This window comes from Rutilus rutilus (assembly GCF_951802725.1).
Source record: "Rutilus rutilus genome assembly, chromosome: 19".
NCBI classification, from domain to species: Eukaryota; Metazoa; Chordata; class Actinopteri; order Cypriniformes; family Leuciscidae; genus Rutilus; species Rutilus rutilus.
In genome coordinates, this window is record NC_140232.1 from 27,736,369 (window position 1) to 27,808,457 (window position 72,089).

At 37.6% G+C, this 72,089-nt stretch overlaps 3 protein-coding genes across 3 annotated transcripts in view; 2 read left to right on the forward strand and 1 right to left on the reverse strand.

The window, feature by feature from the left end:
* Positions 1-796: 796 nt before the first annotated feature.
* On the forward strand, positions 797-38,932 carry qsox1 (quiescin Q6 sulfhydryl oxidase 1). Its single transcript, XM_084388537.1, has 12 exons — positions 797-1,217; positions 8,297-8,397; positions 9,745-9,793; positions 10,501-10,603; positions 11,258-11,348; positions 11,657-11,802; positions 16,480-16,614; positions 20,627-20,756; positions 28,648-28,770; positions 29,931-30,069; positions 33,652-33,828; positions 37,511-38,932. Exons 1-12 carry the CDS (start codon positions 929-931, stop codon positions 38,371-38,373), a joined length of 2,346 nt encoding a protein of 781 aa, XP_084244663.1. The 5' UTR covers positions 797-928; the 3' UTR covers positions 38,374-38,932.
* Positions 38,933-49,121: 10,189 nt separating this feature from the next.
* On the forward strand, positions 49,122-62,339 carry lhx4 (LIM homeobox 4). Its single transcript, XM_084389458.1, has 6 exons — positions 49,122-49,387; positions 52,833-53,004; positions 55,870-56,072; positions 58,628-58,782; positions 58,868-59,039; positions 60,434-62,339. The coding sequence occupies exons 1-6, from the start codon at positions 49,303-49,305 to the stop codon at positions 60,820-60,822; spliced, it is 1,176 nt and encodes a 391-aa protein (XP_084245584.1). The 5' UTR covers positions 49,122-49,302; the 3' UTR covers positions 60,823-62,339.
* Positions 62,340-67,947: 5,608 nt separating this feature from the next.
* acbd6 (acyl-CoA binding domain containing 6) overlaps positions 67,948-72,089 on the reverse strand; it is a 33,127-nt gene continuing 28,985 nt past the window's right edge. The window contains exon 8 of the mRNA XM_084388558.1: positions 67,948-68,420. Coding sequence (XP_084244684.1) covers positions 68,266-68,420 — 155 coding nt within the window. The 3' untranslated portion in view covers positions 67,948-68,265. The remainder of the gene's footprint in view (positions 68,421-72,089) is intronic.

Sequence of the window (72,089 nt, forward strand, 5' to 3'; positions counted from 1 at the left end):
GAAACATGTAATTCAGTATGCCTCCCTCCATGTTAAGTCTGTAAATAATAAAATTGGTACTTGATTTTCTGTTTTATTTATTTATTTATTTATTTTTTATTGTTCATAATGTTTGAAAACACTTTAGAAGATTTTGGTTCGCGATGGCAATAAAGCCACAACTGAGGGACGATTTAAATTTGTGTAGCCTGCAATGGAAATCTTTTTTATTATTATTATTTATAATAACTATATAACTCTTATAAAAATATATTTTTATAATAACTATATTTATTTTACTCTTTGTTGAGACTGCCATAGTTTTAAACATTTTATTTTGATAGTTTAAGATTGAACAGATGGGTCTGGGACAGGCGACAGTGATTTTGGCAAGTCAACGATCAACGAAAGGCCAGGATCAACGAAACACAGAACGTTCCCCTAACGTTACTATTTATTCATTTTTAGAAAACCAAATAATAACATGTAAGAAACGTCTTTTTAGGTTTTAGTCTTTGTAACCATAAAACCATTATGGAACGTTCTGTATAAGTTATTTTTAAGTTATTTAAAAATAACCTCCCGGCAACGTTCTGGGAACGTTGCAAAAACTAAAACCTAAAAAAAAGTGTTCAGGACGTTATTATTTAGTTCAAAAAAAAAAAAAAAAGCCAAACGGGAACCAAATACTAACGTTAGTGGAACGTTCTGTGTTTGCTGATCCAGGGACAAGAGAAAAACATCTATTAGTTTAAAAAAAAATCAACCGACTGTGACATAAAAGTGTTAAAAACACCCCTGTTTGGTTTGTTTAGCTATGAGTTCAGAGAGAGAGAGAGAGAGCGTTGGGTACAGTTAAGTGGGAGGGAGCTGAACGTGTGACCAGTCGCAGTAAACTTTCTATCACTTTCTAATAGAGTTAGTTTAGTTTGACCTGAAATAAGGGAAGATGGCGCGGTGGAGCTGTGGTGCCACGTCTTGTTACACGACAAAAAACAAATTAAATCCATCTAACTCTTTTTTATGTGCTTTTATTTCTTTTTTAAGTATTTGTCCTTTAATCGCCGAAGCTGGGCTGTACACAGCGTCGGATCAAGTTATTATTTTATCACCGGAGAATGTGGACTCGGTGCTGTATAACTCCAGCGCGACTCGTCTCGTGATGTTTTACGCGAACTGGTGCGGACACTGTATCAACTTCTCACCCACCTGGAAAAGCCTCGCCAGAGATATTAAAGGTTTGTATGCCCTATGTTTCCATACCATGAAGATACTGTTGCAAAGTAAAAATGCTGTTCGTGTCCTGTCCTGTAGCCTCAGTGCAAAATAGTCGACTTCCTTTACAATATCATTTACCATGGTAACTGGTTTCTACCGAAATATCATAGTTAAGTTGGCTTGAGAAAGCCAACATATTGAAATCCTATTTAAACTTATTAAGTTGGCTTGAGAAAGCCAACTTACTGATATTGTACTTAAACTTATTAAGTTGGCTTGAGAAAGCCAACATATTGAAATCCTATTTAAACTTATTATTATTATTCTTCTTACCAAAAAATTACACTCAATCTCCTCCTAGAGCTTTAACTCTACATACTCCAAACTCGGCTCAGACCTTCAAACTGTTCTGACTCGAGTTGCTTTATCTTTTCAGACTGATCGGACTTACGGTTTTCCTACAAATGACGATCAAAACTCGGAAAAACTCCCATTGACTTAACATTGGGCATTCTAAAAAAATTCAAACTCACCAACCGACAAAAATTTAAATCTAAATCCCTTGAAAACTTATTCAAACTGCCATTCTATATATATTAGCCAATGAAACTCATTTAAACTAATAAACTCTAATCTCATACACTTATAAACTAATTAACTTAAATTTAATAACTAATTAACTAATAAACTCATGAATTCATAGACTTATGAACTCTTAAACTCATAAATTAATAAATTCTGAACTCTAAACTCATTTAAACTTATAAACTCTAAACTCAAAAACTTGTACACTTATAAACTCTAAACTCATAAACTCTGAGTGTGTGTGTGTGTGTGTGTGTGTGTGTGTGTGTCTGAGTGAGTGTGTGAGCGAGGTAGTCTGTGTGAGTGTGTGTGTGTGTGTGTGTGTGTGTGTGTGTGTGTGTGTGTGTGTTTGTTTGTTTGTATCTATCTAACTTATTTATATATCTATCATAAACTTCAAACTACTTTAAACTACTTTAAACTTCAAACCAATTTAAACTTCTTAAGTTTAAAGCTCCCAGCTCCCAAGCAACTCCATAGCAACCAAACTTGAGTACCCTAGCAACCGTTTTGCAAGACCTATATCTCTGTATCAGAACATCGTATAGAGATGAGGTTTGGCTCTTTTGACTCATGCTAGCAAACAGCACTTCCAACATGCTACATATGCTAGCAGTGAATAGCTACATGCTAATAGCGATTAGTTAAGTGTTAAATCATGCCAAGATCATGCTAAGAACTCTATAAAAACTCCATAGTAACCATCTGTGATAACTACCAACCACCTAGTAACACCATATCAACCGCCCTGAATACCATAGCAACCCCCCAGAACACCCTAGCAACCGCCTAGCAACCACCCAAAAGACCCTAGCAACCACCCAGAACACCGTAGCAACCACCCAAAAGACCCTAGCAACCATCCAAAAGACCCTAGCAACCGCCTAGCAACCACCCAAAAGACCCTAGCAACCACCCAGAACACCGTAGCAACCACCCAAAAGACCCTAGCAACCACCCAAAAGACCCTAGCAACCGCCTAGCAACCACCCAAAAGACCCTAGCAACCACCCAGAATACCCTAGCAACCACCCAAAACAGCCTAGCAACCACCCAGAACACCCTCGCCACCACCTAGCAACCACCCAGAATACCTTAGCAACGCCTAGCAACACCATAGCAACAACCCATAACACCCTAGCAACTGCCTAGCAACCACCCAGAACACCCTAGCAACCACCCAAAATACCCTAGCAACCGCCTAGCAACCACCCAAAACCGCCTAGCAACCACCCAAAACACCCTAGCAACCGCCTAGCAACCACCCAAAATACCCTAGCAACCACCCAAAAGACCCTAGCAACCACCCAAAATATCCTAGCAACCACCCAGAACACCCTAGCAACCGCCTAGCAACCACACAAAAGACCCTGGCAACCGCCTAGCAACAACCCAAAACACCCTAGCAACCACCCAAAACACCCTAGCAACCACCCAAAATACCCTAGCAACCGCCTAGCAACCACCCAGAATACCTTAGCAACCGCCTAGCAACACCATAGCGACCACCCATAACATCCTAACAACCGCCTAGCAAAAAACTTTCCGGTCCAAACTTTCTCAAGCCAACTTAAAGTTTGTCTCGACGAACTTTCGCATCTAGTTATTATTATTATTCTTCTGTGAAAAACTGTTGACTCAAACTCGTCCTAGAGCTTTAACTCTACATACTCCAAACTCGGCTCAGACACTCAAACTGATCTGAAGTTAGTTGCTTTATCTTTTCAGACTGATCGGACTTACGGTTTTCCTACAAATGACGATCAAAACTCGGAAAAACTCCCATTGACTTACATTGGGGAGTTCTAAAAAATTCAAATCCAGATTCAAACTCACCAACCGACAAAAATTCAAATCTAAACACCTTGAAGACTAAACCAAACTGCCGTTCTATATATATTAGCCAATGAAACTCATTTAAACTAATAAACTCTAATCTCATACACTTATAAACTAATTAACTTAAATTTAATAACTAATTAACTAATAAACTCATGAATTCATAGACTTATGAACTCTTAAACTCATAAATTAATAAACTCTGAACTCTAAACTCATTTAAACTTATAAACTCTAAACTCAAAAACTCGTACACTTATAAACTCTAAACTCATAAACTCTGAGTGTGTGTGTGTGTCTGAGTGAGTGTGTGAGCGAGGTAGTCTGAGTGAGTGTGTGTGTGTGTGTGTGTGTGTGTGTGTGTGTTTGTGTGTATCTATCTAACTTATTTATATATCTATCATAAACTTCAAACTACTTTAAACTACTTTAAACTTCAAACCACTTTAAACTTCTTAAGTTTAATGCTTCCAGCTCCCAAGCAACTCCATAGCAACCAAACTTGAGTACCCTAGCAACCGTTTTGCAAGACCTATATCTCTGTATCAGAACATCGTATAAAGATGAGTTTTGGCTCTTTTGACTCATGCTAGCAAACAGCACTTCCAACATGCTACACATGCTAGCAGTGAATAGCTACATGCTAATAGCAATTAGTTAAGTGTTAAATCATGCCAAGATCATGCTAAGAACTCTATAAAAACTCCATAGTAACCATCTGTGACAACTACCAGCCACCTAGTAACACCATATCAACCGCCCTGAATACCATAGCAACCACCCAGAACACCCTAGCAACCGCCTAGCAACCACCCAGAACACCCTAGCAACCACCCAAAATACCCTAGCAACCACTCAAAATATCCTAGCAACCACCCAAAACACCCTAGCAACCGCCTAGCAACCACCCAAAAGACCCTAGCAACCACCTAGCAACCACCCAAAATATACTAGCAACCACCCAAAACACCCTAGCAACCGCCTAGCAACCACCCAAAAGACCCTAGCAACCACCCAAAATATCCTAGTTTCACCCAGAACACCCTAGCAACCGCCTAGCAACCACCCAGAACACCCTAACAACCACCCAAAATACATTAGCAACACCCTAGCAACCACACAGAATACCTTAGCAACCGCCTAGCAACACCATAGCAACCACCCAGAACACCCTAGCAACCACCTAACAACACCATAGCAACCACCAAGAACACCCTAGCAACCGCCTAGCAACCACCCAGAATACCTTAGCAACTGCCTAGCAACACCATAGCAACCACCCAGGACACCCTAGAAACCACCTAGCAACACAATAGCAACCACCCAGAACACCCTAGCAACCGCCTAGCAACCACCCAGAATACCCTAGCAACACCATAGCAACCGCCTAGCAACCACCCAGAATACCCTAGCAACACCATAGCAACCGCCTAGCAACCAACCAGAATACCCTAGCAACTGCCTAGCAACAACATAGCAACGACCCAGAACACCCTAGCAACAGCCTAGCAACTTTTTTAACTTTAAACTACTTGAAACTTTAAACTGCTTTAAACTTCAAACTAATTTAAATTTTAAACTACTTTGAACTTCAAACTACTTTAAACGTTGAAGTACTTTAAACTTCAAACTACTTACAACTACTTTAAACTTAAAACTACTTTAAACTTTAAACTACTTTAAACTTTAAACTACTTTAACCTTTAAACTAAATTAAACTTCAAACTACTTTAAACTTCAAACTAAATTAAACTTCAAACTACTTTAAACTTTAAACTAAATTAAACTTCAAACTTCTTTAAACTTTAAACTAAATTAAACTTCAAACTACTTTAATCTTCAAACTACTTTAAACTTTAAACTTTCCAGTCCAAACTTTCTCAAGCCAACTTAAAGTTTGTCTCGACGAACTTTTTAATCTAGTTATTATTATTCTTCTTACCAAAAAATTACACTCAATCTCCTCCTAGAGCTTTGACTCTACATACTCCAAACTCGGCTCAGACCTTCAAACTGTTCTGACTCGAGTTGCTTTATCTTTTCAGACTGATCGGACTTACGGTTTTCCTACAAATGACGATCAAAACTCGGAAAAACTCCCATTGACTTAACATTGGGCATTCTAAAAAAATTCAAACTCACCAACCGACAAAAATTTAAATCTAAATCCCTTGAAAACTAATTCAAACTGCCATTCTATATATATTAGCCAATGAAACTCATTTAAACTAATAAACTCTAATCTCATACACTTATAAACTAATTAACTTAAATTTAATAACTAATTAACTAATAAACTCATGAATTCATAGACTTATGAACTCTTAAACTCATAAATTAATAAATTCTGAACTCTAAACTCATTTAAACTTATAAACTCTAAACTCAAAAACTTGTACACTTATAAACTCTAAACTCATAAACTCTGAGTGTGTGTGTGTGTGTGTGTGTGTGTGTGTGTGTGTGTCTGAGTGAGTGTGTGAGCGAGGTAGTCTGTGTGAGTGTGTGTGTGTGTGTGTGTGTGTGTGTGTTTGTTTGTTTGTTTGTATCTATCTAACTTATTTATATATCTATCATAAACTTCAAACTACTTTAAACTACTTTAAACTTCAAACCAATTTAAACTTCTTAAGTTTAAAGCTCCCAGCTCCCAAGCAACTCCATAGCAACCAAACTTGAGTACCCTAGCAACCGTTTTGCAAGACCTATATCTCTGTATCAGAACATCGTATAGAGATGAGGTTTGGCTCTTTTGACTCATGCTAGCAAACAGCACTTCCAACATGCTACATATGCTAGCAGTGAATAGCTACATGCTAATAGCGATTAGTTAAGTGTTAAATCATGCCAAGATCATGCTAAGAACTCTATAAAAACTCCATAGTAACCATCTGTGATAACTACCAACCACCTAGTAACACCATATCAACCGCCCTGAATACCATAGCAACCCCCCAGAACACCCTAGCAACCGCCTAGCAACCACCCAAAAGACCCTAGCAACCACCCAGAACACCGTAGCAACCACCCAAAAGACCCTAGCAACCACCCAAAAGACCCTAGCAACCGCCTAGCAACCACCCAAAAGACCCTAGCAACCACCCAGAACACCGTAGCAACCACCCAAAAGACCCTAGCAACCACCCAAAAGACCCTAGCAACCGCCTAGCAACCACCCAAAAGACCCTAGCAACCACCCAGAATACCCTAGCAACCACCCAAAACAGCCTAGCAACCACCCAGAACACCCTGGCCACCACCTAGCAACCACCCAGAATACCTTAGCAACGCCTAGCAACACCATAGCAACCACCCATAACACCCTAGCAACTGCCTAGCAACCACCCAGAACACCCTAGCAACCACCCAAAATACCCTAGCAACCGCCTAGCAACCACCCAAAACCGCCTAGCAACCACCCAAAACACCCTAGCAACCGCCTAGCAACCACCCAAAATACCCTAGCAACCACCCAAAAGACCCTAGCAACCACCCAAAATATCCTAGCAACCACCCAGAACACCCTAGCAACCGCCTAGCAACCACACAAAAGACCCTGGCAACCGCCTAGCAACCACCCAAAACACCCTAGCAACCACCCAAAACACCCTAGCAACCACCCAAAAGACCCTAGCAACCGCCTAGCAACCACCCAAAACACCCTAGCAACCGCCTAGCAACACCATAGCGACCACCCATAACATCCTAACAACCGCCTAGCAAAAAACTTTCCGGTCCAAACTTTCTCAAGCCAACTTAAAGTTTGTCTCGACGAACTTTCGCATCTAGTTACTGTTTGTGTTACTAGTACAATACTAAAACTATGGCATTGTTGTTGGTATCTTTAGCCACCACTGTTAACAAAAAGAAATAAACACTATATGGCAGTAATCTTCTACAGGACATTTTAAACACATTCGGCTAGTTACAATCACTTTTTGTAATTTTTGCAATTTTTGCCGAATGTGATGTTTTTGTGAGAGGTTTTAGCCTGCTGTATCTTATGCAACACATTGAATTCTGACTCACTGAAAACCTTCAACCTGCAACTTTTAATAATAACCTCAATGATTTTTCACTAAGCTGTAAATTAGTCTAGCTTTGTCAGTTGGACACAGACAGCTAGTTTGTGCAAAGGCGTTGACCTATACACATACACAAGCAATGCTTCAAAACCTAAGCTGTCTACCAAGTAAACGAGTGAGTGACATGCCAAGTGAGCTACCATTAGTGAGCTTAAATAGTGTGTATCACGTGACATAGCTGTCTGCCAAGTGAGTATGACTACCAGACATTGGTGCATTCAGAGTCAATTCATTTTAAGCCATACCAAATAGGCAGTTCATTTAGGTTTTGAGACACCACCACCACCACATTGAAGTGCACATATATTTTTTCCTCTTCTGTTGCTCTAGTTTTGAGGTTTTGGAGATGCTAATCTAGGTTGATGGTACCTTTGTTCATCAAAAACACTTGTTGGCAGACTCCTGGAAGTCCCCTTTATGAAAGGTTATTGGAGCATATGTTGTTATAACACAGCCTTTAAACTTTAAACTTACTTTTTGCAACCTTACAACATGCAACTGAAATTGATTTGCAAAAACGTTATCAACCCCATTCTGTGCATTTATACAATTTCATAAACTCAGCATTCTGTGTCGTGTTGCTTTTGCAGAATGGAAGCCTGCTGTGGATCTGGCTGCTATTGATTGTGCTGATGAAAGCAACAGAAAAGTTTGCACCAATTTCGGCATCACAGGATATCCCACACTGAAGGTAGTGTGCAGTTAGAGTACAATTACTGTTGCTGTTGTGGTTGTTTAGTTGTGATGTTTTTTTTTTTTTTTTTATATATATATATACATATACACACTAGGCCTACTGTTCAAAAGTTTGGGGTCAGTAAAAAATTTTTTGTTTGTTGATGCATTAAAATGATGAAAACTGACAGTAAATACATGTTACAGATGATTTATATTTCAAATGAATACTGTTCGAATATTTTCCACAAATATATTTAGCAACAAGTGTTTTCAACATTTTTATGATTATTTATTAACATGATGATTTCTGAAGACTGATTAATGGCTGATTGAAATTCAGCTTTGCCAGCACAGGAATAAATTACATTGTGAAATACATTAAAATAGATAACCGTTTTTTTTGATCTAATAAATGCAGCCTTGGTGAGCATAACACACTTTAAAAAAATCTTACCAACCTCAAACTTTTGAATGATTGTGATATTTCATAATTTTATGCAATGCTGATTTTATACAACCATAATTGAAACATTCAAGACAACGTTGATATTTAATGAAATATGTTCCGAACTCTGAAAATGCAAGCAACATCTGAGCAATACAATTTTGTCTTGTGTGTAGTAACCTTATGCATATTTTATAAAATGTCAGTGTTAAGTATGTGAATGTGTGTATACTCCAATTGACTAAATGGAAATGAAGATATTATAAAATCATCTTTAAAAATGGTAGATTGCGTTTATTGGGCCTCATGAAATATTAGAAGAAACTGTTTGTAAATTGTTCATAAAACCATTCTTAAATTGTTGCTGCCACGACAAATGATTTACACAGAAATTCATTCTGCTTGTGTTTCATGAATGAGGCCCGTTGCAGACTGCAATAGTTTGACTTGTGAGGTTTTTCCACACAGATGAATCCATTTTATTCATGAATAACTGTTCTTTGTTCAGTCATGCACTATGGGTCTGGGCTATTCTGAAGCCAGAGGGACGGACTGATGTAACAGAATCTGTCAGTTCTTTGTCCATTCTCCATGTAAACATTCAGCTGTTGCCATTCCTTGAATTATTATCTGTCATCAGTTTCCTTCAAGAAAACAATCCTGAAATCATCACTACATGTCCCTCTACTGGTTGGGTATTTTCGCATCTGGATTTTGATTAGGATGAGTTTGTGTTCTTTTCTTGTAAAATAAAGTGGTCATTCTTATAAAGGGACTGAGTCCACAGCTTTGATGAATTTTAATAGGGGGGTTAAAAGGAAGAACTGTTGACTAAAGCTGTCAGTGTGGCTCTGCAGGCAACCGATGTGAAGGTCTCAAGTAGCAAAGCTAATGATCTCCCTCTGTCTTTCTCAGTTCTTCCCTGCTTATTCAAGCAATGAGTCCACGGGGCAGCAGTTCACTGGTAAAAATGTATTTCTTTATTTCTTTTATTCATTCTTTTTTCTTTTTTTTTTGTCACTCCAAAATGAAAACATTTCTCTCAGTTACTGATGTTCATGTTGTTCCAAACCTTTATGACATTCTTCTGTCTGTAAGAAACATTCCCACATTTCAAAAGAGAAGAAAAGGGGGGGATATAAAGTTTTAAACTGTTCCAGCCAAAATAGACTGGGAGGAATTTGGGAGGATTTGGGAAGAGGAACTAAAAATTCCACATGTAGTCAAAGCAAGCTGAATATCTCACTGTATATTGTTCATTAAATTGGTTGTTTGCAAGACCACAGCAACTGTTTTTTTGTTGTTGTTTTTTTACACTTTGAGAGCAAACGGAAAATCCTCTTGTGGTCACATTTTTAGTGCTAGTATTTTACTGACTGAAAATAAAGCATGACAGAACATTTACAACCCAGTCTATCAAAGTCATGAATATCGATTGTTTGTAGCTTAACCTCTGCTCTCTAGCCCCGAAAAGTAGTTTAATAGTAATCCAGAGTATTTTGAATTCATGACAGCTTAGTGTTTACATTGTTATACACTAAAAATCTTTTCCTCTACCAGTACTGACATTCTTCTATCCAATCCAATATCTTAATCAAGATCTGTGATGTGCATGATTATGTGCATGATGACCTTTATCTATGTATGAACATGTTTTGAATGTCCATGTAGGATCCTCGAGGGATGTGAGAGGCCTTCGGCACCACATTATCGATAAATTGGAGAAGCAACATGAGGCTTGGCCACCAGCTTGTCCACCTTTAGAGACAGCTAGGTTAGAACACAATGTACTTTTGTACTCCGATTTTAAAGCATATCTTAATTTTTATTTGCAAATTTGGACTTGAATCTCGATAGGGTCAGTGAACATGTTGGTTAAGTGAGCTTTTAGTTGACATTGCTGTGCAAAAGGTCACTCATATGCTCATAGGGAAGGAAGAGGACACACCATAAACTTGATTTGCATCATACTAATTCCTCTATTTTGGTGTCATCTGTCAAATCATTGCAGGAAATGTTTAAATAAAAAGCTTTTTGTCCTCTCAAAGCACAATAAGTAGAGAAAGCACAGAAATGTCAGAAATAGTTTAGAGAGGGATTTAAGGGTGTTTTGATAAAAAAAAAAAAAAAAATTATATATATATATATATTCTCACTTTCTTAGCGTTATTCCCGCTCATTTGCAGGGTCCGCTTCACACACACACATGATTTGGCACAGGTTTTACGTCGGATGCCCTTCATGTCATAAATTTAATGTGTTAAAAAAAAAAAAGTTAGCATCATAGTTAAATTAGTACTTGCTTTTAGTAAACTCTCTAGGCAGGATATGAGTATATGAGATGTGAGTCAGACCGTGTCCTCATTATAGACCGGTTTGCATTACATTATCTTTACCTATTTGAATATAATACATTTTCTCTCCACAGTGAGGCAGAGATCGACAACTTTTTTCAGACCAACAATGTAAAGCACCTCGCTCTTGTGTTTGAGAAGAAAAGCTCCTATGTGGGCAGAGAGGTGAGATCAGTTTACACAAAGATGATTTAAAGGAATAATTCATGTCATTATTTATTCACCATGTCGTTCCAAGTCTGTATTCCTTCCACAAAACAATAGATTTAGACTAATTTGTTCATAATTATTTCCATGTATTTTCAAGCTTCAATCTTTCTATTAAGCCTTAATGAAAAATACGGAATAACTTTAGTTGAATAGGATTTTTCTGTACAAAATGTACTAATTTACTAATAGGTTAGATTAGATTAGATTTTTAGATATTTATCTTAAGTGACGTTGAATTGTTTTTCTTTATTTTTTTTCTTTAGGTGACATTGGATTTGTTGCAGTATGAGAACATAGCTGTGCGCAGGGTTTTGGACACAGAGACAAGTTTGGTGTCCAGGTTTAGTGTGACCAATTTTCCTTCCTGCTACCTGTACTACCCATCCAGATACATGTGTAAAGTAAAAGTGTAAGTGCTCCATTTCCTTCATTCATCTCTACTGCAGATGTAAAATCAGTTTACATGATTTTGCAATGACTGATTTCATGGAAATTTTCAGGAGTAAATTTGACATTAAGGGGAGACACCCCAGGTGAATAGGAAAAAAAAATTAACTGATAGATATCAGCATGAAACCTCCCCAGTTGATTACTGACATTAAGACAAATATCTTTTGTATTACAAGTTTTTAGAATATTTATGTTTAAATATGCAAATTATGTATTGTCTCATTAAAAATTTGCTATTTTTCATACATTTCCAGAAGAGATAATCTGAACATTGGATAAAGCCAGATTCAAAATTCTTGTTTCATTTTTTTGACATATTAGAGTCAAAGGTTTTTACAGAGGGGATTTTGGATATCTCTTTTTATCACTCCATTAATCAGAAAAAGCTGTCAACAGCCATAAAAAAACTATTTTTGCGCAGTTTTTTGGTATAAAATGTTGTATAAATCAGAATCTGAATGATATATGAACAAACCCCTCTGTAAAAACCTTAAGAATATAGATAGGAATACATCTGGAAAGTTTGGTGTATGTAAGTGCTGCTGAAGTGGAGATTTCTGGCTCAGAGTATGAGAAAAAGACCATTTTGAGAAAACCGCCTTAAAAGATTTGAATTGTAAAAATTCATACTTTTTTAGTGGAAACAACTATTTACAGACACAATATCTTATCAAATCATTAGCAACAACAATACAAACCACCTAAAACACATCAAAACTTATAACACAGTATTTATGGCCTTCAACTGAACAGAATCCCAGTAAAAAAACAGTAAAAAACACACAACCGGTCCCATGTAGAATCACTTGTCAGAAATTGACATCAGCCAATTAGAGTTAAATGCCCCATTGTACTTTCACGATTGGTTGCTGATAAAAAAGGAAATGACCATATTTGGATCCGACAACATTGTACAGGAGAGAGTATATGTGATGACAGGGTGCAGGCAGCGATCGCGGAGCAGCATGTTGATTTAGAATGCCAACTTTTGTTGAATTTAGGAGAAATCTACAGATGCAAATAGATAAAGTACACACTAAATGTGTATTTTTAACTTTTTTTCACCACAAGTCTGAAAGAAGACATGTTATTGAAGACAAATAGCCCAAAATCTAAAAATTGACCAATAAAAAAAAAAAAACCATTTTTGCCTGCTGTGTCTCCCCTTAAATCATGTCAATTAAAGGTAGGGTAGGCAATTTTTGGAGCGGCAAGCAAAAGCAAGCTTGCTTTGAAAGCATAAGATCCCACCCTCCCTTCAGAGCATCTCCAAAGCCACTCCTCCTCCAAAACACATGAACACACACAGCAGAGTTTGCTGACCTGACTGCTGCAGTTTCATTTCAGCGTTGATAGTGTTGCGTGTTGCCATTGAAACGCAAACTGCTCTGAGTATAAATTCACAGGTTTCCGTCTCTTCCAAATTACGGTAGTTATGGCGTGGGCGCAGCATTAGCTCATTGTTTTGGTTCAGGAGGAACTGTAAAAGGTGGCTGTTGTTTCGGTTAGGGTGCTCGTGACTAACGCGCTGTTGAAGCGTGATGTCTGCGCCTGCAGGGTTCGCGGAGGTATGGAAATACATATGTTGACAGATAGGAAGGACATCGTATCACTGCATTCGGACTGAATGCATTGATTGGACGAACATTTTATGGTCCTGTGCTTTCCACAGAGAATATAGACATATAAATACATTTAGACCACTTAACTTAGTGATGCAGGATGTGAAGAGACTTTCAACCAGCATTACAAAAAATGTTTCTGGATCAAATCGCCTACCCTGCCTATAAGCCTGATGTGTAGATAATTGCCTAAAGAATGTTGGTCGTATGACAGATGAGGGAAGTATTTGGGATACCTGTTATTATTGCTCATGCTCATACTTAAGAATATCGTACAAAAGTATTACACTTCAATATTTAACTTTTTATGTACTGTTTGTGCTACAGGCAGGAACAATGCCTCAAATCATGTTTCTTTTTGAGGCGAGCTGTGCTGTTACTTTTCTAAGCAACCAGACTTCCAGATTTTTATTGTTTTTTATAAAACAGTTGAAAAAAATAATATAGATTTGAATGGGAAAGATGGGATTTGAATTACATTCTAGCATGAGCTAGAGTCGAGGCATTTAACTCTTACCCCCGGTTTCACAGACAAGGCTTAAGTCTAGTCCTAGACTAAAATGTAAATCTGAGCTATTTCAACTGAAAGAAACTTGCACTGACTGATCTTAAAACATGTCATTGCATTTGTTTTGTCTTAAGATGCACACCAGTAATGCCTTTTTCTAAGGCATGTTTATAAAAATTACTTAAACGCCTAATTGAACTATGACCTAATCCTGGCTTAATCTAAGCCCTGTCTGTGAAACCAGGCCTTAGATTCTTATAATTAAGTATTTAGCATTTGCCTGATCCCATCTTCTCAGTTGTATGATCATTAGCCATTGCAGGAAAAATCTCCACAACATCTGGCAATGTTAATGAGACAACAGAGTTTTGATACATGCCATTATTCAAGATCACAGAGCTTTCATAATCATTTCTAACCAGGAGCATAAATCAGAGGTTTACTTGCTTTGTTATGCTTGTTTGAGAAAAATAACTTGGCACGGGTGTGGGGCTCTTTAGATGACAAATGCAAAAGAGAAATGATTTATGGTTGGCTTATGTTGTTTCCGTCCTTCTTGATGGTGTGCAGAGGGTGTGCGCATGTGTGTGGAGGGGGTTTTAATCTTCTACACCGAAACAATAGTGTTCATTTTTCTGCGTTTCACCTGCCAAACAGTCCCTGGTCTGCAGAGCAACAGATGGCGTGCCATCAGGTCTGAATGCGTGATTGATCTCGTGTAGCATGCGCAAAAACACAAACACACACACACTATCTCCACGATCTCCCCGGGCGGAACAGGTCCTCGTGGTCTCAGAAGCGTGCCGTCGGACCCTGGGGACCTCAGGCTTTGCCCCGTCTCCCCGGCGAGGGTTGATTGAAGCCTGGGTAGATGAGGGAGTGTGTGTCCGCCTGTGCGAGAGACTCAGGAATGCACAGTGGTGTTTATTGTTTGATTGCCAGGGTTAGTGAAGAGGGTAATGATCAGTAATGACATCTCATCAGCACGTCACACCCACCATCTGCTCATCCGAGGAAGAAAGGTAAATGGATGATAGTGGAAAACACGAGAAGTGAGACATGGGAGTATAAGCTCACAATGCATTCCTAGACACAATTAATATTTTTGGGGAGGAAAGTAGCTTTTTAACATTATTCGTTTCCAGAATTATCAAGAAAGGAGTCAGGAGTCAGTTTTATATCTAGAGACTGTGGTAGCCAGTGGTACAGTATATATATATATATATATATATATATATATATATATATATATATATATATTAATGACTTTATTTACCAAGGATGCATTCAAATGATCAGAAGTTACAGTAAAGACATTTGTTACATTTATGTTTCTATTCATAAAAGAATTCTGAAGAAATCTACAAAATATTAAGCAGTTTTTAAGCTGATTTACTGTATTTTTGTATCAAGTAAATAAATAGTATACAGTATATAAATGAAATTAACATTTACGCTACCTTAAGAACCACCTTGTCATTTCTGTACCACTCTATTGTCTATTAAGCATATTTTACAAAGTGCCCTGCCTTTAATTTTACCAGGCAAAAATTTTATTCTGAAAGTTTTCTAATGAATATTTTTTTTAAATAATTGTAGAATTTCGGCCAAATATCAAATTGAAAGCTTTTATATATTTTCATACAGTGCTATAAGAGTTGTGTTTGTTTATTTTTTGTAAATCTACTTAAAATTATACAGCTCATGCCATACGAAATAGCCTTTAGTGTTGACATAGTGTATTAAATATTTGTACTATTCACTTAAAATTCCAAATTCTAAATCTTTTATGATAATTGGGGCTTTTTTTTCATCCATAAGGATACCTGTTGGTATAATTTTGAATTGACACAAAGGAAAGTAACACTTCTGTTAATCAGCCAGGCGTACCTTTACAGGCGTACCAGTCATATTTAAAAATGCATCTCAAAATGTCCAAACATCAGTTGATGAATCTGCCTGGCCGATATATATTAGTCGCTTTAGTCACAAAGGAAATCTTTTACCTCACTTCCTGTCTATAACTCGACTTCACATACTGTCAGCATATGTAATGCATTTGATGAAGAACATATTTCTCGACCCAGTATTTTCTGTAAGTATGCATGTAGTTTGAATACAATCCGAACACTTCTGCCATGTCAGATGCGGTAGGTCATTTGTTTGCCTACTGTTTTATGAATGCTATGTATTCTGACATACTACTCATTTGACATACTGCATTTTGCACACTGTGTAATAGGGAAGTAGTTATATTTGGAAGTAGAGTGACTGTCTCTACCCTATCTCTGGCTCTAATCCAGACCCTAACCTTAACCTTAACTCTTATTTTAATTCCTGTCCTAAATTGAACTGATTCAACAAAGAGCAGCTCTATAAACATGGATTTTGAGCTCTTCTGGAGTCTGATAGACATAACCACTCCACATTCTTTTGTCAAATGTTGTCTCATACTTGGTCATGTTTAGTAGTTGTGTGACCCTCATTCCGTTTTCTCCTCCCTTAGACTCAGTGAAGCTCGTACTTTCTACACATATGCCCTCCAGAGGTTGCCAGGGGTAGTGCGGACAGGCAAACCCCAGACTCCCATCATTGATCTCATGAAGAACTCAACTCTAGAGGAATGGAGGCCGTTTAACAAGTTAGTGCACACAAGCTGACACACAGTAATCAACCATTGAGCCATTTAAGCCTCTAAAATGGCCTAGTTCAGGCCTAGTTCATTGTCTTCCCACATTTAGACATAATTTACATATTCATGCATAATTTAATTATATACATGGTGACTGGATTAATGCAAAACATTTTATTAAGTCTTATTACACTTAACAAATCAGTAGTTAATGAAAAGTTAATGAAAGTTCAAATATGATTGAACATTCATAAATCAAAGTTTCATTTGTTTAAGGGATAGTTCACCCAGAAATGTAAAATGTAATCATTTACTGACCCTCATATCGTTTCAAACCTGTAACACTGCATTCACACGGGGCGTCAACACTTGACGGAGGGTGTGTCTGAAACTCGGTTCTGATGAAACCATTATAGTGACAACACCCAATCACATTACTTTTCCAGTGTCGGATGATCGCTTTTGGCTTTCGTCTGCTTAGTACACGAGTAAAGTAAGCGAGAAGTCATAACGCCGACACCCAGTGTAAATCCACTGTAAGACTTCTGAAGAGATATACAATCACTTTATAAGATGAACAGAATTATTCTAGGCTTTCGTTCCCATATATGCATAGAGCAAATGGTAAGCCATCACATATAGTAAACACAGAAGCTTGTGCATTCGTAACATGCTAAGACGAACCTCATTGGTTCTCATGTACGCAAGAAGTGATTGTATCTCTTCGTAATACTTAAATTAAACTGCTTAAAGGCAGGGTAGGTAGGAATTTTATAAAATACTTTTTTCCAAATTTGTTTAAACTTTCTATATATATCAATACATAATTAAAATGTAAGTACTCTGAAAAAAAGAGTATAAAAATCGCGTGACTCTAGACCGTTTAATCTGTGTTAAACACAGCTCATTATTTCCATTCGGGACGAAACAAAGGATTGGCTTAGGCAACTGTCACTCTCTCTCGCAACCATAGCAACCACCCTTTTGCCACGGGATCTGCCCACTTGCGTGCGCACGTTTGATTTGAGGAATTCAAAAGGCACAGAACCTAGGAGCAAAACAATGGCAGAGAAAGAGCAATCAAAATTCACATTACCAGCAAATAAGGCTAAAAAAGGAAGACAAAAGGACATTTTACAAACCTAAGTTTTGCATGTGCTTCTGCACGCACTTTTCCAGTCACAACACCGCAATCAGAGGAGGACGCGCTGAAAACTGTAATGCTGTTCTCTTCCTTCATAACTCGTACTGAGAAGGTTTGAGTTGCAGAGGAATTTGTGACTGTTTCACATGTTCAACCACATCAAAGTTTCGTAATTAGTAAGTCCGTGCTTTTTCTCTTTTTTTTCTTATGTGCTGAAGGGCTGCTGTGCCTTGGTGAAACGGTGTTTGTAGCCTACGTGAAGAGCTCTTTTCCAAAACGCCATAAACCTAAAAAGCTGCCTCAAAGAACCAGCAAAAGTAATGATTATGAATATGTAAAATATTGCAATAAGACATTTTAATTGTTTATTAATTTCTGTGTCGGCTGCAAAGATGAAATTGACGATAGGCTATTGACTCGCGATCTTCGCAGTAGTGAACGCACCGGAGAAATGCACATTTATTACATAGTTTTATTTTATTTTTGGATGGCTTTGTTTAGAACCAGATTTCTGTAAATATATTTCACATTTTTTAGGCCTGTGAGGCGAGGTGATGATATAATCTCCAGTTCAAGCACCTTATGTTGTGATTGATATATTTACTTTTATGTAATAAATCCAGGAAATTGGTTAATGAAAAAAATATTAAAATTAAGATACAATTAAAACAAAACGAAATTCGTTTTAAAGAAAGGCTTTGTGCTTTCTGTTTTGAGGTCTCTGTGAAAGTTTGAAAGTCTTTTAGTGCGCTTTCAGAGCGCTCGCGTCCATAATGGAGAACTGTCACGTAATATTGTTTTTCCTCATAAATGCAAGACTTTTTTAAAAAGACAAACCATACATTTTTGAAAAAATAAAAAAGATGGATTTATAGCGTTTTGGGGAAAAAAATGGATGGATTTATAGCGTTTTGAAAATATATATATATTTTTTTACTTTGAATTGATCATCAACAATATTGTTGTTTGATTTAATAATCACTGTTGCAAGAGATACCTAGTTCCGTTTTTCTTTTCTTTTTTAGTGAGTGGAAAAAGTAAGGGCTACCTCAGATTCTGTTTAGTTAGCTCGGATCCTTTATTGTTTTTTATTTTTCTAAAGCCTACAATAATAGGTCAAATGCAGCAAGTCAAAAGACCAACTGGACCTTCTTTGCCAGTTTGCACACATTTCTTTGAAGGATGGCAAAAATATCGCCTGAATATCGATATCGAGATATTGGGAAAAAATATCGAGATATTCATTTTTGTCAATATCTCCCACCCCTACATGCAGAACACCATATATGTTATGAATCTTACACGAAATTCATCTTCATCACAATGTAACTGATGGTAATGGAAAAACGTGTATCAATGCAACCTGTTTTTAGCTTTGCCTTATAGATATAACTACCTCGTTAGCGAATCAAAAAATATATATTTTAAACTTTACCAATATCAATATGCTAGCTTGATAGTGAGTACTAAAATACATCTTATTTGTTTATATTCATAATGATAAAGTTAGATTTTTTTATTACATGTGATTCGGACATGATGTCACTACATGCACTGTGCTCCTTCCTCTCCGCTCGTCTCAGGTAAATAATGCGTCTTCCAGCTCAGCGATCGGAGAAGTCCACAGTAATCGATTGTCGAGTTCATGCGCATAGGTTTAGTACCTATGATCACGCGCGTGAACTCGACAATCGACTTCTGTGGACTTCGACTGAAAACAGGATGTAAACACAGGTATGTGCGCTGGCTGAATAAACATCATTTTTATTCATATCTTTCACATCTACTGCAGTCAGATTCACCCGCGTTCACTCCGAAGGAATCACTCACATGACCTGTGCACTTGTAATGACACATCAAGGATGTTAAGAGGCTAAAAGCAGGTTTAAAACTTGCCCCATTGAAGTCAACAGGGTGCAAATTTTAAAAAGAGGATAACTCGGTGTAGGCAACACCGATTTTTGTCGTTGTTCTCTGTACTGACAGCACTCCAAATGTACAAAAAAATGAGCTCAATGTTCAAATTGACCGGGGTTCTCCTTTAACCAAAGTTATGGGTTTGGACCAAAATGAGGGTGAGTGAAAGATGAGATAATTTTCATTTTGAGTGAACTGTCCCTGTAAGTGTTATTTAATGTAATCATGCTTTCTACAACAATGATATGTTATAGTTAAAGGGATAGTTAAAGAGAAAACGTTAATTTTGGTTGAACTATCCCTTGAACTATGACACATCGTTGTTGTAGAAAGCATGATTACATTAAATAACACTAGGTATAGTTCACCCAAAATGTTGAATTCTCTTTTACTCACCCTCATGCTATCCCCGATGTATATGAATTTCTTTCTTCAGATAAAAAAAAAAAAAAAAGTCTGTATAATGAAAGATGGGTGATGCTCGAAAAACCACACACAGCGATCATGATGGTACTACAGAAGCACAGAGGACCGCCACTTCTTTGTGTAAGCTCCACAACGCATTTACATCACAACATCCCTCTCAAGAACGCTTGAATGGCAGTATACTGGATGCCATGACCTATCGTTTCACTTCAGAAGTCATTGATTCAACCACTGGGGTCGTATGGATTACCATCACGATCGCTGTGTGTGGTTTTTCAAGCGTCAACCTTGCAGCACCTATTCACTTGCATTATATGGACTAACAGAGATGGAATATTTTCCTAAAAATCTCCTGAAGAAAGAAATTAATATACATCAGGGATAGCATGAGTAAATGATTTTTGGGTGAACTATCCCTTTAAAGTGTTAACAAATCAAACCATGTGGACTTTCGTATTTGCCTCTCATGATTTAAATGGTACACATAATGTCAGCGATTGTCCTACAGAGGTTTCTATGTGTGTGTGTATTTAGGACGCGTGTGTACATGTCTGATTTGGAATCAGCGCTGCATTATTCTCTGCGTGTAGAGCTGTCTGGTCACATCAGCATTAGTGGAGACGATCTGACTGCACTCAAAAAGTACATACATGTACTGGCTAAGGTGAGTCCATCAGTAAACACACATTAAATATCTAGTTTTTTAAATATCTATCCTTTTATTTCATAGCAACTGTATTAGCCAAGTCAGTTCACATGACAAACCACTAGAGGGAGATACACTGAACATTTCAGTCTAAGTCTAAGAGGTGTTTTTCAACCCTTAGCACAAAGATTTTCAGTGCTTGTGGACTTAAATGATCTTGGAGATCAGTCAAATTTTAGAAAGTAAAACATATGGTCAAATGGATGATTCAGGGAGAAAATATATTCGCACTTACGACAAAAATGGTACAGCGGTAATAAAAGCTTGATGCTGAAATGTTTTCACAGCAGCATGTGCACTTGATGCGAAACCGCTGATGTTATTTTCTGACATTTAAGAATACATCCAAGGTATTCCGTTTTCATTTTCCTTTTAAAACGCTGATCAAAGAGCTGAAAATAACTTTAAAAAAAAAAAAAAATTATGAAAAGAAAATAATTTAGGCTGCAATTGCTCATCTTAAAAAAACATCCAGTGCATACTAAAAGCATAATTATTTGAGTTATTTAACTATTCATATTATTTCTTTGATTCTGGGTATTTCACTGCATTGGTGTACTGTTCTATTGTTTCCTCACAATCTTTCTCACAAGAAATGTTCACCTCGCAATCGAATAAATACATATGTATCATGGTATTATGTGACCTTATTTTAATGATAATAAATATAATGTCTTATATATTTTTTGATTATGAGGGTGAAATATTAATTGAACATTTCTTAAGATTGAGATTCACTCGAATATTCCCTATATGTTGTCTTTCTTCTTTCTCTTACCGTTCTCTGCTGGATCAGACACGTGCCACGGATCTCTTTGATGAGGTCTGAGACAATGACCTTTCGCTGGCTTTGCGTCCGTCCAGCGTAGCACTGCCAATCTCTCTGATTATTTAGGGCTCTCCAGGGAAGGTCTACACAGATGCCTGGAGGAGTGGCAGGGGCCCTGGGCAGGCCTCCCATTAACTGTGGTTAGTTTTGTCAATATTCCCGGCTCCCTCTGGTATTCTAGTGTTAGCTGGGCCTCTTCAGAGTGTCCTTGCTGTTTTTGGCCTGCTCTTTTGAGCTGCCTTGTTAAACAGACACGCTGGCTGCATTAATTGACACTCTGTGAAGAGGAAGTGTTTAACCCCACTAAAGCAAAGCATGGAGAGATTAATGGTGGCACGGAGGAACAAGCACATTCACACACACACACTCCGTGTTCTGAGCTGAAGATCTGTACAGTGGCTTGAATGCTAAACACAGTTAGGTTGGCTGCTTACAGATTTGGTGCTTTAGATTAAGATGCTTAGAATGCAGACAGACTGATGTAATGGGGTAATCCTGTGAACCTGCCCTCTCGTCCTGAACCTTCTCCTGCACCAGGTGACCCTGGGGTCTTTAAAATGACACACAAAAATATATGTATAAGATACAGTTATGTGAAGAATAGCTGTTTTCTATTTTTGTTTTATTATTTTACATGATTTACTATTTTATTATTTAAAAATGTATGTGTGTGTGTGTATGTGTATATATACAGTGCTGGTCAGAATTATTTGCCCCCTTGGTAAATATGATCAAAGATGGCTGTAAAAAATAAATATGCATTGTATGGACAGATGAAACAAAATCAAAACAGAGCTTTTTTGTAGCAAACACTTAATATAGGTTTGGTTCATACAGGGATAAAAAAAAAGTACCCCATGTGTAAAATGAAATACTCTGCTGTATCTTTAATGCTGTGGGCCTAATTTTCTGCCAGAGGTCCTGGACATCTTGTTCAGATAAATGGCATCATGGATTCGATCAAATACCAACAGATAAAAAATCAAAACCTGACAGTCTGTGCTAGAAATCTTACAACGGGACAGGTTTGGGTCTTCCAACAGGACAGTGATCCAAAAACAAACATCAAAATCAAAACAAAAATGTGTCACTGAGCATAAAACCAAGCATCTGCAATGGCCATCCCAGTCCCAGACCTGAACCCTTTACAAAATGAGTGGGCTGAACTGAAGAGAAGAAGCGCCAACATGGATCTGGGAATCTGAAGGATCTGGAGAGATTCTGTATGGAGGAATGGTCTCTGATCTCTTGTCAGGTGTTGTCCAAACTCATCAGGCATTATAGGAGAAGACTCAGAGCTGTTATCTTGGAAAAAGGGGGTGGCAAAAAGTATTTAATAAAAGGGGGCAAATAATTGTTCCCAATGTGTTTTGGAGAAAAACATTAATTTCATAATGTGATTTTCCCCCCCTCCACTTCAATTCTTTTACTTCACTTTTACTTTTTTTTTTTATGAAATATCAAAAGGATAAACAATGCATAATTGTTTTTTACAGCCATCTTTGATCATATTTACTATATGCAAATAATTCTGACCAGCAATGCATATGTGTGTGGACTGTATACTGTATATATACTGTATATAGCACAGTGGTTTACTGCCAGAGTGGAGTTTGACACAGCAGTGTTTTCCTCGGTCACGCTGTTGCTTAACGTATCTGGGTTTGCAGCACAATCCGGATTTGTATGAATCAGAACATGTATTTCAGGATTAAAAGAGTGGATCTTGGAGACATGAGAGCATTACAGAGAGGCTTTAGGATTACCCATCTTTATCCTGCTTTCTTGAAAGAGGCTTCCTGCCACGCAAGAGGGAGAGAATAAAACAAGGAATTAGAAGGCAATTTGAGGTCCAGATCCAGCCGTGCCTCCATCTTTTATCTCAGGGCATGGTGTCCTAAATGTCTGATCCTGCGTTTCCTGTTTTCATTCGAACAACTTTCAGAGGTCCATAATGTTGGGGGACACCTAGCACCTGCTGTTGGTTAGTGCCGTGATAACAGGGAAACAGTTTAGATGGTTTTTACATGGCCCACTTGTATATGAGTCCCAGAGGGTGAGATTAAACGGGGGTCTTCCTCTGGGCTTGGCCAACAGATGCCTTCTCTTTTGAACCACTGCAGAGAGAGAGAGAGACTGTGGTTTCTTGAATGCTGATACTAATCGGATTGGAGATGACATATTGCTAGGGTGAAGTGGATTGTCATGGTCCGAAGGGGAGGAAGAAGGGAGAGCGGGGAGCTGAATCAGTAAGGACAGTGATTGGAAAGGGCTGTTTGTGGTTAGTGATCTATATCCCTGCTTTGGTAAATGGAATATGCAGAGGCTATATATATATACTCTTAAAAATACTGGATAGAATGAAAATACTGTTCGAGAAACTGTCTGAATATCAGGGTACAGTATCTTTGAAAACATTGTCTTTTCTTGAAAAGATAATCACTACAGAGGTCCCTAAAAGTCACTCTTAAAAATGTCTGAATGTTATTGCATTAGATAGCAGAGTATCATGGCATCTGCAAAAAAATTATTAACTTAAACAAACTGGTCCAGTTTTTAGTAGTTGTGTAAAGTCAGTTTCCCTCAAGTTCACTCAGTGACTATGGGCATGTAACATTTGACAACCAAATACAGTATCAGTATGCTTTATCAGTAACACTGTACAATAAGGTTTAATTCTTTAATATTAGTTAATGCTTTAGGTTTTATAAACTAACAGATTATTAAAAGTTATAAATACTGTTGTACTTTGTTAATGTTAATTGATAAATATACTTTTCGTAATTATTTCGTGTTCAATGTCATAATACATTAACAAATCTTTTTTAGTGTATTAATATATGTAGAAATTAACATTGAAGTATAATGAATAAATGCTGAAGAAGTATTGTTCATTGTTATTTCAAGTGTTTTTGCTAATTGAACCTCATTGTGACATGTTATCCTGTTATAACTTTTGCTTTTGTGCTACATTTTTCTAAAGTAAATGCGATTTGGTTAATATTTTGGTAGAAAATGTAATGACATAACACCCAAAAAATTTTAACGATAGTGTAAAATGGATGTACTGTAAGTTATTTTAAAAGAAGTTGGTTGCATTTATTTAATCAAAATACAGTCAAATCTGTAATATATTATTGCGAAAAAAAATTACTTTTTTATTTGAATATACTTTAAAATGTAATTTAAAATGTAAAAACTGTGATTGCAAAGCTGAATTTTCATCATCATTACTCCAGTTTTCAGTGTCACATGATCCTTCAGAAATCATTCTAATATGATGATTTGCTGCTCAAGAAACATTTCTTATTATTATCAATGTTTAAAACAGTTGTGCTGCTTAATCTTTTTGTGGAAACTATGAAAGATTTTTTTCAGGATTCTTTAATGAATAGAAAATTCAATAGAACAGCATTTATTTAGGATAGAAATGTAAAAAATTCTTTACTTCGCCTTTAAACTATTAACCAGACCAAATATTGAGTCCATTAGGATTTGTATCTGTGTACTTTCTCCATGCAACTCGTAAAGAGACTTTGCAGCATAACAGAATGATTCCACAGCCTCTCATTCACTAGCTGCCAGCACCCTGGAGAGTTATTCACAAGGGCCGTGTTGTTTTGATTGCAGAGATTCAGAGCAGAGTTTTCACCTAGTTTTGAACAATGCCTTTTGTATGAGCAATCCCAGATTACCCTCTTCAGCATCCAGGTCTGGTAATGAGCTTTTCACACCAGTTAGAGGCCAGACCAGTGCACAGATCTATTTAACGCACACACATTCACACTCAGAGACTTTCTACTTTTCCCACCTGTGCAGCTTTGATTAGCTTTCCTCCTTGGCTGCGTTCTCAATGGCCGAATCTCCCAGATTAAGGAAACAAATCAGAATGGAGTGGGGCGTTGGGGTTAAGTAAATCTCTGCAAGGCCTTTTTAAGTGAGCTGCGTTTTAATAGAGATCCTGTTAGAGGGTGATGAATAGAAGACCGCACCATGCTGAACAGATGGCCACAGGAAAATTGAAAAGACGCAAGAGCACAAATCAAAGAAAGGTGCACCTCTGGGATCCTGTGGGGCCTCCCCACAAACACACACACACACACACACGGGCATTGGCCTGCACTAATGTGGCTGTGTTTATGGGGCCATGACGGAGTGTTAGCGTTGGCTTTGTGGCCCCAGCTCAGACACAGAATTGTAAGGTCAGCACTGGCGTCCGTCCAGGGCCATTGAATCTGTCCATTCCCTCGTGCCACATGGCTCAGGCTGGTCATTACTTCACTGAGCTTCTAGAGTCTTCCACACACACACACACACACACACACATTCTTTAACACTATACAATTTGCACTGGTTTAAGAAAGAAGTGCATCTACCAATAATACATTCAGTGTTGGTTTTTAATACTGAAGGAAAAAGAAGACTTAATATTTAATTTTATTATTAAATAATAATGTTAAAAAGTGTCCTTTGTTTCATTGGTTTAAAAAACTAATTTGAATAATATATTATAATTATTCTTTGTAATGTCATTGTATTAATAATATTTATTATTATTATTATTATTATTATCTTTAATAATTGTTAATGTGTCATTTAATAATAATTAGTAGTAGTAGTTAATAGTAGTAGTAGTAGTAGTGTTAGGGAAAGTTACTTTTAAAAGTAATGCATTACAATATTGCAGAAGAATAGGATGCAGGAGAAGAAACACTTACTTCAGCCATAAAATAAAAAAAACCTGAAACACAAATATGAGGTTATTCTAAAGTCAGCTTTGCTTATTAGTATGGTTGAATTGGATCAGCAGCAGCAAAGACATTGGTTAATAATGTGAGATTAAATACATAAAGTATATTTGTGTAATTTAACATATTTAATTATTACAGGTTTGCATAATATTGAGTTTGCATTTCATCTTTTTTTATACAGCGCCTCTGCACTTACTCCCGATTTCTCTCAACATGGGGACGGGAGAGGTGTCAGTCAATAATTGGGAAAACAAAGTAACTTGTGTAACTTTGTTGTAAATTTAGATGTAATGCGTTACTTTACTAGTTGCTTGAAAAAAAAGTAGTATTAAATGTATCATTGAAAGTTGTTTTTTAACCTGAAAAAAAAGAACACTTTATTTATTTTAACAATAAATAATAGTCAATAACTATTGATCGATTATAACAACAACAATAGTAATAGTGGTAACACTTTAGTTTAGGGTCCAATTCTCACTATTAACTAGTTGCTTATTTGCATTCATATTACTAGGATATTGGCTGTTTATTAGTACTTATAAAGCACATATTAATGCCTTATTCTGCATGACCATATTCTACATCCCTTAATCCTACCCAATACCTAAACTAAACAACTACTTTACTAACTATTAATATTAGTTTCTATAATTAGTTTATTGAGGCAAAAGTTGTAGCTAATAGTTAGTTAATAGCTAATAGACCCTAATCTAAAGTATGACCATAATAATTATTGTTGTCGTTAGTATTGTTATTATTCTATTTTACAACATTTAATAAAGGTTAGCATGTCCTGTAACTGTGATCAATCAGAATCAGAAAGAGCTTTATTGCCAAGTGTGCTGCACCCACAAGGAATTTTTCTTGGTACTGAAGCTTCCAGTGCACATATACAAATACAAATACAACAAGAACATAGTAATACAAATTCTAAGAATAAAAATATATAAAGAAATAAATAAAAATAGTATAAAAGTAAAAAAGTAGGGTCACAGTTGGGTTTAGTCTGAATAAACATTTACAGATTATGAACATATTTACAGTATTTTGAGTAGTATGAATAATATAAATATAAATATCACCTGAATTAGAGAATATTACACTAGACAGTGGGAGTCTAGCGCATGTTACAGATTATAAACATATTTACAGTATTTTGAGTAGTATGAATAATATAGATATAAATATCACCTGAGTTTATTGCACTAGACAGCGGGAGTATTGCACTTACAGGCATATGCTTTGGGGGGCATGTTAAGTGTTCAGAAGGGAAATGGCCTGTGGAAAGAAACTGTTCCTGTGCCTGGATGTTCTTGTGGCCAGTGATCTGTGTCGCCGTCCTGACGGTAAAAGTTCAAACAGGGGGTGTCCAGGGTGAGTGGAGTCTGTGATGATTTTACCTGCTCTCTTCCTCACTCTGGAAGAGTATAGGTCCTGGAGGGTTGGCAGGGGGGCACCAATAATCCTCTCTGCAGTCCGGACTGTCCGTTGTAGTCTCCTGATGTCCGATTTGGTAGCTGAACCAATGTATATGTATGTGTGTGTGTGTGTGTGTGTGTGTGTGTGTGTGTGTGTGTGTGTGTGTGTGTGTGTTTGAGTGTTTGAGTGTGTGAGTGTGTGTGTGAGTGTGTGTGTGTGAGTGTGAGTGTGAGTGTGAGTGTGCAAAAAAAAAATTGTACACATCTGTTTTCAACATTGATAATAATAAATGAATGTTTCTTGAGCATCAAATCATTATTAGAATGATTTCTGAAGGATCATGTGACACTGAAGACTGGAGTAATGATGATGAAAATTCAGCTTTGATCACAGGAATAAATTACACTTTACTGTATATTCACATAGAAAACAGCTGTTTTAAATTGGAATAATATTTCACAATATTACTGTTTTTGTTTGTATTTTTAATCAAATAAATGGAGCCTTGGTGAGCAGAAGATACTTCTTTTAAAAACATAAAAAATCTTACTGACCCCAAACTTTTGAACGGTAGTGTGTATATATATTTATATTTATATTTATTTATGTATTTATTTGAACATATTCTCATGACTGTAACTCTTCAGAGCATTGCAATGTGTAATTTCACTAGTAGCACATTAGCAAATCTAGTGATCTCACCATTTGACAACAGCTACTGGCGTTGCAGAAATGGCTGTCACATTTATAAGGTTTAAAAGAACTTATGTAAATGATGAGATGCTTTAGCTTAGCCTAGTCCCAAACACACGTGTGTGATTGTGTGTGTGTGCTTGTTTTGTTTGTGTAGCATTTCCCAGGTCGTCCGTTTGTAAAGAGTGCACTGAAGACCGTGGACGACTGGTTACAACTACAGAAGGGGACAGAGATCAGATACAGCGATTTTAGAGATGTGCTGGACAATGCTGCAAAGGTTAGTCAAGCTTACCTGAGCAGAACATCTCAGAAAGTGCTCTGGTTTTCATTTTTTATTTCCATTTCTGACTATATTAGAAATTATAAATTATAATTTTGACAACCAGACATTTGATATAGCAAAGTACTGCATTTATTTGAAAAGGTACCCGAATTTGTCAATACTTCGATGTAAGCATTTCTCCACTTAGTCTTGGGTCATGAGGTCAGTGTATTGGGATACTGTCACTCATTTAAATTTATTAAAACATTTATTTAAACTATTTAAGCTGTTGCAAGCACAATTTCAAGACATGACATTCAACATCACATGCAGGCTGCATAAAAACAATTTCATAAGGCTAAGGCATAGTGATGATACGCTATGGTTAGATGTTCAAATTTAAGCAAAAGAGCTGCGTTTACTTAAAATGATAGTTCATCCTAAAATGAATATTCCGTCATCATTTATCATCCGTCGTGTCGTTCCAAACTGGTAAGGTGTTCTTACTTCTGGAGAACACAAAAGAAGATATTTTGAAGAATGTTCAATGAAAGTCAATGGGGTACAAAACAACATTGGACCCTAGTGGCGTTCATTGTATGGACAACAAACACTTTTGACATTTTTTTACAATATCTTATTTTGTGAAAGAAAGTAAGTAAATGATGACAGAATTTTCATTTCTGGTTAAACAAGATTATATAATGCTGTCTTGAGGCTCCATGCCTACATACACAAACATACTCTGGAGCAGTTAGTGACATCATAAGCTTTTAGCCACCCAGTCAATGAATCAATGAGGAAGTAGGAAGGCATTCCATAAGGAAAAGGGCTGGTGTCATCAAGATCGTCGCCTCTTATAGACACGCCCACCTATCAACTGCTGAGTGACTCTGCACAAGAGGCTGGCCAATGGGAGATCTGGATTCATTCCAAACCAGACCAAAGAGTTTAAATGTTGTCTGATATTTGCTTTTATTTACGCATTAAATGAAATATGATTGAGGAGCTTTCATTTCCTGTAACACTCATACCTGCTTTAAATGCAGTATCCACCTTACTTCATTTGAGGAGTGACTGAAAGGAAAATTGATTGACTTCAATTGATTCTTGTCGTTTAAGTGAAGCACTAGTCAATTGAGACTCCATCTTTGTATGTGTGTGTTTTTTTTAAGTCGAGCGATGCAGCTTTGCCTGAAGGTGTTCAGTGGGTGGGCTGCCAGGGATCTCAACCCCAATACCGTCGATACCCCTGTGCTGTTTGGCAACTCTTCCATGTGCTTACGGTGCAGGCTAAAGAAAATGGCAGCGCAGGTACTATTAATATGCACAGCACCTTAACTAGATCACACATTAAGTTATTAACAGAATGCTCCCTTCATTTTTTAAACATTGTAAGTAGGATTCTTCCAAATGTCTTGCTCAAATGATGATGATATTGATGACATTGATGACACAATGATGATATGGACCGTCTCTCGTGGGGCTCAAACCTTAAACCTTCTGGTATCTAGCCCAGACTACATGAAATGGAATTTACCATCCATATTTCTTCTGTAATATGACATATTTCAAAGTAAAACAGAATATTAAATAAGCTAAAAACTATTTTATGTATTAGAAATTAATATTATTGTGAAAAGTGTGTGTGTGTGTGTGTGTGTGTGTGTGTGTGTGTGTGTGTGTGTGTGTGTGTGTGTGTGTGTGTGTGTGTGTGTGTGTGTGTGTGTGTGTGTGTGTGTGTGTGTTTTTAAGCCAGAATTGGTTAGTTTGTGTGGCCTTGGTGGCATCATCCGAAAAAGGAAAGTTGCTTATTACATTTTCATGAAAGATTTTTCTTTGTAATAATGTGTACGGATGTTTACAGTAAGATCAAAAACAGCTTTCCTGTAACCCAAACAGTAGCAAGCTAAGGCCATGGATTCGATTACAGTGGGCTCCACAAATATTGGCACCCTTGGTAAATATGTGCAAAACCGTGTGTGAAGATTTGTTTTTGCAATTTCTCTCCCTAGTCTTTCATTCAAAATATTTACAAAAATCTAAGCTTTAATTAAAGTCAAATAGATGAAAGAAAAATATTCCTATCATAAAAAAGAAAAAATTCTGAAATATATGTATTCCACAATTATTGGCACCCCTTCATTTAATACTTTGTGCAACCTCCCTTTACCAAGATTTAAGGTTAATGAACACATAGCAAGAAATCTGAGGCAATTCCTTTATACAGAATCTCTCCAGATCCTTCAGATTCAGAGGTCTGCTTGTGGACTCTTTTCTTCAGCGTATCCCACAGGTGTTTTATGGGGTTTGGATCAGGGACTGCTATGTCTGTGGTGAAAACCTTCATTCTGTTGTATATTTTGAGATGTGCTTTGGATCATTGTTATGCTGGAAGATCCAACCACGACCCAGTTTAAGCCTCCTGGCGGTCGGTCAGATTTTGATTTAACATCTGCAGGTACTTGATGGTACCTAATGATACCATGTATCCTGTCCAGGGTCTTTGGACGAAAATTAGCTCCACAGCATTAAAGATCCACCACCATACTTCACTGTGGGGATGAGGTATTTTTCTACATGTCTATGTTTCTGTCTATGACAAACCCACCTCTGGTGTTTTTCCAGAAAGCTTTATTTTGGTCTCATCTGACCATAAATCCCAGTTCCACTGAAAGATCCAGTAATGCCTGGCAAACTTCAGGTGGATGGGTTTGCTGTTTGATGTCAACAAATACTTTTTTTATTGCAACCTTACCAAACAAGTTGTGGTTATATAGGTAACATTTTTTTAGTTTTGTAGACTTTCTGACCCCAAGACCCAACTAGCATCTTAAATACTTTGATCCTTACAGGTTTTAGCGACTCAAACTATCCTACTCAGTACATGTGGGTCCAATATAGACACTTCCTCTTCCAGGTTGTTTGTTTCCATCTCCAGTTGATTTAAACTACTTAATTATTGCCCAGATAGTGGAAAAGAGTACTCCAACAATTGAACCATTATCGTATAGCCATTTCATGATTTGTGCAGCTCAACAACCTTTTGTCACACATCATTACTGTGTTCTCAGGTCTTTCCAATAGTGATGGATGACTTTAGGAATTTGGCCTGTGTGTCACTTCATATTTAAAGCCCAGTGAAACAGGAAGTCGTGCATTATCACTTAAGTGTTCGTGATCACTAAGGTGAACTTAAAAACATACCATGGGAATATGCTGAAGTTAGATTTTTACCAATAATTTTGGCACACATATTTTGGAGAAAACCATATTTATTTCATTTTTTGCCTTATTTATATTTTGTGTAAATTAACTTCAATTAAAGGGTACATTTTTGTGAATATTTTGAATGAAAGACTAAGAGGAGAAATGGCAAGCACAAATTTTCACACTCGGTTTTGCTTATGTTTACCAAGGATGCCAATATTTGTGGAGCCCACTCCAAGTTGCTTTGGATAAAAGCGTCTGCCAAATGCACAAATGTAAATCTATTAAAAAAGTAAAAAAGGTCCATTTGGATTTCATGCTGACTTTTTAATTATTTCAGGCTTGTAAAAAGCAACACTATCTTTCATAAATGCAATATGCTAAAAAGAACAAATCAATGAAACATTAGTCAGGAGACGTGTCGCACAGTCTGCTTTGTTGATCTTTCATTTTTTGGTGCGGTTTCTGCTATAGACCTTATATGTTTCAGGCTTATGTAAATGAAACTCTGTAAGTGGTCTAAAGAAGCTAGGACTGAATTATGTGGCCCGTCTTGGCCTGTTGGTGACCTCGAGAGCTGCCATCAGCTGCCCTGTGTCACAACCTTCAAGGCCCTTTGTAGACAGATGAGCCCTGTCTATTGTGTAAGGAAGGCGGACATGCATTTGTATTAGGCTGTGTGTGGCCGTCTGTGCTTTCCTCAAGCATTTATGGTGCATTTAGTTGAAAAATCCTTCTTGATCCAATACAAATACACACCAGAGTGTCTCATTCCAGGAAACCAATGTGCCACTGTTATTCTTGGGCCTTGTTTTGCTGCTGGAAATGTAATTGTGTGTAGGTATAAGAGAGGGATTTGTTTAGATTATTGGAATCTGAAGGGTTAATATAAGACCTAGTGAACACAGCTTCTCCACTCACACTTAATCCAGCAGCTTACAGTGGGCGGAAGAAGAGCGGAGGGGGCATCAGCGTGTGGATGCGTGTTTGTGTTTGTGCGAGCGGTTGGAGGGGGGTCATGTAACCTGCAGATGGAAGGCCAGGGACGGGGTGTCCATCTGTCCACTGGCAATGCTCTGGATTATGTCCACCAGCTAAACACAGAAGAAAGAAGTGCACTAAACGCAACACTAAACTAACTTAGAGAGCATTCGGGGTGAGAACTGACCTGTCTCACTCCTGGTACCTGCAGGGACTTGTCCTCAGAATGTGTTGTGTTTGAGAAAATAGATGCTTAGGAATTAGTGTAGGGTAACCTGGGGTCCGGAGAGAGGTTAGTTGGTGGCCCATTGTGTGTCTGAATTAACAGGTTTGAAGTTTTCATGCATTAGTAACCAATATGTAACCATTTTACTGGAGAGGTTCATATGCTGTATTATGTATAATTAATTTTTTTCATTTAAAATGATGTAGTATATTGTTATGAAGCTAATTATGAGAATTTATGCCTTGTTAGCAATATAAGTAATATAATAATATCGTAAAAATAATATTTTATTATCAGTTGCTATTATTATTGTTGTTGTTTTTGTTATGAAATATAATATTGATATATTATAATTAGTGCTGTCAATCGATGAAAAAATTAACTAGATTAAAATATTAATGTACTTTTTTTTTATATATATATATTTTTTATAATGTAATAAGAGTAATTCCTCTTTTCTTTCTTTCTCTTGATCTCAGACCCTCAGGAAGTGTTGCAGGCGATGAGAGCTTATGTCAACAGTTTTTTCGGATGCAGGACCTGTGCAACTCACTTTGAGAGTATGGCCCTGGAGAGCATGGTCCATGTGACCACGCTGTCCTCCGCTGTCCTCTGGCTGTGGTCTCGCCACAACCAGGTCAACAACCGCCTGGCAGGTCAGTATGTTCAGTGTAAACAAATGTTAAGTGTTAAACATTAACGACTAACACATGCATACAGTGGCCACAAAATTAATTTTGGACAGTGTTTTTGAAATTTATTTCAACTTAATATTAGAAAATACACATTTAAATGTAATTCACTGCATTTAAAATGCCTTCTGAGTCATTGGGTGTCAGGGTTATATTTAGTGGATGTATGAAGTTCCCCTCAAGTTCACACAGGCGTCCTAGCAGAGTAACTATAGGTGTCATTCATCAAAATGAACTATGGACATGCTCATGTGAGCAGAAAGTGTCACAATACCTTTTGTCTTCATTTTGAACAGTGTATCTATCGGCTATCGTTTCATAATTTCATAACCTTTTTTTGACAGGTTTATTTGTCAAACTATTTCTGTACAATAAGTTTCACTTGGTATGGCTTTTAAGTGTGTACAAATAATCTTTAACCAAGGATATTATTTAGTCCTGTCACTCCTGACCATAATATAGAGCAGGAGAAAAGAAGAGAGCACACCAGGAGTTTTTGGGTGGATTTTCCCTCTCCAGAGCACCAGTGCAGCTTCTTCCCTTTAAATCCCTTTAATTCGACGATCCTCTGGGCAGACACCAGCTGTCCTCTTCTCTTCTATCCGTCTATCTCTCTTTTTCTCTATCCCTCCACTTACATACATCCTTTTTTTCTATTTCTCACACCTTCTGTTGCTCCCCTTATTTTTCATTTTACCATTTTCTTTTATTTAGTTATTTTCTTTTGTTTTGTAAGTCACTTTGGATAAAAAGGGTCTGCTAAATTAATTAATTAAAATCTAAATGTTTTATTTTATTTTGAAGTTATACTCACTAATAAAAGTGACTGCAAAGAACTGTCTGCAGAGTTGACATTTAATAAATAAAAATCTTAGTTATCTCTCTGACAACTTGTCATCCTGCATGGCTGTTGTCCAGAAGAGCTATAAAGGGAGTTAGTTGCCTCTCTTCACACTTGCTTAATTCATTTGTTTGTCCTCTTTTGATGTCTCCTGCCTCTTTAGCGTCTGTTCCATTTTACCAGCCATGAAGTCATGAATAATTGGACAAAAGTCCCCCCCATGCGTGTCCCCCTATGGCTCTTCTGTGTCTCTGGGTCCCCTGTCACTTCTGCTGATTAGGTCTTACTGTCTCTTGTGTCCCGGGAGAGTCGTTCCTGCCGCTTGACAATTGATACAGCAACAGTGTCTCCTGCCTGGGGCACGCGGCCCTCTATTCCCCAGACGCCTGGGACAGCAGGTGGCACACGCCACGCCGCCAGCATCAAGCCTTCCTCTGCTTTGTAATCTCTGGCCCAAGTGGCTAACTCAGAGTGTGTGTGAGGTGGGTGGCACCCCCCCTCCTCTGCCTCCCACCCTCCAACACCCTTTATTCCTCTCGGTCCCCAAGCGGGACCCTCCTTCTCCTCCTAATCGTGAGCCTCTTTAGTAGTTCCCTCCCATCTCGCACACAAACCACACAGCTAACCAGGCATGAATAGTGGCCTATTAGTATCACTGCTGCACAATTAATTTAACTGGCATAAAGGCCAAAGCAACAGGCCTCAGTCCAGAGCTGATGCCAACTTGTCGAGGGGGAGACGTCTACAGAAGGAAGACAAATAAGTTTCATGGTGCCAGATCAAGTCCGGTATATTGCATTGCGGCATATATTATTTCATTTTTTGCATACTACAAAATTAGTTGGAAATTAGTCATAGTATAGTAGTTCCAAACATGCCTCTTGTTTCCTTTCTCTTCCTATGTCTCTCCAATTCCCCAGTTAATCCCAAGAAGAGGTTTAGCCTATGCAGTATGTTCGTTTTGCATTTGTTTAGTAAGTCCTCCAATCCACCCTTCATCTGAACACAGGAGCCCTGGCCACCAACCCATCGGCACTCACATTCACTCACGCTTACCGGAACTGTCCTACGTGACAACTCCTTATCCCTATTCACACGCATGAATATTAATGTACCGCCCCAGCAAGCTTTTGTATCAATGTTAACAGTGCTACAGCTGAAGTCACCTCTGTGCTGAAGGCCGCTATGATTAAAAGTAAGATCTTCATAGGCATTGCATCACATCACAGCCAGAAATGAGTGCTGTCACAGTGCGAGGCATAAAGACCCCTGGGTTCCTCTAGACGCATAGTAAAATTGATGTATCTCTTATGTAAAGTGCGGTATGCAGAGTACGTCCACACATGCATATATACATCAGATTAATCTACGTAAGAGATGGGGGAGGGATGTAAACTAACCGCTGCTGCCACCTCTTGTAGTGTCCTGGCCACCCCCTGACATCCGCCACAAGCAATTTATTAGCGGATGCCTTCGTCCGGGTGGCTTTTGGGGGGAGGGAGGAAAGGAAAACATCTGACGGGAAAAAAATAGTAATTCATTAGAGGGAGAGCTGCAGCCCAGAGGTGCTGGCTTTCATATTCAATTTGGAGATGGTGGCATGTTCATAGGGGGTGTGAAGAGAAGAGGCTGGTGCGTGTGCATGTGGATGGGGAGGGGTGTGTTGTTCACCCCAACCTCATCTATTATCTTCACGATCCTCCCTCTGGGAGAGCCCACAGGTCTATTGATCATGTCTTTAGACCTGTCACACACACAAACACACACACACACACACACACTCGGTTCTTACAGCACCTCAAGGTTGGGCAAAATTCAGAATTTTGAATGACAGGAAGAGGAATTGCAACAGAAATTAAAAAGTTACTCAACCATTTTTTCACCTGGTTTTGCTACATTTGAGCTAATTATGCACAATTACCTTCTGATATACAGAATTAATTTTGTTCTGAACTAATTAAAACCAATTTTAATCCACAAAATATTGTTTTCAGATACTTTTATAAAACTAAATACTGACATCAACATTTGAAATGAATGGTCATATAATATATTAGGTAAATTAGAACATTCTGGGAAATGAAGTGTTATTCTCCAGGTATATGTTAAGCTGTCAACTAACATAATTGATTTAATTTGGGCTTTTCCCACTAAACTTAGATCATTTGTCTTATTAACCTGGGTTAAAGCCAGTTTTAACCTTGGGTTAAGCAATGTTTGACGCTTGTAAACGGGGATTAGCAGGTGAATCTCATGAAAACATGTCCAGGTCACATTAAAACATAAATATATAATAGATTTAATATAAATATTATATATAAATGAAGCCTTTTAGGCTTTTGCAGTGGGAAATTATATGGATTTTCACAACAATTGAGCATGTTTCGCCCTCAAATTCTCATTGTTTTAATACATGCAGACAATTTACTTTTGAGTTTTTATTTTTTTTTAAATGTCCATTCTTAATAATTGTTCTCATTTGGCACTTATTAATTTAAGAGTTTTATTTACTGTATTAGAAACAAAAATTTGATTTAAAACAGGATAAATTAAAGGTTTTACAATAAATACTACCTTGATGTATGAATGTTTTACAATTTACATGACATATTGTTGTTGTTGTTTTTTAATACAGTAATGAGAATGAGATTTCTTGTTAAAATAGGCTTCAAGAATTACTTTGGATTAACAATTTCAGGTGTGAAAGTTGTGATTTAGTAGTTCATTGTCAAAACTCCTCTTTTGATTTGTGGTTAATTTGGTTTATGAAACTCCTCTCTTCACTGTTTTTCTGATCTCACACAGGAGAACTCAGTGAAGACCCCAATTTCCCTAAGATTCAGTGGCCGTCTCCGGAGTTGTGTCCTAGGTGTCATGGAGTAAAGAAGACCGGTGAGCACCACTGGAACCAGGAGCAGGTGCTGACCTTCCTCCGAAACTACTTTTCTTCAGATCACATTCTGATGGACTACCTGCAGGACGAGACCCAGGTTCTCACCCATCAGAGGAACCGAATTGTGGCCGCTCAGATGGAGACTAAAGGCATGGACCGGAGAGCTCGAGAGGTTCTCGACAACCACCCTGCCGAAGAGCCTCAAGAAGAGGAGCAGCAGGAGGAGGAGGAGGAGGAGGAGGAGGAAGAGGAAGAGCAGGCCGGTGAGCCGTACCCTGCGGGGCTGGAGGGAATGGGGGTGGCTGGAGCAGACACAACCGATAACCAGGCACCGTGGGAGAAGCCACAGCGGCCGCAGTCCCAACACAAGCCAAGAATTGTGGGACTGAAACTACGGGAGCGCCAGGAGGACATAGTAGACCTGGATTCCTTTGTAAGCCAACACTATAAAGCCAAAGCCCTTCAAGCTGCAGCCATGTCTGGCGTAGTGCGACGGAGGAGTCTGCAAAAGAAGGAGGATGCAGAAGACCTCCAGTTCGAGGGAGGCTGGAGGGTGAAGCGAGACCTGGGAAGCCAGGAAGAGAACCTCTGGATAGAACCGAACCCCAGACCCCAAAGCAAGCGCTGGATGTCCCTGCTCAGCGTGGGATTCTCCAGGCTGGATGTGAGCCTGTGTGTCCTGCTGTACTTCCTCTCCACCATGTGCCTGCTCGCCATGTACCTGTATTTTAAACTGAGGATAAAGCTGCGGCGGGCTAAATTGTCTCTGGCCTAGAGCATCGCTCCAGCGTAAACTTTTACTTTTTTTTTTTTTTTAGCAGAGACGACCAAATCTCACAAGCTGTGGCTACTAGAGAACCTGACAGCTTCAGTGCCAAAGTAACAATGAACAGAAATTGAGAGATTACAAAATATTGGTTTTGATTTTATGGTAATTAAGAGGGTAATGCGGAAAAATGGCAAAGTCTGATTTTATGGACCCCGCACTTGTCCATGAAGGGCTGCTTGTGGTCAGATTTGTATTTTTTATTTTTATTTCATCTGTGAGTGGCATTCTTAGAAGCATCTGATGATGACATTTTTGTTTCATCATAATTAATGTCTTTATTTGTTTATCCTACAAAATTTGTTTTTATATGACCACTCAAAAGAAATCTGCAGCACACATCATTTTTAAAAGCACCAACCATTTTTTATAATATCTTTGAAACGTAAAGAAATATTTTAGCTCAAAAACAGCATTTTTAACATAAATCTTTCTAAATGCATATTGTTTTGAATTTGGAGCAGCTCTATGATTGTGGTTATAATGAAAATACACCCCTACATCTGTATCTGTGTTTAAACCATTTTATTTTGTCGTGATCTCACTGCCTGTTCATTTACTGTGCCTTCCTGATCAAATATTCGATTTTTTAAGTCTTTTTTTTTCTTCACAAAAATATTTTAAGATTTGAAGGTGTATTACAGAGCGGCTCTACAACAAGTACCTTTAACAATCAGAATCACAGACATTATGGTTTTTGCCTGTTAGGTAAGCAAGTGCTTTGCTGAGTAAAATCTGATTAAAACTATTTTTTCAAAAAATGTCTTGTATCGTTTTTAAAACTCCAATTTTTTTTTTTTTTTTTTTTTTTTCATGGTATTAGATATTTAGCTTTTTTTTAAGCCATGTTGACATAACATTTCCAGTGCCTTTAACACTTATAGTTAGTGTGCGTCACAAACTAATCCTAGACAGTCAGTTGAATAAGTAACGGCTGGAATACGCTACACAACTTTTGGGCAGTCTGAGTCGACAGATTTCATGTACTGTATGATGGTAACTAACTCCGGTTTTAGAACACATTGATCTCATTTGTTTAAGCATATCATCCCCAGTTTTGCTGTGTAACCATTTACAAAGTCGGCCAGTGTTTGATGACTAGTGCTTTGAATAATGTTCAGAATTTAAGTCTTGGAGTGTATTCCAGCCATTCCTCAATCAAACGCTGTAAACTTGACTGTGACCGTAACCGTTCGTGATACACCATGACTCCAACATCTTTGTCATCATAGCCTTTCCAAAGCCTGAGCATCATTCACCCTATCAGTGTCCTCAGTGCTGTGTGCGTTTGTCTCAATGAATAGATCATGTGTTGCGTTTAAGTGTGTCTTGGGTGAGGAGTGGTCGGGGAAGGGGTGAGCTGACCCGTGGGTGGAAGAACTAGCCTGTTGCCATCTGGTCTGTTTTGCTAGCTAAATCCTAACAATTTCATTGGGATTATAGCAAGTGAGTAATCCTGCTTTCCTTTGGGTCTGCGGGAGATTACCACGGGGATTAGCCCCCACCCGATAATAAACTTTATTAAAACGCAATCGGCTTTCAAGGCCTCTTCCCTCACACACTTGGAAGTTGGCTGTGCCCGGGAGGGGGTGGTGACCCCAGGGAGAGAGGATCTGAGGAGGAACACTGGAAGACAAGGGTTTGAAGTGTTCCAGATTACAGGCTCATCTGAAGGGCACCGTCGCTTGATCTTGAGCTTTAGGGTTTTCGTGGAAATCTGAGTGCTGCCCTTTTGTCCCACATCTCTGTTTGCTTGTTCTATTTTTTCTTTTTTTTTCTTTACTAGATGTACTATACGAGTCTTTGGGCTGACGTGTTGAGTGTTTAAAAATATGGTGACTACGTTAAAAAGAAAAGCTCTGAAGTTCAAGGCTCCTTGCAAAGGACAAAGAGGATGAGTATAGATCACATGATCTTTTTTGAACTTATTTGCTACATTTAAAGTGATAATTCCCCCCAAAATCATCATTAAAGGGATAGGTCACCCAAAATTTGACTCACCCTCATTCTCTAATGACTTTCTTTCTTAAAATTTTCATTTTTCCGTGAACTACCCTTTTAACGTGCCCTAATTTCATTCCAAGCCTTTACGACTTACTTCTGTGAAACACAAGATATTTCGAAGAATCCAAACAACACTCAGAAGTTGATGCCATAAATAGTGAACTTGGATGTTTAAATTAATTTAACTGACTTCAAAAAAAATTGTTGAATCTTGTCTCACTTAAAAAAAAAAAAAGTTGAAAATTGCTTAACTTATTTTGATGAGTTAAAGCAATGTAAAAACATATGTTGTCATAACTTATTGATCATATAATTGTATTTTTTTTTTAAATGCACATGCGCAACACTCTACCTGCTCCCGAGAGGGAAGGCCTATTAAACGTGTGCAGGAGAGAGCATGCATGAGCCTAGTGCGTGACTTGTGCCAGGGCTAGCATCGCTAATCATAGCTTACACTAACTTTTACTAGCAGTGATTTTAAATGGATTTCTCCAAATAGCATGCCAAACTTTACCTGTCGAGTAGAAACTTCGCGACTGAGGCATCAGTGGGAAGCCCAACCTGTGCTTTTAGCGCACGCCAGCGTGTGAAATATTCTCCCAAAAACACTCTGGTCTTGTTTCTTTCTTCAGAGGCCTTTCTATTCTTGTCATACAATTCGTAGACACTTTTTCTCTTGCGACCCTCAGACATTTTGAAAAAAGCCGGTGAGAACGGCGAGCTTCAATGTAGGGCTGAAACCGTAGCTCACCGCGCATGCGCAGGAAGCGAAAACTACCTAGGGAGGAGCACGTATGGCGGCCTTACGTAAACATATCACCAGAATGATTGACAACTAGGAGGACCAATAGTCTTGATGATCCACCCGGAAAAAGAAAATTCTCCACTATACCTTTAAAGGTGATCTAAGTAACTTTTTTTATTTTTTTATTGTCATTGGAATGGTTATAATACTTATTTCGGTTTGAATGGTGGTCGTTTCGCACCCCCCTGGTGCCGTGAGCGGAAAATACGCACTTGCAACTTTGAGCCGGCATGCCGCCGGCCGCTGCTTCAGGAAGTATCGCGTGATATCAGGTCTCGCGATGTAAACAATTGCTTTACGGCCAAAAGAAATCTGCTAAAATGCTGTCATTATTGCGCTCCCTCACGCTGTCTGAACCGGAATGAAGAAGACGTTTTAAAGAATGTCCCATCTGCTTTGATGTCGTTGATCTGCTAGCCTCTGGTGTCTGAGAATCGCCAACAAGTTTTTACAACAGTGTTGTCAAACATCTATTCCGAAGCTGTGGGGGGAGCTCTAGAGAAAAACCTGCGAGCAAAAAGCGAGAATACGTCGAAGAAATCCCGAAACTACCGAGCCCCGCTTTAACTTGGGTCAGTAAGCAACACTCCATAAAAAACATGTAGTACACCTTAGCAACCACAAACAGCCTGGCATTGTGGCAGCAAGTTTGGCACAGGCAAAAGGAATGATTTTTAGTCACCAAGACTTTAATTAAATTTAAAATGAACGTACTTTGTATTTAATCTGATCATTTAAATTATCATTTTAAACTTATGGATTTATTTATCTTTATACATTCCAGCAAATTTGCCAGCATGCTGGTGAGTAGTACACACTATAGTCATGGATTTTTTATCCAATCTTGCTAGTGTCTCTATGTACAAATCAGTCTGTATAAGTGTGAAGACACATAATAATGTGCTTCCTGTTCCCTGCCAGACTTAAGTGAGGGACCCGCTTGTGTGCTATGAGAACAATGGAACAAAAGATACCTCCCCAGCCCCCAACCAAAAGCGTCAGAAAGCAAGGGTAAAACATCACCTTGTGTTGCTGGTGTTGTGTTCCATAAATTAGACAATGCTGGGTTTTATTGCTGAGGCCCTCCAACATGTACTTTGCGTGTTTATGGTCGATCGCATACTGGTATTAAAATGCTGGACAGGTTTGATACCTCTGCTGTCATACCACTCTGATTTTAATAATACAATAAAGCTTCTGCCACAGACATACACAGGGTGTGTGAGTGTGTATGCACACTGAGAGTGAATTAATTCTGTGAAGAGAGGAAAAGGGTTAATATATGGTTTCGTTATTGTAGCTCATTTATACTCTGACCCCTGAATGTTACATTTATCCCTAAAGCAGGAGCCAAACAGGTCAGATTAATCTCATTTTACTACCGTCAGTCCTCCCCATGTCCATAATGCATATTTGGAGATGCAGCCCTCATTCTTAGCTTTAATGTGGTCAGTCAGAATGAACGGATGGACTGCTGACAGGTGAGAGGTGGCACGACATGCTAAACCACTATAAGAAAACAAAACATTACTATAGTTTATATACACACACATACTGCATATATATGTAGGTGTGTGTGTGTGTGTGTGTGTGTGTGTGTGTATATGTATATATATATATATATATATGATTACATACATACATACATATATATATATACATACATATATATATACACACACATACACATTCACCCTATGTATGTATGTGTGTATATGTATGTGTGTGTATGTATGTGTATGTATATATTTTTTCCATTAACTTTGAGTTACAAAGGACATGTGCATGAATCTGAACTCTGTCTTTATACTGAATCCACGTGATGAGATTTTTGATATAAGCCCCCAAATCTGGTTGAAAGGTTCAATGATAAAAAAAGAGATTACATTGTATTGTCTAGGCTTTAAAGGTTCATTTATTTTTTAAAGGTTCTTAGTATATCCTTTTGCTTTGGTGGTGTTTATTTTTAATAAACCTACATACTACATAAACAAAGATATGAGGACATTTTACTTCAAACCCATATGCATTAACAGTAATGTGGTCTTTTCTTTACTGCTGTGACAGCTTCTGTTCTGTTGTGATACAGGTATTTGTTCCCATCCAGACACTGTAACATCAGTAAGGTCAGACAGTGATGTTAGGTGATGGGGTCTGACTCACATTCATCGCTCCAATTGATCGTCAAGGGTTTCAGCTCTGGTCTTGGTGAAGGTCAGTCAAGTTTCGCTCAGTAAATCATCTCTTTATGAACCTTGCTTTGCGCACAGGGACACAGTGCTGCTGGAACAGAAAAGGTACGCTCCATTCAGATACACTATATAATTGTCCTTTGCTCCAAAGCCATATGAACGCAAGTATAAACTCAGCAATAAAAAGAAATGTCCCTTTTTCAGGATAATTTTGTCAAATCCAAATGACAGGCTTTACAGATCTTAATTGGAAAGGGTGTAAACAATGTTTTTCATGCTTGTTCAATGAACCATGAACAATGTTTGCACATGCACCTGTGAAACAGTCCTTAAGACACTAACAGTTTATAGGCAGTTGACAATTAAAGTCACAGTTCCAATAGCTTACAGTAGGACACCAAAGAGACATTTCTACTGACCAGATAAAGATGCCTTGGGTTCCTGATCACCTGAGTGAACATGCCATAGTCCTTCTGCAGGAGGCATGAGGAATAAACTGCAATGTCCATAATGTAAGACTCCTAAGACAGGACAGATAGCAGCTCATCCTTGTAACCATGTAACCATATGTTTCCCCGGACATGTTCGAGAACTTGCAAGTGCCTTGTTGGAGGAGTGGAGAAACATCCCACAGCAAGAACTGGCAAATCTGCTGTAGTCCATGAGGATGAGATGCACTGTAAAGCAGCTGATGCACACACCACACACTGACTGACTGACTGACTGACTGCTACTTTAGATACTGATCCCAACCACCCCTTTTTTTAGAGACTCATTATTCCATTTCTGTTCGTAAATGTCTGTGAAATGTCAGTTTATGTCTCAGTTGAATCAGGAAATTTGCTGGAAAAAAAGCAGTTGAAAGTGAGCGGACGTTTCTTACTCCTGAGTAGTATATATGCACAGCTTCTTTGCGTGCAGCTCTACATAGGCTAGAGCTGTGGATCTCCATGCCCTTCATATACCGACTGCAGAACAGAGTGGTGAAGGTCGTCTGAGATCAGCAGAAGGCCAAGCTCTATCCTGAAAGCCACCATTCTTCTATAGGACAGGCCAGATGATGTCAATAAGACGAGTTTGGATGCCTTCCCGAGAATGTCCATCAACATGCGTTAATGAACGGACTTGTCAGCAAACACCGGAAATGTAATCTCCATGAAGATGCTTCAGAGATGTTCATCAGTGTCGTTTAAGCAATTACACATTACCAGCTAAATGCCCCTCTCTTTTACCCCGATCTGTCTTGGACGAGACACCTCAACTTTGTAAATGATTTTGTTTGTATGAACTCCAAATGTGTTGCATTTACTTGTGTTGCAACACATATTAGGCTCCATGTAAGTTATTACAATAACAATTACAAGGTGTATTCATGCTATCAAAAAACAAACAAACAATTAGGCCTGTGTCCATTAGTATTATTCAGTGCTTATCTAATTAAACTATTAGATGTGCACTTTAATTTAAAGCATTTTCTTCAATTGAATAACACAATAAAAATCATGCATGAGTTTAGAATCACTATGCTTCATGGGAGCCCGCTTAAATACACATAAATAAAGGTATCGATTGCTAAAGCAAGTAAAAACATTACGGGGGATTCTTCATTGTTTAATGGTATAAGCTTAAGGTGAAACACCGTCGCCTTTAATTGAATTTCTAACCTAAGCAGGATCTACCCCTTAGCCAATTATAATGCATTAGACAATTATAATGTATTATTCCTGACCTGGTCTGCAATGGCCAGCCATCACTGTGTTGTATGGTTCACTTTTTAAGAGTTTTGCATGCTGAAGGTTCCTTTAGATTCCAATTAAACAGTATTAAACATGTATTTGTATTGTATTGTACATTATTGTGCATTGTATATTGCATATTGAAGACTGGTTGTATATATTGAATGCATTTTGTCATATCGTGTATAACTGACTGATATGGCTTAGTAACTGTGATTTTTGGAGAAGCCCACCATAGTAAATGTCTCCTAAGTGTGACTTACTCAACCTGAATTCAGATTCTGATTAAACAATGCCGAACCTCGTACTTCAACTAATTACGTAAATGGACAGGACCTGTCAAGAGACAATAACTATTCCCTAATAGAATTTACCCCCAAGTGCAATTTAATTTCCACTGTTGCCCTCTCTTGAGGTCTCTTCATCTCCTTCTGTCTTTCCTTTGCAGGGAAAATGGGGGGAACGGCTTCTGACATTGATGTTCCAGCCTTTATTTACTCTTTACGCGGAATAGAAACCACCAGACTAAGGTAGACAGGTAATACGTATCTGTCTTTGTCTTAGTATTTGTTTGTATTTGTGAGCCGCAAACTGTAGACGGACTTCCTGTGTGCTCGAGCGCTGTCCAGCTCGCGAAGTGCTGAAATGAACATGCCACGCGACTGGCGGTAGGTTTGCATGACGCTCTCTGCGACGTGATGTGCTTAAGTTAAGCGCGCAAACGTTGTTTATTTTCGTTTCGTATTTAAATCGTATTTGTCTGGTGCATGACACTGTTTTAAATGTTTTTAAATTAACAAATGGATGAAAACTGACAACAAACACAGCATTAGTCATGTCGGCTATAGGGAGACTGAGAAGTATTTGTTTGTTTGTTTTCACGCTATATATCTCACACTTTGATATTATATACTTTGATATTATATGAGATTGGCAACAATTAAAGTCAAATATTAAATGATGTGCATGAATTCATTGTGTTAATTAACTTGTTCAAAATAATAATGTCATCCCTCATTTCTATTTCAAATAATGTAATTTCATTCTAAATATATCTTGATTAAAATATTTTTTATTTTATTTAAAACAAGTAGAGAACAAGTGTGACACATTTGTCCACTATCCCATTTATAAAAGTACCGTCTGGTCAATATTCTTTTTTGTTTTGTTTAGTTTTTTTACGTAGATTTATAGAAGTTTGTGTAGATTATATTTCAAATGAATCTGCTGATTTGCAAACTAGACGTAGCCTAATAAAATATTTTTATTTTATTTCTCTCTCTCTCTATATATATATAACCAGCAGGGTAGTGGTCATGTATGATAGTTTAGTTTACCCAGAATTACTCGTTTGTAATTGTGGTTGTGTTACAACACGCTCCGTTTTCCAGCACTAGTCTAATCTAAACGCTTTAGGGTTGCTTTATTTGATTATAATGATGTAAAGCGTTACTTAATGATCCTGATTTTATTTTCATCTGAAATTCTGTGAAGAACACCGTTTTGAATAGTAGCTCCAGTTGTAAAGTTCACGTTAATTAGTCCAGATATACGCTCAATGAAGAGAAGACTGGGGGGGGGGGGGGGGGGGGGGCTGAAATCTGATCTATTGCTGTTCGCCTGTATTTTACTAATATGATGGAGCAGCAGCTCGTGGTGTCAGAATGCGGATACTGTGAAATACTGGCAGTAATTAGAGGTGCTCGGGGTCAGCGGGAGTCGCACCCTTTCGCTGAATTATAGTGCACAGGTCTCTCGTTGTTCGGACAGGTGCCCTTTAGTGCATTTTATAGTGACTTAAACTGACTTTGAGATGCAAAATAACTGCGCGCGTGCACCGAGCGGATTTAATCGTGTGGCAAAACATTGGCACTTTAAGAGCATTTGCTCCCCTGTTCTGTTTAAGTAAGACTAAATTCACATTTCCCCCTGACCATCAGCGTAATCGAATAATCTGCATAAATACTCCACCCCATAATCAAAATGAAAATCAAAAGCGTGGCCCGGGATAATTCCCATGTCCACCATTGGCCCATGAAGAGGGAATCTGATGAAGCTCGAGGGTTTGCCACCATTTAATCAGCTTGATGATCACTTTCATTTAACTAAATTACACCGGAGCCATTAAGCAAGACTGTGGACGGGGTTGTGTTGTTTAAAACTCGAAATAATCTGACTTTGATGATATCCACGTCTTATTTACATATCTCTGTAACATCCATCTGCCCATGATTTATAGCCTATAGTTTTGCTGTATTTTACACCAGGCAGGATAATTAGGGATTGAAATAGCCTACGCTGTGTATATAAATGAGAGGATTTTTTCTGGATGTTACATTGTGTTTCTCCAGTCTCAAGTTGAGCGTTTCAGATTGATATTGATTTTATTATTAGTGTTCTGAAATTGGACAGTAACTAGTTTCAACGAGACTGTCCAGTAAACGGAGAGATTTGTCAGTCATTTAAGCGTGGTGTGATGTGGGGAGGTAGGTGGAATTGATAATGCTTTCCAATAGAATACAATAGAATAGTGAATCTAGTAAATGATCAGTAAGAATGATTCTTTTTTAAAGCTTCGCCTTTCTTTTAAATAATTACGTTAAAATGTAAGATAGACTTAATTTATAAATATTATATAAATAACAAATAATTTTGAATGTGTTGTGAATTTCTATTTAGCAAGAGGAAACTATAGTTGTATTCACAGAGTTTGTTCTTTCGCCCATCAGCCGTGTATTCGCAACTCACAGAGCTTCCACAGCACATGTGACCTAATATAAAATAAATAAAAAATGCCTTTGAAGTGGGCGAGAGGAGTGAGGTAAGAGAAGAGAGACGTAAAGACATAAGCTACGTGATACAGGCTACGTAGAAAAGCAGCGAGACTGACGATGATGAGACTGACTGCTCCATTGTGAAGCTTGGTTTCATGAGCTCGCGAGCGCGCGCGCGCACACACACACACACACGGCGCATTATAGTGTCCATGAAGAGAATTGGAAGTGAAGATTGAGTTCATCTCGCTTGAACCCCGCTCTCTACGGAGGAAGAAAAGCTCGAATGAAATGAGTCCTGTCAGGATTGACTGTGTCGAGACGGCTGATAAACAACGTAAAAGCTCTCTTGAGTTTGTATTTTTAGCAAACGTTTCCCAGGCACTATTGAGTGTTTTTGTCCTATGAACTCGTCAGGTCAACAGGACAAAATAATGAGAGCTATTTAATATAGCTGTAATAAAAGACAGAAAGTAACTTTTAAATAAAATGTAAACTAATGTAACAGCGTGCTGAACATGAACAGAATGTGCTGTATTTTTATTTTATTTTAGCTTACATATTGCCCTGCCTTGTTTACATGTTCTCAGAACGGAGAGAGAATAGCCTAATTCATAATTGTAATTCATACATTTTTTTACAATATATCAGTCAAAATGTAAGCTATGCTATTACCTTTTAAAATATTTAACAACTTTAATAAAAAATAAATAGCCTATATGATAAGGTAACTTACAGGTAGGCTACCCAATAATCAGGGTTTAGCCTTTAGCATTTTACTTCTTTTTTATTATGAATATTATTTACATTCTAGCTAGGTAATGTCTAATTCCACACATTCCAGAACACCCCCATACACGTAGGCTACTCGAGGCGATTGCATATTCCTAGACATCCACTAAATAGCAACCCTGAAATAAACCACGTTTTAAATATTCACGTAGATCTAATATTTACGTGACTTGCTTGACTCACCCCTGACAGGTCTCAAAAGGGTTTAAAAACACTTTTAGGTAGCGGCCCTGTATTTATCGTCATCACTTCCTTATCGCTTTTTCTACTTACCTGAGAGCGCGAGCCGCACAAGTTCCCGCCTCTCTTGCGCCCGTCCACGCCTCCCATTGGCCCCCCGGGGGAGTGACGTCAGGGCCGCCCCTGCAGTGTGAATGAATCAAGCGGTTTGTGTGACACACAGCGAAAGAACGCACGAGCCCGAACTCACGCGCGAGCGCCCGACTATTTCACGAGGATAACCACAGGAGCGAGGACTGTAAAAGGACACTATCCGGGGAGAACAATTATTTAATGCACCTCTGAGATTCTCAGACCTCCGCGAGCGTGTGCATGTGCGCGTTTTATCAGACTGGATGAAAATGATGCAAAGTGCGGCTGTGTTGCCCGGCGAGAGCGCGGTGAAGGGTCTGCCGGACATCCTCGGAGTGCCACTGCAACGTAAGGGATTTTTCTTCTGCTTATATTGATTAGTTAATCAGAGAATTGGCAGGCCTCCTCCGGGCGTCTGCAGGCCACCACTGTGGAATAACATGTAGCTTTTAATTAAACTCCACTGGGGAATCATAAGTGAGCCACCGGGACTAACTGGGTGGTACAATTAAACCTGACGACTTTTAAGTGTAAATAGCTTTAACTTGTTAATCATAAATTCTCATTTAATCTCGAGCATTAGATCCCAAATATTATTTTATGATGATAGCTGATAAACGTTCTTCTTGAATCTGTTCATAACTGAGCTCTGTAACGCATACAAATGTTTCTTGTGTAAATGCAATGCTTTATAATCTTACAATATAAAAGAAAAATTAAACCCAGCCTGCACTGCATATTGTTTAGACAAATTTTAGATCGCACAGAATATTAGGCTACATGTTCTATATATATTGCACCTCTTAATAAGTTGTTGTGGTTGGGGACAGCGGTCCAAAAGGTTCAAGAAACGATACAATGAGACGGATTGAAAAATAATTTAAGCCGATTTCTCTATAATGCAGAGGTTAAATGGAGCAGAGTGCATTTCATGTTATTTGTTTAAATAAAATAGAGATTATAAGACCATCTAGATTCAGTACATGAACATTCTATATTAAAAATGGCATTTCATATTATCTTCGCATCTGGTCTTTATCAGTCGCAAATTAATCTGTGTTAGGCCTATATAATCTGATCTAACAATCAAGATGGAGTTTGAATTGGATAAATTGCTGACCTAATTATTCACAGGCGAGCTTCAGAAATGTACAGATGGACCTCATCTTGTTTGGGCCAGACTTGTTTTATGCAATTGTCTATGGTAAAGAAGAGAGCGCATCATTTTAGTCACTAGATCCGTGCGTAATAAAATAATAATGGGCATTTAACTGAGTGAACACAGAAGAAAATGCTGGAAAACGAACCACTTGTGTTTTTTGGCCAAAAGAATGGCCAAAGGTTAAGTGTGCGATATATAGGTCTGTCAGTGCAGGCGAATGCCTAATTTCATTAAATGATAGAAGATTAAAAGATACTGCTACTCAGCCTCCCTTGGCGAATAAATGATGGATTAAGTGAGGATTATTTTAAGAATAATCTGTTCTTGCGGTATGGATCTAAATATTATTCTAATGAACAGCGTGCTTTTAAAACAACATATGGGTAATTAAAACAGAAAACAGAAGCCTGCAAGAAAACGAGATCTAAAAGAGAATGAAAAATTATAATAATTAAACCAGTAATATCGGACGAATAATTGGAATATTTCAGATGCACACGTTGATGTAAAAGAAAGGCCTGCCATGGCAGCCATCTTTTAATTGAATGGCTAATCAAATACATCCTTGGAGTAAATGAGCGTTAAAAGCTGAAGGCGGGTGAGTGAGTGAAGCTGCGCCGGGCGGGAGCTGTTCCTTCAGCACCACACGAGGCTTTACTCGCTCCGAACATTCCAACAGAACATTCATGTAAAATGCTACAGTAAAAACTGTTAATTTGGCTAACTGTAAATGACCTTACCAGAAACGATCAATTATTTTGTTTACAAAATACAATAGGCCTACATATATTTAGTACTGTAAAATATAGTAAAACCTAGTTTTTATGGAAGTTAAAGTATAAATTACCTTGTAATTTACAGTGGGAAAAAATAGCCTGTATATTTAATAAGGCATTACACTGTTTTGGAAAAATATTGTGTTAAGTAAAAAGTAGGCATGACGACTGTTAGTTTATGGGAAATGGGAATTCTTGGAATTTCCCACATATCCGCAAACTATCACATTTGTTTGTATTTTATTTAAAAAGTAATGTTTTTTTTTTAAATGTTACTATTTACTTTTTATGTTACTATTTCTGTTATTTAGTTAACGTTCACGGCATTATTTTAGTGTCGTGCGTTACTGATGGTGTTTTGTGTGTATGTGTCTAACACTGTTCTCTGTCAGTGTGACATTATTGGCTACGGTTGCTGTAGAGGTCGATTTTGATGAACTTTGAGACATTTGTCGTGGGTTTAAATGACATAAAGCATTCACGTGATTACGCATTTGAGCACCTGCTGAGATCAAAATTCTTTAATTGATATTATTAAAACTAGGCTACTATCCTCTTGCGTCGTAATATCAGGACATCCTGCCTGGTTGAATCCATTTAAACAGCACGTGTGAGAACTTGCCGACAGAAGGAATAGAGCATCAAAGGTCAAATATCGACATTAAATGTCATGATATTGTGATTTGAAGAAATGATACCGAGTATTGTCTGAACGCTGGAACGGATTTTCTCTAGCCTACTTTACCAAATATCAGCTGCATTTATTCATTTATACTTTTATGTCCTGTTTGGTTTTAAATGTCAGTGTTTTGTGTTTGTTTTGTTCGATCACTTGTTCTTGAGCATCAGTAATTGAAGTGACAGACTCTCTCTGTTAAAGAATCAATGAAGCAGTTATATGATTTCAATCTCAATGTCCTCATGTCCTCGGCCGTTTTCTTCAGAGATATTGATTATTTACCAACAAATGGACATCTTTCCTCGCCTGTCCACCATTTACCGGTCCCTAGGTTGTCTCGTGGAATGTTCTCTAAATTTCCTGCCACAATCATCTCCAACGTAGTATGTTAATCACTTATAGGGCTAATATATATATATATATATATATATGAACTAGTTATTCATATTAACTAGTATTTGTTTAATCAATTTATTTAGGCTTCAAGTCGTATTTATTATAGTAATTCCATTAGAATTATATTTTTAGAAGTAGCCTATAGCTTATTAGCCTATTAGCCTATATAGGCTATTGTTGTAATTTTCAGTGATGTCATTTTTGTCGCGTTTTTATTGATTTGTACTGCATGTTCAAAAATAGTAAATATTAATGACATTTTACTACAATCAATAGGTTTTAACAGTATTTTCCCCACCATGTTATTTAATATAATTTTTCACAACAGAAGGTTATCATTTTCTTGATAATGCAATCGAACAAGGTAAAATGCTTGGTGTCAAAACGACTTGATTTCACATAGAAGATCTACCAATTCTAAATCTTTTTTTAATGTCACTTCAAATAATAACTTCAATTATTTTCGATCATTATTATATATCATCATATATACGATAGATCATTACAGATCAGTTGCGTTTTTAATTAGCCTATGTGAATATACATAAAGTATGAACCATATTCACGTCATTTCTGCTTATTTGAAAGTGCAATACCTAACGACCTTTCCACCATTATATAATGTAAGCCTGTTTTTTAATTACTTAAAATGAAACTTTTTTAAATGACCAATAAGTATTACCCTTTTTTTTTCTTCTTTTTTTTTTTTATAGTGTTAAAAAAGTTCAACATTCCTGTATGCATATTTGACCCTCGTGTGTCGTGTGTGTGTTCCTCCAGAGATCCCCCAGTGCGCAGGCTGCAGTCAACACATCCTGGATAAGTTTATTCTGAAGGTGCTGGATCGTCATTGGCACTCAAAATGCCTCAAGTGCGCCGACTGTCACGCGCTCCTGGCAGACAAGTGTTTCTCTCGCGCTGGGAATGTCTACTGCAAAGAGGATTTCTTTAAGTGAGTCTATCTATCTATCTATCTATCAAAATATCATAAATAGACATCAAATAACTTAAAAAATAGTCAACCTTTATTCATGGAAATAAATGCATAATTTAAGTGGTTAATGGAGTCAAGCCTCTAGCTGTACATCATTATATATCATGTGATTATATATGATGAGATATTTTATTTATTTAATTTCTGTTGTTTCAGTCACTATATTGGCTGCATTCATTATCAAGGACTGGAAATGACAGTACCAACTGCTTCAAGTTAGACTGTCGGCCAACAGTTTTGTCATATCTCTTCACATCAGATCCTTTAGTGCAGTTTGGCACTGGTGTGTGTGAGTGTGTGTCGGTGTGCTTCTATGTTCAAGTAAAGGCTGGCACATAGATTCTCTGTCATTGTTAATAAAGTGCTGTGTTTCATTTTTCTTGTGTCAGGTTAGGAAGCACAGTGTGCTGGAACTCAGCTGCAAAGACTGCGTGTTCCCAAATTCAATTCCCAATGCTATATTAGAACTTAAGAAAGCAAGTTAGCATTTTTTTACTCTACATCCCTCTGTTCCCTTCCTTTTCTTTCCTCTTTTCTTCTGTTTTGCGATTGGATTTTCCCCCTTGGCTTTAAGGAAGGAAATTAAGTTTGACTTTTATCCAAAACAGGATCAGTAGTGGCTTTTACCAAATCATGTTTGAGAGGTTTTAATGTCACAGGCTTCAATGAGACCTAAAACGCTAGCAAGACTCAGAGTGGAGGCTAACTTTATTAGCAAGCCCGTGGGGACAAAAGGAGGGATTTTAATGTTAAGACCGGCGTGGTGCTGAGGAGGACGGAGAGGGGGGGATGGAGGAGGAAATGCTGGCGGTTCACAGGCGAGGGGGGCGGGCGTGCGGGGGGCGAGCCTTCCCATTAATGTTGCAAAAACTTCACCTTGGTTAAGTAAAAGGAGGGTTTATTTAGCAGTATTCACACTGTGATTTACAGCCTATTCTGACTCAGTGCTTTATGAGCCGTTCTGTGCGTGTGTTTAAAGTGGCCTCTCTCTCTCTCTCTCTCTCTCTCTCTCTCTCTCTCTCTCTCTCCTGTGAATCTCACTGCCTCTGCTACATTGATCAAGACCATTTGTCAACTCCAGGGACATGACCAGCACAAACAAAGATGCTCGCTATAGTATTCTGAGCGTTTGTAACTTTGCCGTTATTACTTATACAAATAGCCACAGTTAAAAAATTGAAGAAGAATACAAGATGTAATGATGCTTACATTATAAAATGAATTTCGGCAACACTTTACAATAAGGTTTCATTTGTCAATATTAGTTCACTATTAGTTAACATGAACTAACAATGCCAGCATTTAATGATCTCATTAATGTTAATTCCAGCATTTAATCAAATATTTGGGTAACACTTTAGGTTCATTAGTTAACATTAGTTTAGTTAACATGAACTAAGAATGAACAATACTTCTACAGCATTTATTAATCTTAGTTAATATTAATTTCAACATTTACTAATACATTGTATTTGTTAACATTAGTTAATGTACTGTGAACTAACATGAACAAACAATGAACAGCTGTATTGTTTATTAACTAACTTAACTACAGTAACAAATGTATTGATCATTGTTAGTTCATGTTAGTTAATACATTAAATAATGTTAACTAATGAACCTCATTATAAAATGTTACCAATATTTTTCAAATCAAAAGTTAACGTTTTTTAATTGTTTAGAACTAAGCATATTGTACAAACAAGAGTACATACAGTATAACCAGGATTATATATAAAACATTGCACCTCTTAAACAACTGCATAGTTTATATTGCTTTCAAGGTTTAAATATTCTTAAATGCATTTTAATGTCAGTTTTAAATTCTTCAAATACAGGATTTTTTTTTTTTTTCAAATCAACAATCATTACTTAAAATTACTTAACTGATGCATGCAAATCAAATTTTTTTTACTTCAAAACAATAATATATAATCATTCCCATTGCTTTTATCTCATCAAAATAGTGTATTCTGAGTTTTGCTTTCCCTTTGTTTTGTTTTCTTTGGGAACCAAATGTGGAACATTCATTTTAGGTATTATTTTATAACTAAAAACTAAAGGCACTAATATAACCAAAAACTGCTGGGAAAATTCTCAATAAAATATAAACTACGATGGTTTGGGTGTCACATCACATCCTGAATGGTTAAAAATGACTGAAATTGAGAAATGAGGGTTAATGCACTGTGAACAAACAAAACAATGAACAATTGTATTTTTAAGAACTTACATGGACAAAGATTAATAAATGCTGTAAAACATATTGCTCTTTGTTGGTTTATGTTAACTAATGTTAACAAATGAGTAGAGGTATAACAATATATTGTGTCACAATATATCGCAATACAAAAATGCCAAAATATGTATCATGGATAGTTCACCCAAAATAAAAATTAAAAGTTTTCAGAGTTTTAGTGTCAGTACTACATTAAAGTACTATATATAATGTTGAATATAATAATAATGCAATGGGGAAATATTTGTGGGTCCTAATAAAGCCAAATGTTACCAGTTACCAGTGACAGAGTGCAAGAATCTTGGTTTTTGGCTTCAGAATCATGAATATTTTTATTCTGGTGTCACCATTGTCCCATGCATTGGGTTACCAAGCCTATTCATTTACACATACAATGTAATACCAAATTTAGCATTTTAATCAACAGTACATTTTTTGTTAACCCGTCTTATAGTATTGCAATAATATCGTATCGTGAGTTCAGTATCGTGATATGTACCGAATCGTGACATGAGGGTATCGTTACATCCCTACAAAGAGACTTTATTGTAAAGTGTTACCTGACATTGTGTGTGTACTTTCAGGCGTTTCGGGACAAAATGTGCATCGTGCCAGCAGGGGATTCCCCCGACACAGGTGGTCCGGAAAGCTCAGGACTTTGTGTACCACCTTCACTGCTTCGCCTGTGTAATGTGCAGCAGACAGCTGGCCACTGGGGACGAGTTCTACCTCATGGAGGACGGGAGGCTGGTGTGCAAGGAGGACTACGAAACAGCCAAACAAAATGGTGAGCTCTTGTCTTCAGATCAGTGTAAATCATGCCTTCTTGAACCATCAATTGGTTCCTGCTGTTAAAATTTTAAAATTCATCATTTTTTTAAAAAATGAATATGCTTGAGTTAAAGGATAAGATGACTATATCAGAATTTCAGAAATACCCTCAGTAAATGTATTAATTATATTGATTAACACAATGACAGGATAGATATAGAATAGATAGAAATAAAGTGCTAATCTTAACCATTACTTACCAAGGGACTGAGTGTTAACATTTTTTTTAAATCATAAATGTTTTAAATGTTTTAAACTAAGCAAGGCAAATCAGATAACACTAGAAAACATCACAGAACTGTGACATTATGTCACTTGGACAATTATCATGTGTGACTGTATATAGATAACACCACAACATTTATTTCCATCAAGAAGAGCATACATTTTTGGTCAAGATCTTGAATTGACAATGCAAGAGTCCAACACTCTTGTAAAGTCTCCTCCAGCACATCCCAAAGACTCTCAATGAATTTAAGGTCTGGACTCAGAGATTAAACATGAATATTTATAAAACATTTAAATCTTAAAATGTATGTATGAGATTACTTTACATGCATTTATTTAAAATAAAATAAAAGCATAATATTAAATATATCATTCTTTATTCTTTTATTTTGGATAGTCCCTTGAGATCTCATTTTCAAGGGGGTCCTTTCAATCACTGATTGACAATAACAACAAGAGCCACACATGCTCAAAACATGACAATACACAATAACACATGTAAAAAGAAAGACAGCACAAAAATAAAGACCAAACTCAACAGGACATCATTCACAGCATGTTCCCCCCTAAGACCCACCACCTCCCCAAATTATACAATCAATTATATGGTCTACATTGACAAAAATTAAAATTAAATAATCTGTTCACATGACATTACAGCATTCTAATGAGCCCAAGATTTACTACAATATAAGCTGAGAAAAAGAGTCCTCAATTAAAACATGTACATGGTGTCTTTAAATATGAAAATAGTGCCGATTTAAATAAATGTAAAGATGTAATAGATTTCAGTGACAATGGGAGGTTATTCCAGTCCGTAGGAGCTTTATGATAAAATGCTCATCTCCCAATTTCCCGATGGATTCTTGGTATAGCAAAAAATTAACTAATTCATATTATAACATGTTATTATTATTATTTATATACATGAGTTATGTCCATTACTACAGATCCATCAGAATTGTAGGTAGTTGCTGAACTGGCTATGAACTGGATATGCTTTTACATGGCTGCGGTATATACAGTATTTTTTGCCTCGGGCTCGGCCGACCTCACAGGATTGGAAATTGTCTCAATTGGAAATCATTCTGACAGCAAAGTTCAGGAGTGGAGATGGTGTAATTAACTTCTTCTTTTACAATCATAGAGAGACACTGAGAGATCAGAGGAGGCAACAGGATGGTAGTAAGGAGACAAAATCACCATTAACTACAGTCTAGTAGGGTCTCAGTGTCTGGCATATTAAGTCTATCTGTGATCTGACCTCTCATGGATCTGCCTCTGAAAGCCCCTCACGCTGTATTTATGGAGATTTCTGTGGGCTGTTGATTGATTATATTAAGTGATGCAATGCACTTTTACGGTAGGGCCCCAATAACTCGCACTGGCATGCCATTCTCCGCGGAGATTTATTCCCTTTTCCGCCACAGTGTGACAGTTTCAGGGGAGTATCGACTGGCCATGTGTGAGCACTTCCACTCAAAGCATCCCACAAACTCTTCTGTACCCCACAGTAGATGAGCTACTGACATTTTGCCTGATGCTTAACTTCTTTGACTTCAGTTCAGTCGTGCTAATGTCGATTTCAAAATAACCTTTACACATGTTTTCATTGCGACAATTATTTCAGTGCAGTTAAATGTTGGTTATGATGTCATTTAGTAAAAATATAAAAATAACAAAAAACATCATATAATTTAGAACTTCTTCTAAACTTCTTCTTTACAGTTTTATTGTTTAATGGATATGTTATGTAAAGACATTTATAATTTTTTCAATAAAAAAGATTTATATTTGAAATAAATGCTATTCTTTTGACTTTTCTATTCATCAAGGAATCCTTAATAAAATGATCACGGTTTACACAAAAAAAATATTAAGCAGCACAGCTGTTTTCAACATTGATAATTATAATAATAAGAAATGTTTCTTGAGCAGCAAATCAGCATATTAGAATGATTTCTGAAGTAATGATGCTGAAAAATTGAAATTCAGCTTTGACGTCACAGGGATGTCATTATATAATATATTCAAATAGAAAATAGTTATTTTTAATTGAAATAATATTTCACAATATTAGTTCGTTTTTTTTTATCAAATAAGTGCAGCTTTGATAAGTAAAAGAGAGTCTTTTTTTTACATTCGAAAACTTAATCTCAAACTTTTGAACAGTGAAAAGTTTGAAATCTGTTCGACCAGCCAATGGCAGACGGTGGTAGAGAATTCAGTTCTGTTTAGTGGTAGACACACTTTTAACATATTTTTAAAACTGGTGTGTTACAGATGATTCAGAGACAGGAGCAAAACGTCCACGGACCACCATTACAGCCAAACAGCTGGAGACACTCAAAAGCGCCTACAAGAACTCGCCTAAGCCAGCGCGACATGTGCGCGAGCAGCTGTCCTCAGAAACAGGCCTGGACATGAGAGTGGTGCAGGTGAGACCAGGACTCAGGACAACCTTTCAAATTAGGCTTCAAAGTGTGGCTGTCTGAGTCCTGACTGAGGCTGTTTGGTCCACAGGTGTGGTTTCAAAACAGACGAGCAAAAGAGAAACGGCTGAAGAAAGACGCTGGTCGGCACCGCTGGGGTCAGTTCTACAAAAGTGTCAAACGCAACCGAGGGTCCAGTAAGACGGAGAAGGAGAGCTCAGCCGATGACGCGGGACTCAGCGATAGTGAGCTTAGTTTCAGAGGTGAGACTACTTACATCTCCCATGATGCCTCTTTCTCTTTGTATTCTTTTCAAAAACATTTTTATTTCCCTTCTTAATTCCCCTTTTCCTTTTATTTTTAAAATACGCCACTTGATGGAATATTCAAATGAGGTTTTTGGTTCTGCTACGTGTTTTTTTTTATGATTATTTCATTTTTGTCCGCCAGTTTTGAGAACTCATAAAAGTCTCGAGCAGGTTTCAAAGGGAGGCTGTGTTTACGAGAAACGAAAGCAGCGATGCACAAACTCTATAAAATTGGTGAAGCTTTTAGTCAATTAGAGAGGAAGCACACAGGGCCTTTGTTGTTATTGAAAGAACAGAGACTGGTTTGCGCTCCTGTGCGTACAGAGAGTAAATCACAAATGCTCACCGCGTCTCAGATACTTCCAGAAGCATGTAATCTCCTTTTTAAATGGGATATTTATGAGGTCTTTCTCATAACTGCAATTATTCTTCTATGTGTAAGAGTTTCAATACACTGTTCAAAAGCTTAGGTTCAGTAAGATGCCTTCATCTTCATCAAATTTGATGAAAAATACAGTAATATTGTGAAACTGTTTTCTATTTTTAATATATTTGGTAACACTTTACAATAAGGCTTAATTTGTTTTAATGTATTAACTAACATGAACTAACCATGAGCAATTCATTTGTTACTGTATTTGTTGTTAACAAATACAACCTTTGATTTTAATAATGTATTAGTAAATGTTGAAATTAACATTAACAAAGATTAATAAATGCTGTAGAAGTGCAGTTCGTGTTAACTAATGTAGTTAACTAATGTTAACTAATGAAACCTTATTGTAAAGTGTAACCATATATTTTAAAATTTAATTTATTCCTATGATGGCAAAGCTGTATGCAGGATTCTTTAAAAAGAAAGTTCAGAACAGCAGTTTTTTGAAATGGAAATATTTTGTAACATTATAAATGTCTTTGCTGTCACTTTAGATCAATCTAAAGAGATATTCACCCAAAAATAAAAAATGTGTCATTTACTCACCAAACCTGAATGAGTTTCTTTAAGAAGATATATTAAAGAATGTTGTTAACCAGACAGTTGACGGCACCCATTGACTTCCATAGTGTTTTTCGACTTCCTACTATGGAAGTCAATGGCTACCATCAACTGTCTGGTAACCAATATTCTTTAAAATATCTTCTTCTGTGTTTAACAGAAGAAAGAAACTCATTCAGGTTTGGAACAACTTGAGGGTAAGTAATGACAAAACTTTTTTATATTTGGGTGAACTATCCCTTTAATGCACATAAAGGTTTTCATTTATTCTGACCCCAAACTTTTGAATAATATTGAAGGTCCATTTTGTGAGAACAGTCTTAAAAGTGATGCTGTGTGCTCTTTCTAACAGAAGACCAGATCCTGTCAGACCTGGGTCACGCCAACAGCTTGTACGGAAGCATCGGAGACGTCTCGAACGGCAACATGCTCAACGGGAGCTTCTCTCTGGAGGGGGGCGGGCAGCCTTACCATGACCTGCGGGCAGGAAGTCCCTACGGCCTGCCACAGTCGCCCTCGTCCATCACTTCCCTCCCTGGCCACACCCCGCTGCTCAACAACTTAGGCTTCAGCATGGACGGCATCATGGGTCAGGGCGGTCAGCCCAATGTAGGTCAAGCTCTGAGAGCAATGGCTGGAGGACCCACCTCTGACCTGTCGACAGGAAGTAGCACGGGCTACCCAGACTTCCCCACCAGCCCTGCCTCATGGCTCGATGAAATGGACCACTCCCAGTTCTGAGGTCAAATGTCAAAATGGAAAGTGCGGTACTATGAACAAAGACGTTTGAAGATTTTATAGACATCTTTCCCAGAACTGTGGCGAAATGTTTATGTGGCAAGGGTGTTTGGTAGGCCTACAATGGCAGCTACTTCAACCTTGCTGATTGGCGTGCTGATACAAGCAACCCGTCGTGGAATGTCTGCGCTGTATCATAATTTTGTAACTCGTATTTTTTCATTGTTCTCAAAACTGGATTGGACGATTTCCAGCATGAAATGGCGTGCGGCTGAGAATGGCGTTCAAACCCCAGACCACCCCGGAAAAACAATCACGATCCACCACTTTCTGAGAACAAGAGGGCCCATGCATGTTTCCGAATGAGGAAGAGAACCGCCCACGTTCAAAATGGCGACGCACTTTATGTTCCTCCTCGACTGCACACGGCAGGCTGAATACGGTAAAGAGAGGAGTGCACCGAGCAAGGAGAGATATTTAAACAAGTGGCACAAGTGTATCTTTCCTACTTACAAGGGTTTGGGATTTTAATAGTTGAAACTTTCTAAAACGGCTCTACTAGAGGTGGCCCTTCACATTAGGTCTGAAGAATAGATAAAGATTATTTTTAATAAGGACGAATCCGCATGCACTGCTCTGAATTTTCAAAAAATCTCTGTGTCAATGGTCCCTGTCTGTTCAACACTTTTCCGTTAAATTCAGGCATCCTGGATAAGCAACGAAACAAAACAAGCTGGTTAAAAGTTTAAAATAAAAGCTCATATTTATTTCCGTCACTATTTAATTATTATTTATAATCACTATTTACAAGGTTGGTATAACCATCAAAATACTTTTCCATTGCTATTCTTAGTTATTGCTCCATGAGCAAAAATAAATATCATACATGCATTAGAATGTCATTTATTTCAGAGCAGATGACAGCAGTGGAATTTTTTTTATCAGAATATGTGATTGGGCCATTACACAGACACAAGTATGGCCTGACCAATTATTATCAAGCAAAAAATGTGAAAGGGAAAATTTCTTATTTAACACATTTAGCAACAACTATGAGGATTTTGTGTTATTTATTCCTGTTATGGGTACCAATGTCAGTATTATGAAGAGTTGGATTATGGGAAAGAGTATGTGTTGATGTAAAACTATAAAACTGGTGACACAATTGTAATCACGAGGAAAATAATTTCAATTTTGTTATTGCAAAATTTGGACTCGCATAATGGTGACTGAGTAAAGATGACGCTGCTGAAAGAGTGAACATAAGCTAACAAAAAGCAACATGGAAAAAAAAAGAAAGAAAAATATCCATTCAGAATTTTTTTTTTTTTTTTTTTGTCTTAATGGCTGTAAATTTTGTAAAGTCTCAAAAGGTGTCGACAGTCTTGTCTCATGAGCATTATTTATTGCTATGGATCTTTGAAAAAAAGAGCACTGAATTTAGTCCTATATGCCTTCTGTCCAATGGTATGAGTTGTGTACAGTCAAATCTATATGGAGAAATAAAGCCGAATTGTCTTTGGGTTACTGCGATGGTTCTTTTCTTTTTCTGTTTCTTTTCTCACACCCTTTTATTCATAATGATTATAAAGTTATACACAGCTAACAGTTGTTTTTAATAGTAAATAAATTATTTGATTCTCATTCAAATAAACAAATACATTGCACATAATGCAAAATAATGGCATAATATACGTAAAAACAAAATGTACAACCTCCTCACTACACTAACTTTGTGTTGAGAAACCTCCCATGGTTTAGAGCCATTAAACTCAACTATGTCACCATGTTTAATGATGATTTTAAAGTGTTCACGAGGGGCTCTTTCTTAATTAGTTAATTGTATTCACAACAATAGTGCCATTGAAGTATTTTAATGATTCACTTTATAGTAATTCAAGCATTGAACGCACAGATTATTTTATTTATTTTGTAAATTGGTTGCATTGTGTGCACGTCAGCAATTACTTAATTTTCGGTATTAATGTTTTGAACTACAAAAAACATCTACATGTGTCCATACATTGGGGTTATACACCAAGAACAATGGAATAAAAAAAAATTCTGCAAATACTGTACCGCACACACACACACACACACACAATGTGGAACTTTCAGACGCAAATCTGTTCGCCGGCTCCACAAGCTCATCCTTCTGCTTCCACAGACTGTAGCAGATTGCTGTTTAGTCAAACCTTCCCTAATCCTCTAAAAGGTTACCTAATTGTAAACTGCTCCGTGAAATGAGGACAAGCAGGCTGCCTGATGTTCTCAACGGCCAGAAAACACAACTGTGGGGAAAATAACCACATTCAAAAGACTTTCTCAGTCGCGTGGATTGGATCTGATATTAACAAAATAGAAATATATTATAGAAATATATTACAGAACCACAAGGTGCATTTAAACTTTTTTTGCGTCCCAAAACAACGTCCTAAACTGTCTATCCGATTCATAAAAACGTATGAAGAAGGCCAAATTGTCTCTAAAACAATAGAATGAATATCGTTAGATTGTGTTTTCAGTTTGCGTTTAGCTGGAAACAGTATCGATTTCCTGGTATGAAAGCAATATTTATGGAATAAACCTGAAAAGAAGGACTTTAATAGCAAAACAGGCGCTCTTTGCAAGGAAACACGCCACAAACCAGCTGATTTCACTCAGCCATTGATTGGAGCTGCCGCGGCCATTAATGTACAGCCTTTAATAGTTCAGTCTTACAAAGATAAACAGCGACAAAGACAGTTGGGATAATTTACACGCCACTTACAGCACTAGTATACATATAAATCTGAGCAAATTCCTGCACTGTTGCTTTTGCAAAGATGACAAACACAAGCGCAAATGCCATTATCATCGATCTGCGAGCTTTTATTACGAACTTCCTGAAGCCAACGATTCACCAGCCTGCCGGGTGAGAAGGAATAAATTAACAAGCAAATAGTTATTCGGCCTAAATTTAATCTGGGCAGCATATACGGGGTATTTTTCTGTGTCTGATGGCATTCAGTGACATGAGTTGGCATTTTAATTCAACAGCCATACAAATAAAGAAAGGTCATTTTGCACGGACAAACGGTTAGTATAACTGTAGAGGTGTAGCCTAATGGGCAGTACTTTCATTTGCATTTGATGTAATATAGAAGCCAGCTCTTGAGTTGATGGCCTATATGCACTAGAATGGCCTCTACCTTTGATTGACTGGAACTCATGTTTAGAGTTCGGCTCTCTCTGAAATAGCCTATTGATTCTGATAGGTCAAACGAAACGGACCATCCAGCGGTCTGGAATCTGACGTCGTCAGAACACGTAGGTCCCGATTTACTCACAACAAAGTTTTTTTTTTGTTCTTCATTTAGGGATAAAAATATGTTTGAAATACCTTTGCAGCGATAAACTGTTTTAGCGAACATCCCGGCACCGCTTACGCTGCTGAGCGCGACGTTTATGAATATGTAAATATGTGCTGCTCTCTTTCCTCTCAATAACAAAATAAACACACAACAAAAATAAAAACATTGAGAAAACAGCAGTTAAGAAAGCATCTGGTAATAGCGATATGGATGTTTGCAAGAGCTCTGCGATTCGACACTCCAAGTCACTTCACGTTTATTTAAATAGCACTTTATACAATACAATACTTTAAATCAATACATTTAATCATCTATCAGACGCTTTTATCCAAAGCGACTTGCAAATGAGGAGAACAATAAAAGCAATCAAACCAATAATAGGGCAACAATATGTAAGTGCTGTGATTATTCCCTATTAGGCAGGTCATTCCACCAGCATGGAGCAGTCAAGGTAAAGGTCAGTGAAAGTAATTTTGTGCCTCTTTGTGATGGCACCACAAGGCTAGCCTGGCTCCGCCCTCCTGCGTACTTCCGCTCAATTTTATTTCCCTTCAGTAGGCTACTATGTCTGGGATTGTGGTGTATTCTTTGGTTTTCTCAGATCATTTTTTTGGCGGTCCAATCAGCGAACAGAGGGAGTGGCTGAGAACGATGACGTTGAGGTCGTGCGCTAGTTTGAGTTGTAGGGTTACGTCACGACCAAAGGTTAGCGATTGGTTATGGCAGATCCAGAGTGACTCTGGGCAGATCCAATAGTTTTAAACTTCAACAGAGAACCCGCCTACAAGGAAGTTAACGCTTGTCAATGGAGAGAGGCCAGACTCTCTGTACAAATGAAATGTACGAGAGTCTGGTAGAACCAGGCTACCACAAGGTGCCGTTCACTTGCAGAATGCAAGGTTCTAGAGAGCACATGAGTCTGAAGTAGTGAGTTTAGGTACAGAGGTGGAGAACCAGTAGTTGTTCTTTAGGCAAACGGTGCCTTGAATTTGATGCAAGCAGCAACTGGCAACCAGTTGGGTTAGCTGAGACCACAAGCAGTTGTCTTTGCAAGGTTGAGTTGAAAGTGGTGGTCCTTCATCCTGCAAGAAATGTCTTTCAGGCAGGCTGAGATGTGAGCAGCTACTGTCGGATCATCTGGCTGCAATGAGAGGTAGTGTTGTGTGCCATCAGCGTAGCAGTGATGGGAAAACCATTTTTATGAATGACAGATTATTAGTGATAACATGTTGATGGAGAAGAGAAGTGGTCCAAAGACTGAGCCCTGAGGCATCCCAGAAGCTAGTGTTACGACTTAGATACCTCACCTCACCCCTCCACGACACCCTCAAGTAAGACTTGAACCATTAGAGTGTGGTTCCTGAGATGCCCTTCGTCACTAGGGTTGACATGAGGATCTGGTGGTTAACTGTGCCAAAAGCAGCAGACAAGATATCCAGCAAGATGAGTACTGATGATTTGGAAGCTGCTCGTCTCAAAGCTTCAATAACCGAGAGCAGAGCAATCTCAGTTGAGTGGTCGCTTTTGAAACCAGACTGGTTGTTATCCAGGAGGTTGTTCTTTGTAAAAAAGGTAGATACTTGAACATCCAAGTTGCCTTCAATTAGAATTACACTTCAATTTCTAGTATAAAGCAGCTCTCCAGTGTTGGTTTTCACCTGCGGACTTCTGACCTCGACAGACTCAACAGAGGATATGAACTGGAGAAGAAGTGTGAATTATTATTATTTTATTTTTTGTGTCTTAAAAAAGTGGTTGCTAATAAGTGTCTAAATGGGACTATAGAGGTTGTTGGGGACAATAAAAGCCACAACTAATCTACTTACTAGTCCGCTTTCACAGCCTCTTTGTTTATAATCTCGCTCTTACAAACTAAAATGCTTTTAAATAAAAAATGAAAGAGTTGTTGGATTAGTGATGGCAACATTAGTGTAGTTTGTTTATACTTTTAGCTTTTTACCTTTGGCAATTGTTTTTAGACTTTAAAAGCCATTAAAGTTTCTGAAGATTATCATGAACAGAACATTTAAGAATCATAAACATTTGCTGGTCACATAGTTTATTTTCTGCAATAATCCAGGTTTTTGTTGAGGGAACCAGGGTGATGCTAACTTGCAGGTTGGCCTACAAAAATGTGTCATCTCTGCAGCACTTTATTTGGATAACTGTCTGAAACCGGCACTATGTCTGCCGATTTGTTTCATACAATTGCAATTAGCACCATTTTATTTTTAATATAACTTTAATATTGCTGGAGTCTTTGTCTGACTTTGGCTGACTGTACTGTATCCCTTACATATAGCACACCGAGAACCAATATTTTAACTACAAATTATTATTTTTGAGATATTAGTGGGATATTTTTCAATATATTTTGCTGGCTGGCAAATTCTAAGCAAGGCTGGAGTAAAGCATTGCATTAAGAGTAGTCCAGTACGTGCCATTCCATTTAAGCTGGACAAGCAGCTGAATAGCCGGAGAAAGAGATAGACAAAAAGAGAGAAAGTGAAAGGGACAGTGAGAGAGAGAGAGAGAGAGAGAAAGAGTGAGAGTAACAAACCTCCACCATCTGGCACTAATGGTGTTAGGGAAGCATCCAGAGAGGCGACTTGTAAAAATGCATAAACGTTAAGTAAAGAAAGCTGAGCAATATGGGACATGATTTTAGAGGAGTCCATGTCAAAAGTGAAGAGCTCAGTGGGAAATTGAGGCACATAATGGAAACATAATGGGCTTAGTGTCACTGTCGTGCAGACAAGCCCACGGAGGATGCCGTCAGCGGCATTGACCCTCCCCCAACTCCAGCGGATTTATGGAAATTACCGGAATAAGGGACAAACAGCCTTTACAAACAAACCAATACCATAATTCCTGCCTGTCTGTGGAATAACTAAAGTGACTGGCAGAGGATCTAGCTCTCGAGGAGGGATGCAGCTCTGCAGGCCCAAACCCAGGCTAATGTTTTTCACTCCTCCACTTGAGCCCCCTTTTTTATTTAATAAGTCTTAAGGTGCAGTCATATAAGCGCTATTTTTGCAAAATTTCATCACTTTCAAAACAAGCATCATTCTGTTGGTCAACATGGAATAATCACGTGACCAAACTGAACATGAGGGGAATCTGCATGGAGACATTTTTCGACCTCACGTGGAACACGCGAAAGTGTGGATTCTTATTGAAATGACTGGATTTCGCCCACAAAATTTAACAGAACAATGGTAAATATGACCGCTCAACTGGAGACAGGATCATCCCATTGTTTTAGATATCTTTCAGTAAAACAAAGTTTAAGGATTCCTATTTGTTGGTTGTTTGGAAAATGTTCAAAAATACTAAGTCACCCAGTATATTTGTGTTCTTGAAGCATAAACAGATTCAAATAGCCCAAAATGCAATGATAACAACATGAAGACATTGATCAGAGGTACTTCATGCTATTAACTCTATATATAATCGTGCTACATTTAATATTGGATCCAATGAGAATCAAAATGAGGTTTTACTATATCCATCAATTCACATAGCTTATCAATTCTTGTGCTTATCAAAGTTTTATGCCTCAATGCCAAATTTCTGTCATTGTATATAATATACAGCACATTGCTTGACATCTACCATGATTCTGAAGCATATTGTACATTTTATTGTCAAACTTGCTGTATATTGCAGTTGAAAATCACTGACCTAAAAATAAAACCATTTTGTAATGACTTCCTAAAGAAATGTGTGCGGATTCTGGTAATGCTATAATTAAAGAACAGAGCATATGGCAGAAAAAGGAGACGCCATGTTAAGGAGATTCCATGTTTTTAATAGTAACAACAGTAACACATTCATTGGAATGTACCATTCTAGGACAGGGAGGACAGGTTTGTCTGAACTTAACTGTTTGAAAGTATAACATCGGTGCTCCACAGCCAAATGGAATGAACTAGAATAGTTCTAAAATGCTGAACCGATCGAGTTCATTTCGGGAACTATTGTTGGTTTGACAGCATGTACCATCTGGATAAGGAGCACAGTTTGTATAAACTTTTAACAGGATGGTGATCATGTGGTTTGGGTTTGATTTTTGGGTTTCACAGAGTGAGATTTAGCCTTTAGGAGCAGTATACTGGCGCAGGAGAGAGGAGATGGCACTAGACTCTGTCACCTCCTCTGGAAGGGAGCCTTCTTGATCTTTGATTGACGGGTCAGCTCCGGCCTTCAGGAGTAACTCGACAATTTCTGCAAACTCACAAGCTGAGGCTAGAGAGAGAAGGAACACAAGAAAGAAGCATTCAAATACTGTTGGGTTTATTTATATTTTGTGCAAGGGAGTCAGTCACACACATACTGCTAGAGCAGCACTTTATGCCCGGTTTACACTGTACGATTTCTAACTTAGTCGTAGTCTACGATTCAATAGGTGTCATCATCGTACAGTCTACATTCATGTCATACCCAAGTTTATTAGATCCATGTCGTACAGTGTGATTTGTAATGATCTTAGAGGATTGCCGAAATCACACAGTCTGTAGCAGGAATTAGAGGCAAGTGTTTTTACCTTATTTTCATGTCAATTATATGCCTTTTATTCTAATAAAATTCTTTTTTTTCTCTAACTGCAAATTAATTTTTTGATCAGTGCACCGCTGAACTGATGAAATTATGCTGAGCAGATATGATAATACATTTGTAATAACATGCGACATGCATGACTATAAACATTTAAAAAAATCTAAATTCATCCAATTATTAAAATCATTAATAGGAAAAAATGTAATCTTTATTAATTAAAACATTTATTGTTAAATCAATTAATCGTGATTAATCACATCTAACATAAAAGTTTTTGTTTAAATAATAATATATATATATATATATATATACACATACATAATTTGACAGCACATATATAGTGACATCACTATATATATACTGTTAATATATATATATATATATACTGTTAATATATATATATATATATATATATATACTGTTAATATATATATATATATAGAGAGAGAGAGAGAGAGAGAGAGAGAGAGAGAGAATGTTTTTTTTATTGTTAAAATTGTCTTATATTTTAACAATTTAAATTAAATTGCACCACATCACTAAAGATCTAACATTATTATAGTTAACTGAAGTTATTATAGTAACTTTCATTTAGTTTAACTTGATATTCTAAAATAACTAAAGCAAAAACTGAAATAAAAATGAATAAAAACGATCAAAATAATAAAAATGACAAAATGCTAAAATTTCTAAAACTTAAACGATGAAAACAGAAAATGTTAAAGTCCGCCTGTAGTCAATAATTGTATACCTTAAAACTCACGTTGACGTGATTGGTTACAAGGTAGTTTGTGATGTCAGAAGCATATTAAAAACACAGCATAGACATATAAACAACAAAAGCTTGATTTTCACCACAGGGGGACTTTAAAATAAAAACTAATTCAAAATATGAATAAAACTATAATAGTATCTCCATGATCCTAAAATGCTACCAGTTGCTAGGCAACACCCCCCATGAGCATGACACTTTGAAAAGAACTTAAACCAGCCCAGTCTCCTCACCCGTACACTTAAAGTAATTGTTACAGTACATATGACGACTGCACCTGTGGTTGAGCGTTTGTGCCCCACTGGCAGTTTGTGGCCCATTAGGAGGCTGCAGGGCAGGGAGGGCCAGCACTTCTGTAACTCTGTTAGTGTGTCCTGCCACGCTGATGCAGGGACAATCCTCTAAGCTTGAGTGCTTTTTCACGTCTGTGTCAACTACTGCCTTCTTTTAAAAAGGAGGGAAATGCTCTCCTTATTCTTACTCTTAGGTGAGTGGCTGATGTCAGCAGGAAAACCCTGAGTGACAAGAGTAGCTTTTAACCTCAGACCCATGACCAGGAGAGAATGAGGGAAGAGAAAGGATAAGAAAGAAGGAGGGGGAGAAAGAGAAGGCAAGCACAAGAATGTTCTTCAAGAGTGTGCATGTTGCCATGTGATTGCTAAAGTATTGCTAAGCGGATGTTTACGGGCCCAAGTCAAGAGGATCAAGTCTCTATGATATCTGATCTCTATAAATGACTCGAGTCCCTCTTGAAATGTATACTATCGTTCAAACGTTTGGGGTCGGTATGATTTTTTTAAATGTTTTTGAAAGAAGTCTCTTATGCTCAACAAGGCGGCACTTATTCGCTCGATGGTGTTTTAAGCCCCCAATGGCTCCTTAGAGGCAGCTAACCCTACCCTCAACCTTAAACCTACCCATCCCCTCGCTGCCTGGAAGGCGCCGTTGGGGGCCTAAAACACCAAACACCCACTTATTCGATCAAAAATGCAGTAATATTGTAAAATATTGTTACAATTTAAAATTACTTTTTCTATTTTACTATATTGTAAAATGTAATTTATTCCTGTGATGCAAAGCTGAATTTTCAGCATCATTACTCCAGTCTTCAGTGTCACATGATCCTTCAGAAATCATTCTAATATCCTGATTTGGTGCTTGTCAATGATGAATACAGTCTTGCTGCTTAATATTTTTGTGGAAACCATGATGTTTTAAGCATTTATCAATTGAAAAAGTAAGCATTTATTAGAAATAGAAAACATTTGTGACAATGTAAAATTATTTACTGTCACTTTTGATCAATTTAATGCATCCTTGCTGAATACAATTTTGAATTTATTTAAAAAATAAAACAAAATCATACGACCCCAAACTTTTTACAGGCAGGTTTTTTTTAATTAAATTTTTTTTTTTTTTTTTATTGTATGGCAGGTAAACATTTCAACAATTTTATAAAGTACATTTTTAATTAAAATGTGATCAAATTAATTCAAAAATTAAATACTCTTAAAATTCAGAATTACTGAATTAATAAATTGCTTGTGCTTTTTCTCATATCTGAGCTTTTGGTAAAAGTGTTAGCTAAATGATTAAATGCAAATGTAGAAAAAAAATGACTTCCTTAGCAAGCTCCACTTAGCCTGACTACGTCAGACTTCTTACTTCCGCTCAATTTCATTTCGCTTCTGTACTCAGTCTGAGACAGCGTAATAGCTTTCCGTTTTCCTCCGGCCTGAAAACAGCCGGCCAATCAACGAACAGAGGGCGGGCTGAGAGCCGTGACGTAGACACTAATTGTACCGTGGATGCGTAGATTTACTTCACATAATCTGCAAAAGTCGTTCACAGCCATGTTCACTCCGGTATTTCGCTCGATGGTTTTGTTTTCGCATCATACTACATGTGTTTACAGTGGAAGTTAGATGCGGCTGAGCATGCGCATAACACACGCCATAACCAAACGTTATGTGATTGGCTTACGGGAACCAATGATTTTAAACTTCAGACAAGCAGCTCCTCGCGAGAAAGAAAACGCTTTTCAATTATGCCATTCCAGACTCTGTCTACGAAGCAAAGCGAAGTAGCAGAGTTTGGTATTACCAGGCTAAGCTCCACTAGCAAGGAAAGGAAATGCAAGCGTAAGAACTTTTTCAATCAGTCATTTAGTCGCCTTTATTTTGTTCTAAAACTCACATGACTTTTTTTTTTTTCTTGTGTGGAACACAAAAGTAGTTGCAGAACTGCTATTTTCCATACAATGAAAGTGAATGGTGACCGTGGTTGTTCTTGATCCCCATTTACTTCCACTGTATGAAATATCTCTTTTGAATTCCATGCCAGAAAGAAAGTCATACAGGTCTAAAACAACATGAGGGTGAGTAAATGATGACAGAATTTTCATTTTTGGGTTAACGGTCACTTTAAAAAAAAAGATTCCGAATTGTTCCTTTTCTTTTTTTTGTTACTGTATTTTATTTTCGGCACGCGTGCGGGTCCTTGGGCCGTAAAGCCCCTCGCGCCTCTGGGGAGCCGTAGAGAAGAAGAACAATTTACAGCGTGCTGTAAACCCCTCAATTAATCAT

What these genes read in the sequence shown, in the direction of transcription:
- qsox1 (XM_084388537.1), top strand. Translation starts at nt 929, where the DNA reads ATGGCGCGGTGGAGCTGTGGTGCCACGTCTTGTTACACGACAAAAAAC. An exon ending in CAGGATATCCCACACTGAAG is followed by an intron (nt 8,398 to 9,744) that starts GTAGTGTGCAGT and finishes TGTCTTTCTCAG; the next exon opens with TTCTTCCCTGCTTATTCAAG. An exon ending in GGTCAACAACCGCCTGGCAG is followed by an intron (nt 33,829 to 37,510) that starts GTCAGTATGTTC and finishes GATCTCACACAG; the next exon opens with GAGAACTCAGTGAAGACCCC.
- lhx4 (XM_084389458.1), top strand. Translation starts at nt 49,303, where the DNA reads ATGAAAATGATGCAAAGTGCGGCTGTGTTGCCCGGCGAGAGCGCGGTG. An exon ending in TGCAAAGAGGATTTCTTTAA is followed by an intron (nt 53,005 to 55,869) that starts GTGAGTCTATCT and finishes GTGTACTTTCAG; the next exon opens with GCGTTTCGGGACAAAATGTG. An exon ending in TGGACATGAGAGTGGTGCAG is followed by an intron (nt 58,783 to 58,867) that starts GTGAGACCAGGA and finishes TTTGGTCCACAG; the next exon opens with GTGTGGTTTCAAAACAGACG.